Source organism: Heterocephalus glaber, unplaced genomic scaffold (assembly GCF_053883595.1).
Source record: "Heterocephalus glaber isolate CG9 unplaced genomic scaffold, H.glaber_assembly_v1.0 deba00000122, whole genome shotgun sequence".
Classification (NCBI taxonomy): Eukaryota; Metazoa; Chordata; class Mammalia; order Rodentia; family Bathyergidae; genus Heterocephalus; species Heterocephalus glaber.
Window position 1 is genome coordinate 62,339,666 of NW_028258138.1, and position 72,089 is coordinate 62,411,754.

Consider the following 72,089-nt stretch of genomic DNA (forward strand, 5'->3'; position numbering starts at 1 on the left):
AACTTATCAAATATTCTGCCTTTTTTTGTCTCCCGTATTTCACAGTCTATTTTCTCCTGTTCTGACTCTTGTGAATTTATTTACTAGCTCACTATTTAATTCATATTCTTAAATTTTCCTGGTTGCTTTAGTGTATATTAATCACATTATCTCCCCCGAATTAGTTAAAAAGTATATTTTATGTATTTTTGTCCCCTTGTAGTGGTTTGTAGTCATATTCCCATTCAAGAATCCTGAGGTTAAGATCATAGCAAGGAAAAGATCATAGAATGAGCAGTTACCAACTCATCTGACATAGCATGTAATTGATTCATAAAACAAAAGTGATTCACTACTCATTACCACACATCACTAAGCAAGATAGCTAGTCAAACAACCCTTTAGAAAATAATTGAACTCCCAAACATTTAATTTGAGTAGATTGCTCAGATTGTTTGGAGGTTTCTTAAAGAAATATTATGAAGATAATAAATTATTTAACAAGGTGTGCATTTATTCCATCAAACAGTCCACCCAAAGCAGATACATGGCCAACTGTAAGCATACTCAGAGCTCTCTTGCTTCACAACTTTGGTCATTCTCTCTCTTTGCCTGAAAAATTCCAATCTGTCAAATTCCAACCCTTTCATCTTGGCACTAAAGTAAAAAAGAGAAAAAAAAAAAAGCAACAGATTATATAAAACTAGCTTTATAACTACGAATTTATATAAAATTCATTCCATAAGGTTGATGCTGTGAAAGATAAACAATGCCAGACACTAAATGGGTAAAAATAAACTTCTACTCCGTAACTATTACAATAGGGAAGAGGGTCCAATGTGATCTGAACTCAGCCTTTCCACAATGAAGGGCTACAGATGGTTAAAGACTGAGGTGTGCTAGGAAGAAGGCTTTAAAGGATGTTATAGGGTGGCTGTTCCATGTGATCAGGCTATCTGGGTTCACTCATGCTTGTCCAGAGGAGAAGTGACTTCCCAAATCTTTGTGACAGGAGACAGTGGTATGAGGCAGGGCAAGATGTCTTGTCCCCTGCCTCCCAAGCTGAACTGAGGTCTTTATCCTCCCTCAAGGCTGAGAGCAAGAGCAAAGGAGAATTATTGCCATACATGTGCTTTTGAGGGCTACTATAACCAAATTCCATTGGCTGGGTGACATAAACAACAGACATTTATTTTCTCACAATTCTGCAGGGTAGGAACCCAAGATCAAGGTTCTGACTAATTCAGTTTCAGCTGAGGGCACTCAGCTCTGAGTCAGCTGTCTTCTCATATGCTCACACAGTCCATCCACAACGTGTCAGCCCTGAGCATGAAAGAGGTCCAACTCTCTGGTGTCTCCTTTTATAGGAAACCATCCTATCAGATCAAGGTTTTGCCCTTAATTGCTTCCTTAGAGACCCCCCATCTCCAAATACAGTCCATTGTGAACTGGGGCTTCCACACATGAAAATAAGAGGAACACATTTCAATAGAGAGCAGTTAGCATTTCAAAAAGACAGCATTTTCAAAGAGACTGGAGTTGTTTTAGGGACACAGCAGCCTTAAGCTGCCAGAAGCAATGCTAGAATATGGACAAAATTTCTTAGTGCAGAAGTTTGGATGAAATCATGTGCTAAGAGTTCTGCAAATCTCGCCGGGCATAATGATGGATGCCTATAATCCCACTATTCAGGAGGCTAAGGCAGGAGGATTGCCATGAGTTTGAGGCCAGCCTGGGCTACACAGTGAGTTCAAGGTCATTCTGAATTATAGAGTGAGACCTTCTCTCAAAAAAACAAAAAGCAAAACAAAAGAGTTCTGCAAATCTCAACGTCACCATGAGAACTCATCAAAAGTATGTTTGCAGTTAGCTTCTCAGAAAGACATTTTGCTCAGTGAGAGTGTCTTCAAAATACCGTTTCTACCAATGTAACGAGTAAAATTACCCTTGATTTTCAGGTTTCTGTATATATACATGATTCACAGCATAAAACTTACCCAACAGTCCAACATGGATGAACAACTGAAAATATAATAATGACTTCTGTGTACAATCATGCAACTGTAATCAGTGTCCTGAATTATCTCCAGTAACTCTGATTTTCCAGGACATTAATAAAAGTTGTCTGGTTACACTCACAAATCATTGCTATATTTTGCTTGACTTGGGTAAAATTCCTGTAAGGTTTGTCACAGCCATTCTACTTTTGCTAGAGAGTAGGTTTTGTCAAGACGAAATGTTAGATGGGACAAATGTTAGATGGGACAATGATGGAGCAATTAAGGATTCTGATTAGGAACTAGTTCTTAAGATCTGAGTCACTGTTGGCTCTTACAGTTGAAAGACAACCATGAAATTTCATATCATATCCTATGATTCAATTCTATGAAATGCCTACTTTTTTATTTAAACATTTTATCTTGGTTTTAAGGTCTCTTTTTGTCTTTAAATCTTTTTTGTGTGTGTGTGCCGGGATTGAACCCAGGACCTTGCACTTGCGAGGCAGGAGATGGAACCACTGAGCTAAATCCCCGGCATTCTCTTTAAATCTTCTGCTTTTGGCATTTTCTGTTAATCAAAAGTGATAGATATTTAAGACAATTCATTTCATATACATAGTTCTCTGTGTGCGTGTGTGTGTTTGTGTGTGTGTGTGTGTGTGTGTGTGTAAGAGAGAGAGAGAGAGAGAGAAACATTTATTTTGTATAATTATATATTCCTTGTATAAATAGAAAATAGTTTCTAGTTCTTAGGTGGAAGGATAGTTATTCCGAGAATAGGATTTTAGGCTTATTTTAAAGATTTCTTAATTAAAATTTAAGTTAAGAAGAATTAAAATGCATTGTAAAATTACTTACAGAACTTACAAAGTTGAATACTTTTTGATAGTAAAGAAGTTGGCTTTGAGAAGATTATGCTGTTTGGCCTTTATTGGATCCTTGATTTACAAATTCAATTCATTCTCGAGGGATGGTTGTAACTCAAGCTGGTCAACTGAAGGCTCAGGCTTCTCTACACAATCTTCAAAGTCTCTCCTGTATACAGGCAGATCTCAGTATCCTGAGAGACATTGGCCCAGGATGTCTCAATTAACCCCACACAGGAAAGGATGTTGTATGTTCCTTCCAGAACTTTTTAAGGGTTAAATCTGCATCTGAGACCATCTGGAAGTACAAGCAGGTGGCATCTGGATCATAACTCAAGACAATGGTTGTAAGTTTAAACCAAAATTCCGGTCATACCTCAAGTTGTTCATATGTCAGGCCAGTCATAACTCAAGGGTCCACTGTATTACTTTATTATCAGTATTTTCTGGTCAAGTTTTTTGTCATGCTTTGTTATTATTGATATTGCTGTGGGTATTAAATAAGTAATGGCAATTCAAGAAATAGGAATTGAGAAAAGATAGGAATAAAATGTATTAAGTGCTTTGGGTATCATTTGTGATAATGCAAAATAGATTGATAGGAATAATTTTTTCACGTTTTTGCCTGTTTTGAGATCTCCTGGGTATGAAAAATGGATTCATAATGGTTGGAAAATATGTAAATAAGATAGAGATCTGTGAGTCAGCTTTAGGTAATCAGGATTTGGTATTATATCTGAAACCAATTAGAGGGACTATAGGGTGACGAAGACTGTATGTTGGAAGAATGTTTGAAGTAAATTATGGCTGATCCAAAATATTTAGCATTCTATAAACAGACATGGCAATTAAAGTGAGTAATTAAATTGGGTGGCATATAAATCGTGTGTAAATTCCAGATTAGGTCTTTGGAATTAATAGAATATTGTTTTCTATTAATAATAATGATAGGATAAATATCTTCTTTGAAAGCTCTTTTATAGGATAGCCTATTGTTCATCATTTAGATTATAAACAATAAATCTTAAAACATGAACACTTGAGATATAAAGAACACATAGGTGCAGAGATGTAAAAATGTGATGTCAGTAGCTGATGCTTATTTGTACTATCACTAGTCCCTATTGTTAAACACTTCCAACATACAATGGCACAAGATAGACATTTCCATTCCAAAAAGTACAAATGGGGGAATAGAAGGGACAAAGCAAGTCCAAAATCCAGCAGGATACACATTAAATCCTCTAGCTCCATGTCCAGCCTCTGAGGAAATCTGTGGCAAGATAGGAACTCCAAAGAATTGTGTGGCTCTGCCTCTATGGCACTGCTGGTGGTTGTAGCTCCCAAAGGCTTCTTTCTTAGGCCAGCTCTTCTCTCTCCTTGCAGTTTTCCTCAGATGGTCTATGTTTCTGGCCTCTTCAAACTTCTGGGGTCTCCACTGCACCTTTAGCTTCACACAGCTTCCCTTTCAGGGGCATGCTGCCTGACCTCACAGGCCTTCTGAAATCTGGGTAGAAGCCTTCCTGACACCACAACTCTTACATTCTGCTTGTGCCTAAAACCAACCCCATGTGGATGATGCCAAGGTCTGCCAGCTGGAGCAGTAGCCAGGCTTCCTTCTCTCTTGGTTGTAGGGGTCCAGTGCCTGTAAACCAAATCCTGAGGAACAACTTCCCTAGGCCACAACCACTCTGGAAACTGGTGCTCTGGGGCTCTGTTCTCAAAGCAAAGTCTTTCAATTTTGCAACTTTGAGGCTGCAAAGGGTGGAGTCCTTCTGCTTCATGTGATGTCCTCAGGCCTTCTTTTTTCTCCTGTTCTTTCTCAGCAATCAATATCTCCTCTATGCTATCTTTGCAAGTTACAACTTTTCTGGAATTTCCTTTCTGGCCAAACTCAGAATGTTTTAAAACATTCTGCTGGGCTGTTTGCTTTTGATTCTCAACATAAATCTAGCTAAAAACCCCTAACAATTACCATAGCACCACCTCAATATTAGACTTCCTTGAAATTACTTCTGCATGATTAATTAATCCACCACCTGTAATCTCAGTCTCAGGCACAGTGGCCACAAGCAAAATGCAGACAAACTTTCTGTCAAGGCATAACACACATGGTCTAGATTCCAACAGCCAATGCAATCCTTCCCAGCAGAAAACTTCTGAGCCTGCTCTTTACTGGCTTTCTGGTCTTCTGAGAACTGACTAGAATCTTCCACAGAATGCAGCCTAAGGTTTTCCAGTTCTATTTTTTCAGCCTGCATCCCTGAACCTTTCCAAACTCTTTCCACAAGCCATTCCCAAAAGCTCCTGAACCACATAGTCAGATATAGTCACAGCAACGACCCCACTTTTGGTACCAAATTCTGTCTTAATTACTTTTCTCTTTTTGCTGAGACAAAATACCTGACACCCAAAGTTAAAGGAGGAAAAGTTTATTTTAGCTCACAGTTTGTAGAGGTTTCAGTCCATAGTCACTGTCTCATATATGTCCTTAACTCCAGGAAGTAGACTTACTATTCCCTCCAATGTAGTGCCTGATGCTTACGTGTACAAATTCTTTCCTTCTATTGATGGCTCAGAACTGATAACTGGACAATTGCAACCATTGCTACTATTATACATTGCTTATCAAACACTCCTAAGTTAGCTTCAGCAAACAGGGCTAGGGAATCACATAGCCTTCCTGTGTAGACTACAGAGTCCAGAACAACTTCAAATTTTTCATTGCACCTTGAGTTGGTGATGTGACAAAAACATGGGTTCTTGAATCAGATTTCTAGATTGGAATTCAGTCTCTTTCTCTTGGGCAAGTGACTTTGACCACTGTGTGCTACAGTTTCCAGATCAGTAGAATGAGTATAATAACTAGTTCCTTCATAAAATGATTGTGAGAATTAAATAAATTATACCCCTAAAGGTTTTAGGACAGTATTTGGTATGTTGACAAGCAATAGGTAATCATAGATCACTTTTATTATAAACTTTTTATTATTGTCAAGGGATCATCAAGAATCATAAAAGATAAAATAGTATGGAGGGCTTATTGGGGCATGAAAATGACCTACACAACACCTTAAATAGGAATGAATCTCAATTTAATATAGCAATCAGTCAACTATGTGCCAGTTCTACTATTGCTTGGAATAATTCCTTGGAAGAAACTCACTATAATATTACTTAATTTGTATTACTTAACTTTTATGAAAAATATATATACTAAACTTATTCAGATAAACTTTGAGATCGGTTGTGGTTCACTCTCTATGTAGAGTATCATCAAAACAAACCCCATACATTATCAAAAATTTGAAAAACAATACAATCTGTGGTCATCTAATTTGGAGCTATCATTTTTAATCACTTTAAGGTAGCATGTAAAGAGTAAATAAGCAAGTTTGAGATTTCTAATCTCTCTTTGTTTGGTTATTACCTCACAGTGTTTATGAAAATTCTAGTCATTCCTACCCCTTTTTATAGAACCCTAAACAAAATTATCAGCTGTTAAACATTTATTGACTTGGATATGATGTTGTCTAAAATTCAAACAAAATTTATGACATCAGCATTTTAATTATGCATATTTTGACAACCAAGTACCTTAAAGAGAAAATAGTTTCAATAGATTTCTCACAATGTATGAAATGTTTTGAATAGGAAGGCACTTTGTAACAACCTACATGCTATCTAAGTGAAAATTACAAGTAAAATTGGCCTTACACTCTATTGTTTCTTCCATATAACCCTTGCTACAGCAGCTGGATTTCAAGTCATTGTCAGAATATACCATGCCTTTTCAGATGGTTTTCCTCTTCACTCCCAAGCCCTTCCACTCTTTATCCTGGCTCTAAGAGAAAGAACCAATGACATTTTTTTTATCTATTCCCCCAAAAGTAGTCCTTCTGCTTTTTAGTTCATTCAGTTCAGCAATGTAACATTCAGTGAGTTCTTACTATGTTCTCAAATAAAGAAGAAATCATTATTTGTTTTTCTCATGTCTTCGCTTTAGCCACAGAATAGAATCTCCTGCTGATCTACCCTCTTGCAGATGTCTCCTTACAGAAAACACCTTGATTTAACTGCCTGGTAAGACAGGCAGAGACCTTCGCTCTTCTAAACCATATTAACATCAGGAAGAAGCCTTTGTGTTAAAGGCAGGGAGGTTGTCAACCTCATATCCCTGAGTCTTCATTTAGCTACAAACAAGAAAGCTTGAGGTAGACTGATATCCTCCACTGAGCTGGTTGGCATTTGTTTGTAGACCTAACTGTGCATATATGTGGATCTAAAGTTGAGCAAGATTTAGGTGGAGGAATTGGTAGGAAAATTGTTTTGTTTTGGGGAAGAATCCATGCAGGCCAAAAGGTTTTTGCTATTACTATTAATAATTTCTCCAAACTGGCTCCCTATCTCTTGTTTTAATAGTATAAAATTGTTATTATTATTTAGTTACTATGTTTGTGATACATAATTAATCCATTCATCACAAGGAGTTGATATATATATATATATATATGTATATATATTCTGAATCCTTTTTAATTCCCCATCTCCTCCCTATTTCTGAATTGGCTAAGAACCAGTAGAGACAGAGAAATATGATTAATTAGGATTCTTTCAAAACCCCAACTTGTATTTCAAGAACAAATATTCTATTAAAATGAGTAAGAAATAGGCTTTACATTCAAGGAACTTATAGTTCAAGGTGTTTCCACAAAATTTGGCATCTATGTCTGTAACATAATTTAACCACTGGCTTAAAATTTGTTCAGTATCTACTTCTTCATCTATACTGTAAACAATGTCAGTCCAGTATAGAATCTTTCCCGACCATGTAGCCTCAAAATGTAACAAACTAGTAGATTCTAGTGTTATGGTCACCAATTGTTTGCAGATGCAACAGTGCCATGGAATGTTGACCCTGACTAGTTTCAAAATAAGACTTGATTTTCAAAATCTACCTCTGTAACTTGTTTTTAAACCTGTAAGTTAATTTCTAGCATAGAACTTTCAGTTCTCATATTCTCACAGGTAACACAAACTTTTAGAAAATAGTTATGTTTTCTTTTTCACTTGCCATTTTTACTTTCTGGGTGTGTAGTGAGGCCCTTCCTGTACTTGTGTTAAAAAGAACTTTCCAAATGAGTCTGCTCTACAAATGTATCTTGGTTTCTTACCACACTTGGTGGGGGAAGATAGGTTCACTGCTCACACCTTCCCAGAGGTTCCTATGCTTCTGCTTTCAGAGCTATCTTTTGAGCAGAAAGGGAGTAGGTGATTTATTTCATGAACATAATAATTCATCCATTCAACATTATTTAATTCTAATATGTTCTGAGCACTGGGCTATGAAACTGAAAAAGGAATGTAACAGAATCTTCACCCATAAGAAGCACACTGTCTAATGTGGAAACAAACTTAAGAACAGGTAAGTTCTATGATTATCATGAAAATAAGATACACTGTAGTTTGGGAGAAAATACTGGAGAAGTATATACCTCATGAAAGAGTATAATCCCAGCTATGTAGAGAGCTCTATGAAATGTAACTAGAAGAAAATGAATAATGTGATTTTAAAAGGGCAAAATATCTGACCAGACATTTCACCAAAGAAGATAAAGAAATGAAAAACAAGACTATGAAAAGATGATTAACATCATCTGTCAATATAGAATTTCAAACTAACAGCATTAAACACCTACAAGAATGGTAAAATTTCAACACACAGACAACACTAAATGCTGGCTAGGATGTGAAGTAACAGAAACTTTCATTTATTGCTAGTTGGAATGTAAAATGGTACAACTACTGTGGAATATACTCTGACAATTTCTGACAAAACTAAACATGTTCTCACCATACTGTCTAGCAATTATCCTCCTTAGTATTTACTAAATGAGTTCAAAATTTATGTCCACACAAAAACCGGCACATGAATGTTTACAGTAACTTCAAAATCACCAAATAGAAGGAAAAAATGGAAACAAAGCTTTTGTAAATAAAGAGGGGAAGAGGGGTTGAAGAGAGGGGAGAGGAATGGAGGAAAAAAAGATTAAGATATATCATGTAAGGGTGCAAATCCCCTATGATGAATGTGATCTTTTTGCATATCTAAAATGTATCAATAAACTTAATTAATTTTTTAAAAATTATCAAAACATAGGAACAACCACAATGTCTTTCGGTAAGTGAATGAATAATAAACTAACACATTTGAACAATGAAATATTATTGAACATAAAGAGAAAGGCGCTATAAGCCATGGAAAGACATGCAGAAATTTAAATGGACATTACTACATGTAAAAAGCCAATCTAAAAAGCCTACATGGGCTATGACTCCAACTATTTCACATTCTGAAAAAGATACAATAAGCAGATTACTGGTTGCCAGGAATTTGGAGGAAGGGAAGGATGAATAAGGAGAGCACAGAAGTTTTTTAAAGCAGTAAAACTGTTCTGTATGTCACTACAATGGTGGATACAGGTCATTTTATATAGATAGATAGATAGATAGATAGATAGATAGATAGATAGATAGATAGATAGATAGATAGATATAGATAGATAGATAGATAGATAGATAGATAGATATAGATATATATAGATATATATATCTCAAAGCCCAAAAATGACACCACCAAGTACAAGTTCTAAGGCAAATTAACGGCTTTGGTTAATAGTGACATTCCAGTATCGTTTCACTTTTAACAAATGCACTGCTGTACAGGATACTGATGATAATGGAGGCTGTGAATGTGTTGGGGAGGGGAAATGGAAAATCTCTGTGTTTGTGCTTAGTGTTTTTGAACCTAAAACTGCGCTTTACAAAGCTTCTCCTTCTCTTTCTCCGACTTAACAAGTTCTTCGGGTTATTTTTGTGTGCATTGAAATCTGAGAATCACTTCTATTTTGTGTTCACATATCTTTGTGGTACAAAAGCAAATATCAAATTGATTTAAAGTAAGTTTTAATAACTTTCTTTTCTAACTGGAAATAATAAACAAGGCAAAAATTTATGAAAAATTATTCAATTATCTGCCATCCATAAATTAATAAAATAATCACGGAAGTAATGCTTAAATAGATTTATTTGGGGAAAAAGCAGCTATATCTTTATTAAGAAGAAATGAAAACATAAATGATTTGTGATTTTCACAGGTTCTGTACAAACATAATAAGTCATTTATAGAGGTGAAATCATTATCAATATTATCTTTTACTATAAGACATGTTAAACAATTACAAACATATTAGACAGAAATAGTTGTCTTTTAAATTAGAGACAATTATGAAAGAACTACTTACTTTGGTGTATTTATTTGATACAAAGATAGCTACATGCTTCCTCCCATACTTCCTGTTTCTATTTTTAAAAATAGAGCAAGCAGCTGTTCTAGTGCCTCTTTTAAATAACTTGCTCACAGATGAAACTTGGCTAAAAGAGCCTACCTAGAATCCATAGCTTTAAAATTCTAAGTGTAATGATGCTGACTTGATAACAATAACTCAAAAATAATCTTTGCAGCCCCAAATCCAAGGAACTAAAACTTTATGTGAGCATTATGTAAGAAAAGCTTCACATCAAAAACTTAATTTTGGCATGTGTGTATGCGTGTTCTACTCACACTCTTATTCTCATCATTTCTCATTTTATTTTCTTTAATAACTCATTTATTCTGATATTTAACATTTCCTAAGCAAACTGAAAGTAGAATGCCAATTTGCTCAGTTTCTCATGTACCATTTATGTACATCATCTACCCCTTCAATACACTAACACACACATACACACTTGCATACACACAGACCACATTTATCTGTTCAGCAGCTCCTGTATTTGTTCAAGTGGGTCCTAACTTTTGTCATCTATTTCGTATAAAGACAACTGTATTATTTAGCAGCAGCACCTGAGAACATTAGCCTCAAGCTCTTAAATAAAGTCATAGGCTATATTTGAAATAGACTCAAGTACTCCAGAAATTCAGAAAATCTGAAACTATTTCTTAAGTGGCTGAAACCTCAGTATTTTAAAATGAATGATTATCAAACTAAAACTTCACTACACTTGATTTGCTCTGATTTCTTATAAAAAAGATACAGCTGTCAGTTAAAGTATGTCGACCTCTACTGACCAACTCTTTTCCATTTCATTAATCATCCTTTTAATTTGTTATCAGGTCAAACATGAGGCAGTGTAAAAGTTGAATCTGTACTTGGCCAATAATACCTATTTTCCTTGGTTTTTATGTAGATTCGGATGTCATTAAGGATACTCATCCAGCAGCATTCTGTCACATTCACATATATTAGTCTATGTCAGCCAAACACTGAGTCACCCCTTTGCTCATAAATCCACTTTACATTGATGACTTCATTATTGACTATATTTGCTTTGCAATCCAACAGGCCAGATATAAGAATTTGTTTGTCAGGTGTGAGAAACTTCTACCCTATATCCAATCGATGTATTCTATATCTGTATTTTGATATGTATATCTGTACCAGTTATCCTTCCCATCCTTTTCTTATACAAGTCTATAATTATTTTTCTTTATATTTAAGAAACACTAGCCTGAGACTGACATATGAAGTTTTCTTATTATAGAAGATTGACTGTGAATACAATCATTACTGTATCTATGATTAGTCAAACTAAGACATTCTTTATTTTTCAAGAGTGTGTAGTGAACCAATCAAGATAACAAAAACCTCTTTCCTACAGGTCCTTCTGGTAGCTCCAAAGGAAATATTGAGTTGATATAGCAGGTAAAATGTAGCTAACATTAAATGTCCTAGAGAAAAAAACTTTGTTGTCCAATACTATAATATAGAAGTCTCCTAAAGAAGTTTTCTCTCCTAAAGAAAAATTTTAATCATATGCTCTTTGGATCTTTAGGAACTAAGCACCAACAAGAATCACTTTAAAGTGAAAATTCCCCAAGTTGAGGCAAATTATTGGATGTCCTGTTCGGGTCAGACAATGGTGTTGACACTTATCCTTCAGTGGTCCCCACCTGGTATGGGGACCAGACTTAACTCCTCACACATATAGATGCATATTCTGTCGGTGCTTCATTCACATTTCTCACCTGTCTTGGATTAAATTTGATAATGGAATGGTTCAAGGAAGCATAAACAATGACTTGTTTGTTTTCCTCCAAGTGTGGATTAGAATAAACTTCAGACTCTTCCTGTGTTCTGAACCAGGGGTCATTGTCATAAATTTCAGCTTCTGATTGTGGTGTTTGGGAATTTAGCCTGGTGCTCACTTCAGTTTGCTCACTCCTAAGGGGCTGGATAACATCAACCTATACAAGAAAAAAGATGTGATAATACATTTTCATTAGCAAACTGTGAAAGGTTAGATGGTGTCATACAGTGAAAGAAATCATCTACCATTCCTCACCTATGCTGCCAATATCTACCATTTTTAGCAGGCTCTTGATTATTAATGGATGAATATTTTGGGGACCAGTGTATTCTTCCCAAATAGCTATTTTGTGCTTTATTAGGAATCACTTTTGAGGTCACAAAACATTTTTTCAGTGCTGAGGAATGAACCCAGGGTCTTCACACTGAGCTATATTCCCTGCTCCTTCTTTTTTGACAAAATCTCCTCAAGACATTAACTTGATCAGGCTATGCTCAGTCTTGAAGTTCTCTTACCTCACCCTCCCAGACTGCTGGGATTACAGGCATGCGCAACCATGCCTGGCTGAGATCACAGAACATTTTTCATTTGCTCTTCAAGATAAAAAACACAACCCAAATTAAAGGGAAAAGAATAATATTTTATGAAAATGAAAATTTCAGTCAGCTTAGAACTCAATGGGAATATGAAATGTACTGTAAAATAAAGAGACTAAGTATAAAACAGAATGGATTATGTCCTATTATTTTATCCAAGATAAATTATGACTAGAGTCCTAGAATTGGAAATTGATATCAGTTTTAGAGATACACAGCTTAAAGTTCTAAAATATTATTCCAATTTTTATTGTTATCCCAAGAATATTTGTGCCCTTTCAGGTAGTGTCAAATATCTTAGTGAACTTGTGGAAACTAAAAATAAAATGAATCCTGATATTTTCTATCAGTTCTTAGGCATTCCTAGCTATACAAAAGGTCTACTTTGTAAAAATGAAGATATCCTCTTAATGCTAGAGGTCATTATTTCAGTTTTTAAATCTCATTTTTCTAGTCACTTTATGTTCTTAAAATTTGGCCTGACTCCTTTAAGTCATGAGGTCTGTAATCTTTGATGGTCAACGCATCAGTGAGGTTATTTATGGGTTCATTCTTTCATTAACTCTCTTCCAAAAGACTTTAAGGTTCTTTTGTGAGAATAAAAAAAAATAGCTAAAGCCACATAACAGGCAGGAGCTGAGCCTCCAGACTTCTCTGTTTTGACTCTAGATTGCTGCCCACATCCCAAGAACCTTTGCTGCATTAAAAAAATGAACATCTATCTATCTATCGTACTTAGTGCCTGGATCATAGCAAATACATAAACTATTGAAAAATACAGAAGTATGGTGTAGCACAAATTCTATGTGTCTTAACAGGTACATCAAACCTACCAGGTTAATTTCCCTTCCTGCGATATCAGATGGCTTCTTTCTTTTTCCTGGAAGACAAAAAAAAAAAAGTAATCAAAATAAGTAAACAAAGCAAAGGCAAGCCACCTTCCCACCTATACTCACCTACCTCACTGCCCACTGGCGCAACAGTGTCCTTAATTTTGGTTTGTTTATTGGTCCTGGCTGATATTCCACCTCATTTGGTAAGAATTCATGTTGCCCACTTCCCTCTCAGCACTTCTCACAGAACAGAGTTCTGTAGCAGCTCCAAGAGGAAGGGGCAGAATCTAGTGCTTCACTTTGAAAAAGTTAGAAGTCTTTGCCCTGGGAACATTTCATATACTCCATGGCATAAATGGTCCCATCTTGTCACCTATACAGCCAGAACTTCTTACTACCCAGGTTCACTTTGGATTCGGTAAATCAAAAAATTTATCACTGCTTCTTTTTTTCTGAAATTATGAGAGACATTCTAGCAGCTTCAAGCAAGATAATGAAATCTAGACAGACTGTACAAAGAGCCATAGAGTTCCAGGGCTGAGTTGAGATTAGAGAAGATTCTTCAGAATCTTGAGGATCTGGGCTCTGGATTTCTTTCCTTCCAAACACCAGAAGCATTTCTGACCTGGCAAAGCTTTCTCCTATTGAAACTGAAAAATACTTGCTCTGCCTGGCTCACTTTCTGTAGCTACACTCTTTCTGGTTTTGTGGGGAAAAAGGATGAGAAGATAGGGGAGAAGAGGAAAAAGGAGAGAGAAAACTGAAGTAGACTTGATCAGAGATAGATCAGAAATCTCTATGCCTTTCTTTCTGTGTGAAGGAATGTTTACAAAAGTAGAAACGAATTGTTTTCAAAATATCGCACCTCTCCCATCATAGCCAAACTCATATTTTTCCAATGAAATATTGCTTCTTCTCTTTGAGATTTTTATGTTTGATGATTAGATTCCATGTGGGGAGTTGGTACATGTACATGACACATCTTCTCTTTACAGCCCCTTCCTCTCGCCCCCTGCCCTGCTCCTCCTCCTCCACCTCTTGTTCTCCTTTCCATTTGCAGAAGACCTGTTTCCTGCTATCTTTTATTCCAAACGAAATAGTGTTGAGTGAGGATTCAATTCAAACATGTGTTTATGATGGAAACAGAAAGCATACACACATATGATTCGCTCTGGGGACACTGGTTCTTTATTTAGACAAGAATGGATGTGCCTGGAATGATGTGGTATTTGTGAAAAAGAGGATGAAATGGACTTAGACGTGTTGATCTGAGAGATTATTTCAACCTCTCTTCCAAGTCTGCTCAAGTTTAGCAGAGCTTTCTCATACAAACCTACCCGTGATGCAAATAAAATGGGGAAATTTGATCTGTGTGTCCTTCTAATTACAGCTCTGATGGGCACAGTGCCATAGGGTCCCATGACTAGAGGGAGCCCAAATCAGTCCCTGTAGGTCTTTTAGTGAAAATATGAGTAGTCTCCCAGGAAATCATTTTCCATGGTGTATCATAGAAGATTGGGGGGGAAAAACCAGCAGGAGTCCATTTAAAATCCATTTCAGAAAAAAGAGTCCCAAATGTGTGATACAAAGGGACAGAGGGAAAACAGAACTCACCTTGATGCTTTTTCAGGCAGCAGAACAGGCCAAAACAGGCAATGACAAGGAGAGGAAATCCCCCCAAAGGAAGCAAACTGTAGGGGAGCCATAGCCCATCCACCATCTCTTCTTTGAAGGGTGGTCCTGGAGCACTGGTTGCATCTGGAATTCAGTCAATGCTAAAAGCAGTCAGGAAATCTGAACTATATTAGGATCAGCAACATCCTTCTGCATTGTCACAACCCAGATGAAGGAAATTTCAGGCTGATGCTTCTGTTTCCCCTTTGGAGGCCTCACTTTCCTCAAACACCTTTTTATCTTTTGCAAAAATCTTTCATTTTGTTAAGGTTAATCTGTAGAACAACCTCCATAACAGCTCTCAAAAAGCATTTCATCAAGCCATTCCACTTACAATATCTAACAATGCTCATATTCACCACTTGAGGAAATTAGAGAAGCAATTGCCTTTATCCTCTCCTGTGACTGAAGAAGAATGTCATTGTTCCAAGAATTGCCCAAAGTCAAACATCTGCAGGGTAGCAGTTGGGATTCAATCTACATGTTTACCACACTAAATTCACCCTTTCTTTGTCTCATAATTCATTGATATCTCTAAATACTACATAGTTCTGTTTCCCCAGATACTTTTTGCCTGGCATATAGTTACATTTCAATACTATTGGTCAGTGTTAATATGCATTAAGGCCCTGTTTGTTCACAGTTGCAACTTATTTTTTACCACGTAAAAAAATTTTAGTACTACAAAAGTAACTTATTTTTTGAATGAAAAAGACAGAATAGAAACTATCAGAATGCATCACATGTACTAGAGCAATGTCTCTCAAATGGAACAATTTTGCCCTCCAACATACCCACCCCAGGGAACATGTGGCAATGTCTGGAGACATTTCTGTTTATCACAAGGTGGGTAGGGAGAGAGGCTGGCATCTAGTGAGTACAGGTCAAGACATCGTACACTGTAGTCTCACTGCAACAAAGAATTATCCAGCACAAGAGGTCAATAGAGGAACCCTGTCATAAGTATGACTTTGTGGAACCTTAAAAATACATGTGTGTTATAGGTTACGATGTAAACTCTTTTTTATTTTGGGTGATTGTTACACAGAATAAAAAGTATGGAAATAAAGCTTTGTATTAAAATTCATATGATTTGTTTCCCTTGATTCTTGATTTTAGGGTAAAAATAGTCATAGGCAATTGAATCTGGATATATACTGGACATTTAGTTAGGTAATTCAGAGTAGTAACAAACACCATAGCGTTCATGCTGCAGCTGCTGTTTAGGTTGGGCAAGGAGCCAAATCACTGCCAGGAGTGGCAGACACAGCTGTCTGGGAGAGAGGTTTGGTTAGCAAACAACAGATAATCTAATACCAATTTGGGGCTAGGGCTTTAGCTCAGTGGCACCGCACCTGCCTCACAAGTGCAAGGTCCTGAGTTCGATCCCCGGTACCAAAAGAAAAACAAATTTGTATTATTTCTGCAACCATCAAACAACCCTGTTAATTTTATTTGATTAGTTTGATACTTACTTATTAGAGAGTGTTCTGAATTATTTTGAGTCTGTTCTGAAATAGAAAAACAATATTAAGAATTGAAATTGTTTGAGGAAACAGTGAAGATATCCACTCAGGTATTTCTAAAATCAGAGTACATCTTGGAGAGGACAGGGAATTCAGTAATCTAGCCCAGGTTCAGTTTACATAACTCATGGATCATCACCTTGAAATCTTGGAACTTAAACTCCTTGAGTCAGTTTCAGGCCCAAAGAAAGACTGTACAAATGCAACATAACTTTCATCTGTCTGTTTTGATTTTCTTTTGCTTCTACCTGCTCTGCCATCTGCAATAACAAGACACATATTCAGCAGGGGCTCCAAGGGAGTGCAGAAGGCCACAAGGAAAGGAAGTTTTGATGGCATTCTGGGAGCTCATTCTGAAACAGACTGTGCCTCTCACTCCACACTAATAAGGACCACCTCACCTTTGTTAAACTCCTGTTCAGAGATCAACCAAGGGCAGGTGGAGAACACAGTGCAGCCCAATCATCTTTTCCCTTGAATTTGCTTTGTTTTACAAAGTGTTTTCATTCATTCCAGAAGATGACTGCTTTCCCAAGGGCATCCAAGCCCCTACTTTCTCATACACCTACTCTTATACAATCCCATTCTTATAAACAGCAAAGAAGAGTCAGATACAAAAACAAGGAAATTCCTAATATGCCTTCAGAAAGATATTTCAAATAGAGAAAATAAAATATTTTTATTACATATTCAAATTTTATTTACAAAAATTGTGCTTCTTAAATATAATTCCAGAGCATACTTTTCACTCAACGCTTATTTCACTGAGTAGTCTTAGATTCAGAAAAGGGAATTTTTCTTTGACCTTGTCCTTGTTATGTTTGTTTTCACCATTTCACTAAAAGGAAACCCACACCCAGTTTAAATTAAGGCTAATTCCTAAATAATTTATTTGACTTTTGCAAAAGAAATGAAAACAACTCAAAGAAATGTGATACAATTACTTGCCAGGACATTATAATCTTTTATGAAATTTCAAAGACATTTCCACACATTACTATAGTGAAAGGAAATATATGTGTTAAACGAAAGACACAGATATTAAATGGCATAAAAATTGGTGGAAATCCCTTCCCCTGGGATGAAAGTGAATGTCTTCCTTGAGAACTTGGATAATGAGTTGGACTTGAAAGAAGGGATTGGATTTTTATAGTGGAGACAGATGAACAGATGCACTGCAAGTGGTGAAGATAGCATCAGAAGTCATGGTAAAGACATGACAATGACAAGTAGGGCTGTTAGGCTGGACTGACAGGTTCTATATGGAATCCAGAAGTAATCTAGAAAAGTAGGTGAAGATGAACTGTGGGAACTATGAATGCTGCTTAGCAAACATGATCCCCATCTTGTGAACAAAACATCTTGTGAAGATGCATTCTAGGATATGCAATAAAAGAGTAGCATTATCAAAAAAGTATATTATGCAAGTATATAAGAAAGATGGTTAGTTAACATGAACTAAATTGGGTAAATGCTACAGATAAGAGGTCTAGTCATACCATTAATTGGAATCATTTAGAAAGATAATAATAAAGGCCTAACGTGGTTATGGACGCTATCATGGGAACATGTCACAGAGTGGAAGGTTGTTGGCAGTCAGGGAAAGAAAGCCAAAGCTGAGTCCTGGGGAATTCCCAGTGTGGGCCAGAAGCATGAATTGATAAGGTAATTATTATGAAAGGAAGTTCTTGTAAGAAAGGTAGCAGCATAGAAAAGTGAGGAACTAAGAGTAGAAATCATCAAAAAGAAACAAGACCCTTCATAAGGTCTTTTATTTAGCTCTTAGACTTTTTCACTGTTTCATCCTTCATACTCCCTGTATCAGCATAAAATACATAATATCCCTTAGATACAGGATTGAACAAGAAATGCTTTTCTACCTGGCTTCTGTGACTTAGCATTACATTTTTTGGGTTCATCCATGTTGTAGCATGTATCAGTAATTCATTCCTCTTTATGACTGAATAATATTCTGTTCTGTGGCTATACGACATTTCTTTTATCCATTCAGCAGGTGATAAGCATTTTGGTTATTTCTACTTTGGGGCTATTATAAATATTGCTATTATAAACATATATAAATTTGGGGGGGGATTTATTTTAAAAAATTTTAATTAGTACACATTTGCAGTACATAATGTTTACATTCCTTCTAGGGAGTTAGTACATCTACTTAACACATCTTAATTATTTTTTTATTCCCTTTCCCTCCCCTCTCTCGTCCCTCTATCTGTTGATCCCCTTCCCAGTTGAGAAAGAGCTATCTTCCCACTTCCTATTATCTTAGTTTCACTTGGATATTTACCTAGCTATCCCATTTCTTGGTCCTGTGACAACTAGGTTAACCTTAAGAAGAATTTCCAGACTTTTTCCCAAAGCAACCACATCAATTTACATTTCCACAGGCAATATAAGAGTTTTAAAATTTCTCTGCATACATACTAACACGTTTTTTAATTTTCATTTTTTGCTTAATTTCTACTTATCCTACTGAGTATATGTAGTGGTATCTATCTCATTGTGGTTTTGATTTGGCTTTTTCTGATAACTAATGGCACTGAGCATTTTTTAATTTGCTATTGGATATCTTTATATTGTTAATGAAAGGGCTACTTAATCCTTGGTTTATTTTTTAAAGGATTGTCTATTTGTGTTGAGTTGTAGGAGTTTATTATATATTCTGGGCTATAGTCTGATTTGCAAATATCTTCTCATGGTCTGTGGGTTTTCTTTATACTCTCTTGATAGTGTCCTTTGATACAGAAAGGTTTTTAATTTTCATGAAGCCTAATTAAACTATTTTTGTTGTAATTTATAATCATATTTAGGAAATTATTACTAAATCTAAGATCAAAAAGATATACATTTTTATATACACGTTTAGAGTTCTCTATAGATACAGTTTTTAGTTTTTATAGATAAATCTCTGGTACACTTGTATTTATTTCTTGTTTGTTGTTGTTGTGAGGTAGTAGTTCAGATTCATTCTTCTGTGTGCATATATACAACTGTCCCAACAATACTTGTTTTATTTTGTTTTTTTTATTTGTTTGTTTTTCAGTGCTGGGGATCAAACATTGAGCCTTGTACATAGTAGATAAGAGCTCTGCTACCTAGCTACATCCTAGGCTGCCATTTATTAATGAGATTACTCTTTCCTCATTGAGTTGTATTGACAAGATTGTCACAAATCAATTGACCATAATACATAGGTTTATTCTGGACTTTAAATTTTATTACTTTGATGTCCATGCCTCCCCATATGTCACTACCACACTGCTTTGATTACTATGGTTTTATAGTACATTTTGCAAAAGGGAATTATTACTCTTCCAACTTTTTTCTTCTTTTTCAAGACTGTCATAGCTATTTTGGGTCTGTAACATGAGTCTTAGGATCAGTTTTTGCATTTCAGAAAATAAAGGCTGTTGGAATTTGATGGGTTTGCATTGAATCTGTAGATCATCTTGGGGACTATTGTCATCTTTACAATATTAAATCTTCTGATTCATGACAAAAGATATCTTTCCATTTATTTATATCTTTAATTTCTTTCAACCATGCTTTGTGCAATTTACAAGTCTTGCAACGCTTTGGTTAAATTTATTTCCACATATTTTTTTAAATAGTATTATAAATGGGACTGTTTTCTTAATTTCCTTTTCAGATTGTTCATTGCTAGTGTATAACAATACCAGTAATTTTTGTGTTGATCTTGTGTCTTACAACTTTGCAGAATTCATGTATTAACATGTAGGGGTTTTTTTCAAACTTTTAAGCATCATGGTATCTGTGTGAGTAGAGACAGTTTTACTTCTTCCACTTCCATTTAGATGCTTTTTATTTCTCATTCTTACTTAACTGCTCTGGCTAGAACTTCCAGTTTGATATTGAATGGCAGTGGCAAAAGCAGGCAACTTTGTCCTATTCCTTTTCTTAGGAGAAAAGCATTCAGTCTTTCACCACTGAGTAAGATTGTGGCTATGCCATTTTCATAACCAAACTTTTTTTATTACTGTTCTTTATTCTTCCCTCTTTATTTTGTTTCCATGCTTTGTTCATTTTGGTTTTCCCCAGTTTAACCTCTATGTGTCCTTCCTCAGCTGCTACAGCCAATTAAAGGTCTTTGGGGAGGTCCTGGGAACCCACTGAACCCCTGCCTATTCCCAAGAACTCATTTGGTAATAAGACTCTTTCCAGTTCTAAGCAAACTATGAACTATTCACAAGTATGTAATTATCAGAGCACCACAAACATAACCTCTATAAATTATAATCCACCATAGAAAAGAACAGAAAAATAGGAAAAAACAAATAAAATACAAAAACTAAATAATGAAATGCTATCTATAATTATTGGTATCCATTTTGTAATTTTTTCACAATTTCAGTGATATACTTCTGGACTTATCAAATGGAGTTAATAATCCTTAGAGACAAAGACAATAATTTTTATTATATTTTTATCTTCTTTACCTCATCAGCCCAAGCACACATACGAATGCATATGTATACATACACGTGCATTCTTGCACCTCACAATTTATGAGGGTGTGGCAGACCTGATGTGATATGGATGTTCAGTCTCTAATTCGAGTATCTGGACCTTCCATTTCCTGAAAATATGATGAGTAAAACATGAGATGGTCTGGGGTTCAAGAACTCACCTGTCACATGGATGACTGTTGAGTGGGAATGAATGAGATGAGAAGGGGTATTCACAGAACAGCGGTACGAGCCATTGTCACTTGGAAGCACTGGTTCAAAATGTAGCAGAAAAGTGGACTTATTGAGCCCTTCTTCCCAACTCGTGTGTAGCCGTAGTCTATCCTTAAGAGGTGAACAGCCTGTTCCATTTATCTTGCACCAAGTCACATTAGGTCTGTGAGCACAATATTTCACAGGGCATTCCATTTTAAAGGAAATTTTTGCTGAAACGGTGAGTTCTGAGTGTCTCCTAATATTAAGTTGTATGTCACATGATTCCTCCCCTAAGTGATGAAAAGAAATTAAAATAAAATCTTTCTTCTGAAAGGACTATACATATGCCACTCCATCGTAGTTTGACAAATATTTCTCAAGTATGATTTTATGATTTTCCTAGATAACATTTTCTAGTAATTACCAATGCCTGGTACATAACAGGCACATAAAATATTTTGATTTACTATTTTGAATATTTGCTTTTAAAAGTCAAATCAATTAAAATTCATAATAAAATAATATAATTCTAAGAACTTTGCTTTACAGAGACTGAGGTAGTAAAGAATTTGCCTACAGTAATATGCTAAGATTTAAAATCATGCTCTTCTCATTACTCTGTATTTAATTAGCCATTAGTCCATATTACTGCTTTTATTTTTGACCTATTAGGAATTGAACCCAGGGCTTTCATGCTGAGGTACAACTCCAGACCTTTTAATTAATTTATTTATTTTAATTTTGAGACAGGGTCTCTGTAAGTTGCCCAGGCAACTCATGATCCTCCTGTCTCAGCCTTCCAGAGTGCTGGGATTATAGGCATGCACCACTATGCCCAGTAATCCATTTCATTTCTTAAGAAGTAATCATATTTCCTATGACCAGCTCCGATATATCCCATTATATGAAAGGGAGAAATTTTTTAAGGCAATCACTTCCCCATAATACTTGATATTAGGAATTTTTTTCCTTGCTTTTTCTGTCTTGTAGTTTTTCTATCACTTTTTTTTCTGCCTAAGAGACATGCAACTCAAGATAATCATCTGAGCCAGGCATGGTGGCACACACCTGTAATCCCAGCACTCAGGAGGCTGAGGCAGGAGGATCGTTTCAAGTTTGAGGCCAGCCTCAACTACATAGTGAGTTCAAGGTCAGTCTGAGCTGCATAGGGAGACCTTGTCTCAAAAACAAAACAAACAAACAAAAGATAATCATTTGAAGATAGCATGGTTTCAGATAATTTGAATTTTTATGTTTCTCCAAGTGGAATTTGGAGAAATTTTGGAATCTCTGTATACTGGATTGACATACTGAAAACATAACTCTCTTTGTTTGGGGAAAGACAGCTTTTTCCTGTAAATAGGTCTTTCTATCTATGATCCTCCAGCTAGTAATTGCCAAGTATACATAAAATCTGTAGCACATAAAATTTTTATTTTCTATATTACTGAAAAAGTTATGCTATCATTAACTTTTCATGAAAGATTTACCTTGTGATCTCAACATCTAAAGTATACCTGAGAACCAACACACACAAAACTTCTGTAAGTAGACAAAATTGATATTGGAAGACCCCAAATTTATTTCATTTTATGCATAATTCTTCAATTCCATTATCTTTTCATAATTAGCCCAAATTGCATAATTGTGCTATATAATACAGACTAGTAATTATGTTCATAGTGATAAGATTAAATCAATACATAATAAGATGTTAAATTGTTTTGTTGCTTCCATTTTTGAAGTAAAGAACTGTCCAATCTGTTCAACCAAAAGAATGTATCAGAGTGGTTACTTCAAAAAATGTTTTGGCTTCTACAGAGCAAACTTCACTTACTTAGAATGTATAGTTATGTGGAACTATTCTATCTCTGATAATTGTTGAAAAATATTGTTTCTTTGGAAACCCATGCATAAATGGAAAATGAGAAATAGTGCGTATTTTCAACAACTACTTAAAAAACCTTTTGTATCAATTACATTTTATAATGTATGTATGACTTGTGTGTAAATCACTGAGTACTTTGTTGTGGCTCTAACTCCCTGAGCTGCCAGACAACTACATAGACAATTAACTAAAATAGGCAATTTCCTTTTAGATAAACATGTTGTGGTGGTTTATCTTTTTATTTTTTTCGGTAAAATTAAAGCTAAACACGTGGTCTTAAAAAAGTAATGTGGGTTCTTTTTCCTCTACCCTCATAGTTCTTTCTTAGCTGTCCTATTCTTTGAACTACTCTTTCAGCAATATAAGTATCCCATCTTTTTCAATAATTCCTTCATCTTCAAGCATTCATTGGAATAATTCACAGAATCATAGGTTATAATAACACAAGCATAACTGAGATTGTAGTCAAAATTCTCCTTAAAAGATGAGGAGAGCTAAGGGTCACACAGCTAGTCAGATGTTGAACTAGGGGACAGGTTTTGGCCCTAAGTTCCACATTTCTCTCTACTTAGAACAGTTCCCTGCTCTATTTTTACACCCTTGCCGATATGAACATTCTTATTGTCAGGTATTTCCTAATACCTAATAGATCTTTCACCATAAATCCTATTCATACCTTATCAACTGCTGTTCAGAAAAGCTGAAATATAACTGAGTTTCCAGGAATCAAATTGAGATCGAGGGACCTGCAGAGAAGGTTGTGAACCTCTGATTATTTATTTATCTATTTATTTACTGGTTTATAACTATGTTGCGATCTCAAGTTCACTTTAAGACTTCCTATTTCAGTTGCTTTCAAAGATTCAAAATAAAAATGAAAGCAAAGCAAAAGCTAAGTTATAACGATGAGGTTTTCAAAAAATTGAAGAGAAAGAGTAAGGTAATTTACCACAAGGAAGCACCTAGCATTAAACACCTGGATGTGGTTAGACTTGTGACAAAAAAGCAAGGAGGTTGGAGGCAGAAAGGCCAAGTGAAACCCAGTCTCCAAACATTTGTTCCTCTCCCTATCTCAGCCTTTTAACTTCCCTTTTCATTTTCTTGGAGAAATAAAGGCTAGTTGATGGGAGCTTATAACTGTGCTACAATTGTGAAAAATAAGACAGTTATAGACAAAGTATTTGTCCTCAGGAAGCTTCCTTTTAATTGGGAAGACAATATTACCTAAAAGAAAGTTACTTTTCTGGAATAAACTTACTATCTACCACTCTTTTTTTAAAAGTTTATCCAAGATGAAAGCAAGGTTTAGAGGAGACGTATCTAATGGTTAGGTAGTACAGGAAGAAAAAAGACATGACACTTGCCTTTGTGGTATTTGTATTCTAATCGGAAATAAAGATGCATGATAAATGGGAAAATAACACCGTAAGATGCACAAACATGGATATGCACAAGACTAACCTCCGCCAGGGATTTGCGGGCAAGGCTTCCTGGGAACTTTGTATTTGAGCTGGCAGTGCATAAACTGCCCTTTTATAATCAGAGCAGAGATAAGGGAGTGGTATTTTGTTTTTTTGTTTTTTTAATTTTTATTTTTGCCTCTTGTTTTTTCAGACAGGGTCTCAACATGTAGTTCAGGCTGCCCTGGAAATCACTGCAGTCCTCCTGCTTCAACCTCCAAGTGCTGGGATTACAGGTGTGTATCACCACGCCCAGCAAGAGAGATATTTTAGGACTGCAAAAAATGGAGGCCAAAGGCTTTCAGTCTGGAAATCTGATGGCCAATTCAAGGAATTGATAAACAGCTAACTCATGGTTTTCTGAAAATGACATGGAACTACTGGCTGTTTCGGAATATATGTAATATCAGGTGGTGGGAATTTAAAATTTGCCTATCCACTGTGAGAAAATGTAGTGCAAAATTTGCAGGGATATTTATAAAGTCATGGAAATAGCTAAAAATGAGAATACACATCTGATGGCTGTTTCAGATGCTAATACCTTGCCCGAATGTAGGATAGCCACTCAATCTCAACAGCACCGAATTTCTTCAATTTAAGCTAAAGGATTGAAACATAAAAATAGGAAAGTTCTTTCTTCACTCTCCCCTTTAACACACAAGCACACAACTTCACTTTCCTCAAATTGTGACTGACAGTGTAAGGCCATTTATAGTCTGAAGTTTATATCCTTATTACATATTACCTTACTATTTAGTCAAAGAACTGTCACCTAATGGTAGTACCACAATTAAACATGCGTTCTCATCAGCATTCTGTGACTACAGACTTGGGAGGAGTGCACAAAGCTGATTAAGGGCAGCGAGAAGAGCAGGCTGCTAGTCCTGGTGGCATCCCTGACTTGTGATGAGACTATGAAAACATCATTGTGGGTGTTGAATATTCTTATCACCAGAACGAAGATCTGACAATCATATCTGCTGGCACAGGAATTTTTCTTTATTTAAAGAGTGGACACATGGTGAATGCTTACAAGCAGGCATTAAAAATCATCAGGAGTATTCCCCCTGTGCACAAACAAGATGTTATTCTCTCTCATAAGTGATGTTTGCAGTGCAAAAATGATTCCATGAACCAAATGCCACAACTATAATTTTCCATCTGACAAACATATTGACAATTTTTTCTGCCTGTCCCAAGCTACATTAATCTAGCCTATGACACTCAAGACACAAGAGCATTGTCATATGAAACATTTTCTGAAAAGGGATGAAAATCATGGTTGTTTTGGATTGTGGCTTATTTGCCAACTATCAGTTATTATTGTTCCTGCTGTCTTCTCCAAACATTCATATCTGATAGTAGGGAATTTTCAATACCAAAAATAATTAAAGAAGAGGATGAAAACCTCAACTACCACCTCTAGCTTTTATATGATAAAATATGTGTTTCCATGTCACTATAGGTTAGAAAGTCCTATTTTTTAAATTCTTAAGAAAGCCACTTGTACATTATTATGGTGTGTATATTCCATGACTGGGTGGTACCTAGTATGTGAGAGACTCAAATTGCAGCATTTTGAGCAATCCCTACCTCTATATTGAAAAATATTTTCAGAAACAATCATAAAATGGAAAAAACACTAAAGTAGCCAGAAAAAAAATATAGTGAATATTTTCTTGCATTGAACTTCATATATACAAATATGCAAGTTAACAAATATTTGAAAAATATTAGAATACAAAAAGAAAAATGCCCAGGTATTTATTCAGTAATTTGAATAGTATAAGCTTTGATCCTTTAGTTACAGTATGATATAGTAGTTTATAAAAATAATTGTCCACTAGCTCATGAGTGAATTTTATTAAATAACAAGTGAACCTTTATTAAAACTGAAATTCTACAAATTACAATTTAGGCAACTACTAAATTGTACCACTAATGTAAAGGTTTTTAAAAAATTCATTCTGTAGTTTTTAAACAATTAGCTTTTAAGCAATTGGTAACTAAAGTTACCAAGCAAAAATATTATAACTCATAACCTGTTCTCTCTTGTTTTAAACATTAAAGACAAATAAAATCTAAGATAGCCACATAAAGTGACAGAAAGGGAACAGTTTCAATTGTGCTTCCTTGTCTCTATACTCATTGTGGTGTTATTGTTTATTTAAAATGGACTGCTTGAAGGTAGGAATATATAGTAGCACAGAGCCTGGGGATAAATTCCAATGATTCTGAACATTTTGAATTTACTATCCAAATGATGAATTCATATGTGTTCAGGACTAATGCTGTATCCAGGAATTTCCTTGAGTTAATGTGTATATAGAATGCAATTTCTATTAAAGGATATGTACTATAAATGTGTTAATGTGAAGCTTACATACATATTATTAAAGCTCAACAATGACATTAATCTTTTAGAGTCTAGATCAAAAATATCTGGAGAAGGGGTGTATTTTATTACAGACATTGTTCAGAATAGCTGATACATGGTAATAATCAAAGTACATGGTACAGACAATATAGCTCCTTACTGTCTACACCCAGGCATGTGGACACTGTGCTGTCCATGATAATTTAGGAATGTGATAGTTTCTAGGTCAAAGAGGAGGCAGAAAATTTCTTGTAACACTCTTCAGTTTTGTAATTAGATGTTTACTTCATTATCTCACACATGATACAATCTTTGAGAGCTTTCAGATCCTCAAGAAGAAGACAGTCCTTCTGGCTAGGTCAAGAAATGCTTCATGGAGGAGAATGAGTTTCTTGCTAACCTGAGCCCCACCTCCAGGAAAACTGGGTCTTCTTCCCAGTACCACCTTAGCAGCATTCCTACTCCCTAAAAAATCCCCCACACTGTTCATTGTGACATGCATCACTCTATTACAATTATGTGTGGGCTTCGGCACTTGTGTTCTATCTAACGTACTACTTCCTTGACCAAGTGATATTTTCTTTGCATGGGGAGATAGTTTTATGAAACTATGAATGTGAGAAGGCATTATTTGTCCTGAGACTGAAAAGAAAGGTTCATGAAGCAAAGAATACCCTGTTCACATCTCTGTTTCTATGTGTTAAGAGTCACTGTGTAGACAGAGATAAGCCCTTTGAGGTCATCTAATAGGCACTGAGATGAAGAACATGTGCATATCAAAATACTCTGTAGTGGTTAAGCCATAACCACTGAAGAAAAACTACACTTTGCAAATATTCAGTGTGGAAAGACTTGATTTATGCCCACTCAGGGTTGATATTCAAAATATTTAACAAATGACGTTTCGTGGTAATACAGTTGCCAGAGCAGTCAGTCAGAAAGGAATGCCAGCCACAAACAACTACAAAATCTAAGACCTTCCAACTGAGCAAGTGTAGTTGCATGTATCAACACCATCAGTAGCTAAAGAAAGCAGACGATTTGTAGCTTTAAAAGAAATAGGATTGTAATTCTCTTTTATGAAATATCATTTTTTAAAGACCATGTGTCTTGATTATAACTATTAGTGTAAGGAGTGTCCCAAGTGAGTTTCACTATCCCTCCAATGAAAAATTCTTACAAATATATGGAAAGTGCATAGTGATTACATCCATTGGAAGAAATGAATGACAATAATGAATGCAGGTTGTCTTAATTTGAGCTGATAGTTTAAGAGATGGATACGAAATGTGAAAAAGTTTTTGGAAAACTAAAATGATTGCTAAAAGTGTAATATATTGATAATTTTCAGTGACATCAGCCAAGATTTTAGCTTCTATCAGAGGATATCACAGATGAAAAAATTAACTTCAGATACATGCTAGAGAGGTTACAGAAAGAGAGAAGTTTTCACAATGCTGAACACCAATGCTGATGGTATGTTCTGCTTCCTTTTACCAGCTGAGATGATGGAGGGACAGTTATTTCCCAGAGAAGGGAAGTAACTTCTTCTTCCTTAGCAAAGTGGAGTTTAGTCATCCCATGACTAAGCGGTGGCTTGATCAGAGTCAAGGCAAATCTATGTACAGCAATAGCAGTCTTGTAACCACACATGAAAGATCCAGGGAGGTTATCAAATAAGATACCTTGGGAAATCACACATGTAGCAACAGAAAGCCCAAATGGCTTCCAATCATAAGATAGCTGACATACATTCACAGAATCAGAAATGTGGTGACATGAGGTTAGAGTAGGGGATCCCCCCACTTCAGAAACCACTAATTTAATGTTATATAGCATTGAATGAATGTTTTACTTTAACTCTGTGGTTAATGAACCCTAAGGCAGGTATTCCCAGAAGTGTTAGAAATACTTGCAGAAATTTGAATAAGTATGATGCACACATACATATGTTAAAATCAGAACTCCCACTCTAGAAGGTAACTATTACTATGTTAAAGAGAACCCTGTGAGATATAAAGAAAACTGACCCTGCTGTGAAATCAGAGTATATTCAATATGTGTACTTGACAGCACATAATGTAATACAGATCACAGATATAGAATAGCATGTAATAGTAGATACTGTGTACCAATCTCTTAGGGATAATTTTCTTGAGTATTGTCTTTAGACAGAGATAGGCATCTCTTCCCTGTCTAAACACATACAAATGTGTGGATGCACACATTCACACAATGTAAAGTTCCCTTAGTCAAAATGGAACTAGAAACAATAAAGTTCCCACAGGGAAACAATGATGTGAATCTACCTTTATTCCCATTACTTAAAAAACAAAGACCATGAAACAAGAAGGCTGAGAGAATTTTCACAATCATCTATTACTATTTTCTCTTGAAAATCCCTTTCTAATAATATACCTTCTTATAATCATATGTGAAATGTTTCTTTGCTTGTGTTCACATGTTATTTATTTAGCATGATTTGAAGCAATTCTAGGGCTAGAAGTTATAATGTGATATGACTATTTGAAGATAATGTCTTTAATCCAGTTTTATACAGCAATATAAGACTTTAACTTATATATCTCTTGGTTTTATCTAGTTTTGGATAACTGTGAAATTGTTTTGCCTAAAAATAGTCGTTTTAGTATTTACTATAACATTTTCTAACACTAGCAAAGTGTATGCCTTTTCCTGTCTGTGAGGTATTTAAGAATAAGGCAAGTAGAGGTCATAGAGGTTATAGGGTCAAATAGCAGATGGATAGTTTAAGTTACGATTGGCAGATCAGCTCCAGAATCTCTGCTGCACTTTGACAGATGTACTATACTGTATCTCACAAACCAAAGTGTTATAAACGCTACTTGATCCATCATGACAAGAGGCAAACATAGATATGTACAGTATTTTTAAAGTTCTTATTATGTACTAGGCACTGTTATGTGCCATACACATAGATCTTTGACATGTGTTTAAGTTGAAAATATAAGTTGAAAAAACACTTTTAACGTATCTAACCTCACACACACCATACCTCCCATACATTAGCTTAGCCTACCTTTAAACATGCTTAAAGCACTTCACATTTGCCTACATAAAGCCTATTTTTAATACAGTGTTGAATATCTTATGTAATTTTTTAGACACTTGTATTTAAAAATAAACCCTCTGATAATTTATCACACTGCGTAGTATTGGTCACTTACCCAGTGACCAAGGCCACTGTCCAGCACCACAAAAGACTATCATAACTAATATTGCTAGCCTCAGAAAACATTAGAATTCAAAATTTGAAGTACAGTTTCTACTGAATTCCTATCACTTTTGCATAATTGTAAAGTTGAAAAATTATAAGTTGAACCATCCTATGTCAGGATCTGTACAATTTTATGAGGCAGTTACTAGTTACTATTATTATATTTATTTATTTATTTATTTATTTTTCACTTTATAGTATTTATCCTCTTAAGGATTGAGGTAGAAAATTCACACAGATAAGCAAATTAGAACTTTTTTCTAAATGCTACCTGTGGGTTAACCATGGAACACATGAACATGAGTATTGTCATAGTTAGATATCCATTTAACAAATAATTTGAATGCTCATATCATGTGTGGTATGCATAGCTAAGAAACTAACTAGTAAAATCATCCCAAACAAAATTCATTTTAGCTTAAGCATAATACTATGTACAGACTAATTTAGAACTGAGAAGAAATGTTTTATGCATTAGGTAAAGAATTAGACCAGGTGACAGTCAAAGGGTCTGAATCACACCATAATTCCTGTAACACATTTCATGTACTACACATCAATAGACCATATACTTGATAGATTACAAAATTAAGATCACTTAACATTAATAACTTACATTTTGAAACTCTTGGGAGAGCCAATATTTCATAGCATTATTTTGACCCTTGAGTATGTTTGAGAGTTGTTGATATTCAGGGTGTGTGACAGGACAAAAAAAGTTGACATTGATTTATGTACATTTTTAACTGCAAAAGCTTTATACCCATTATTGGCAATGTAGCAATTTTTAGAATATATGCTGCCGAAGCAAGCACAAGTGTAGCAATTTTTGAAAACTGAAAAATCTCAAAGGAAATCACTAGAACAGGTTTTTTGTGTGATTACACAAAAATTTTATCATATTTTAAGATCGCCACCTTTTAAAGCTATGTAAGAATCAATCGTAGTATGTATTGCATAATACAAGGGCGTCCTTTAAAATGCAGAACTGTTAAAGCCATTGCTTGAATTCACAAGTATTCAGAGAGTAAACATTGAAAGGGAGAATCAATTATTAATGGGGTAAAATTCCTTTGTCACTCTAGGATTCAAAACCACATTGTAATTTCTAGCTTTAAATATTAGTATCAGTTGATACTAACATTCATGAAAATATATTTAATAACTTTTACATTCATAGTTGCAATTGAAGCAGGAAAATACCCAAATAAGTGGGATTAGAATCTAGACTCTTTCAAACTGATTGAAACAGGAACACTGACATCTAAATTGCCAGATAATCTAGGTTTTATAAATTGTCCTGTGGTACTGGTTAAAAATTATTTTTAATCTGTTTTAATTTTTAAGGTATACTTGTTTTTTCAAATATTTTATTCAAATTATGCTGTTAAAATATCTATTGCATATTTTTTGTATATGTATTCTTAAATTTTGAAGTCAGTTGAGTACAAAGGTGGTAATTTTGGATATATAAGTTCCAAGTTGTTTGACTAGATTCCTAGTCTCCTCATTTAAATGATTTGTCTTTCTGTTTTTTCCTAAGAGGAAAAAGAGCGAGTTCCAAAAACTGTCCTCAAGGAAAGGATTATGCTTGTAGTGAAGATTGGCTGTTGTGGACAGCTGTGTACAGGAACAGATACTGACAGTAGTGAATAGCTATGTGGTGTGATAAAAAATTACAGTGAATTTTTTCTTTTAAATTTGTTGAAGACACATTGACATTAATCCCCCTCAGAATACTCCTCCTCACTTCAAACACACCCACCCCATCACTCCTGCCACTTTCCGAAGCAGTTTGGAAGTCCTGTCATGAGTGTTTTTAGTTGCATTGTTATGGCTGCCTCTGACTCAATTAAAAATGTTTACCTCTCATGTTCATTTTGACTTTGGGGAAGAGCCATTAAGTTGCATGGTGCCAGATCTGGTGAATGAGGACATACCACAATGATTTTACCAGCCTGACACTGTTGGATAGCACTCAGTGGCATCATTCACCTTATTTTTGATAACACCTCATAAGACACAAAAGAGAACTTCCTGAACTGCTTTGGAAAGTAGCAAGAATGCTGTGGCAAGTGGGTTTGAAGTAGGGGGGAGTAGTTTGAAGGGGATTAATGGCGAGGATATTTACTGTAATAAATATTTCAAAATTTAAATAATCACCACATATTTCAATCACATCTTGTATTTAAGCCTTGATTAAATTAGAATTTTTTTTTCTTTTTTCTTTAAAAGCTTTTGTAGTTGTTAACAAAAGCAAATTGTTGTGGTAAACTTTTTCAAATTTTTGATGATTCAAGCACATCGATTTTTTTCATTCTTCCTTTTGTTTCCTTCCATTGTTCTAAAATAGGACTTTCAATCCCAGCATTCGAGAGGCTGAGGCAGGAGGATCACCATGAGTTCAAGGCCAGCTTCAGCTACATAGTGAGTTCAAGGCTAGTCTAAACTACATGGTGAGACCTTGTCTCAGTCAACCAATAAATAAATAAGAAAGACTTTTATATTAAACCTCAAAAAATGATCCACCCAAGATGAACAAAGAATCACCAAGGGAAAGAACTTTATCTTTACAGGAAACAAAATGTTAAGATTATATAGAGTGTATTCTTTACATTGGCTATTGTATTAGAGTTCTCCTTACAGGAAATGAAATAGTTTTTGCACTCCTAGCATTAGAATTTCTAGACTAGCCTCTGTGGCTAAAGTTTTTAAATGTATAGCCTGAAGATGAAGTTAATTTTGTATTATAAGAGCACACCATTATTGGTGTAAAAAGTGTTCATTTGGTGTATTTTTTTAAAAAAGAGAAAGCACTTTCATATTAACAAATAGCATGGTTATGAATTCCAGATTTTCCTATTCGTTGTATCTATTCAGTGAAGTAAAACTGAGCATTCAAATGTTTGTTGAGGGCAACATTAACTATTAAATGAAAGCACCTTATGCTCTGCTGCTTAAACTTGCTTGTAATTGCACCTTTGTTACCTGCACATTTTCACACAGAATATTGTTGTAACATTGCTTCATGTGGGTCTGGATGAAGACTGGTGGGCCTACAGGATCATTTATTTATATTGTTTATATTACAATAATATATTGTAGACTAGATGTAAGTTCATTTCTTTGCAAATAGCCTCTTCCATTTGGCTGGTATGTTGAATTTTTTTCCCTTTAAGTTTATGAGATGTGCAGAAATTTAAACGAAAAGCTTAATGAGGGATTTGAAAGTTATAAATTCTCCTGGCTTAAAATCCACAAAGTGTTAAGTTGCTACTAATTCAGTTCAATATATTTTAAAATATTCCATTTTCACAGTATGGCCAGTTGGAAGATAAGGCATTCGGAGGAAAAAGTGAAATAAAGGGGGCCAGGTGTAGACCTTCAAAAGGTTTAAACACACCCTGTTGTTCAGTTGACTACAGGTTTACTTCTACTGAACTTTGGACACAGTTGGCTGTTTGCTTATTTTCTTATAAAACAATGTGATTTCTATTCCTATTTTCTCTAATTTTTAATATGTTACTATGCAGTATAGTGGATGCTTCTCTTCCTTGGAGTGTCTTCTTTTATCAGAACCTGATGTGGCCACGATTTGTCACGCCAGCCGTTTCCCGGGACTTTGTATCTAAAGCTAAGAGGTGCTTTGAATTGGAATAAAAGTGCTAGGTTCTTGGCAGCCAGAAGGCCCACCACATGGGCAAACAAAAGTTGACATCCTAGAGATTTTTCTAGAACTTTGTTTTACCACATTGTGTTTCAACACTTATCTGAAGTGCTTAATACCATAAATTTTCAGATCTCAAAAGTTTTTCAGATTTGAGTATCTGCATAAACTTTACCAACTGAGGACCTCCTATCCAAAAACCTCCAAAATTCAAAACTTTTTAGTGTCAACATTTAAAAATTTTCAAGGGCTGGGGATTTAGCTTAGTGGTTTCACCGCCTGCCGCTCAAGCACAAGGACTGGAGTTCGATCCCCGGTACCAAAAAAAAATTGTTTTTTAATTTCAGATTTCAGAGCATTTTTGATTAGAGATGCTCAACCTACACTTACAACTCAAAGAATTCCTAATTACCCAGTAACATTTTTTGATTTGTCCTAGGTAGCTAGTGCTAACTAAAAAGACTGTGTGCACAAGCAAATGGTTTTCTTCTCTATCGGACCTCAAATCCTTAAAATGTTCATGGGCGTTGTGCATTTTTAGGTGAAAAATAGGAAACATTTTTCACATTTGACTGAAACAAACTGTTCTTTCAAAAAACAATGAATAGGATTAATGAAGAGTAGTGTATCACAGTGGTAAAGAGCATGAACTCTGGCCAGACTTCTGAGTTTGAATCTCACCCTTTCTCAACCCTCAGTGATTAGCTATGTGGTCTTTTAGTGAGTTTCTTGACTTTGAAGCTTTAATTTCCTTATCTGTAGGAGGAAGGTGATAATAGTATACATGAGAGAGTTATAAGGGTTAAATCAGTAACTATGTGTAAAATATATACAATAGTGCCTACAAATAGCTTCCTATGCCTTTGCTACTCTTTGTGTTCCATAGCACTTGCTTTAGGACATTTACAAAATAATGTAAATTAATTTATTTGTGGATCATGAACTCAATTTTGTGGGTCACAAATGACATTATGAATAATATATCTATATATAATATGTAGGGACAAGCTATGACCCATACTCACACATAAATAAGCATAACATCATAGCGTAAAAACATCTTACTATAAAGATAAAAGCCACCAGAGGTGGGAATGGTGGCATATACTTGTAGTCCCCGCTACTTGGGAAGCTAAGGCAGGAGGATCACAAGTTCCAGTCCAACCAAGGCTCAGTGAGACCCTGTCTCAAAAAATAAAAAGGGCTGGGGATGTAGCTCAGTGTGAAGGCCCTGGGTTCAATCCCCAGAACAACAAAAACAAAACACCAGTTTTGAAAATGCTAGTTTTAGATTTAAACAATATATTTCAGTATCTGTAAGTGGTGATTACATAAAAATATCTACATAGCTTGATTCATAAAATGATCCGATTATTCTGCCACTCATTGTTTTACTCCAGTGGTTCTTAACTTGGCCAGTTATGCTCACCCACCAGGTGAGGTCTGATAATGTGTGGAACCATTTTGACTGTCATTGCTGGGGAAGGAGGTGCTACTAGCATCAAGACAAAAGGCAGGGATGTTGGATGCAGCCAGTCACCCAACAGTGCACAGAGCAGCTCCCCACAACAAATAATTACTTAGCCCCAAATTTCAGTCTCACAGCTGAGAAACTGTTTCGCTTTTACAGTGTGATAAAGTACTAGTATGGTTATGATTGATATGCAATTATGTGACATAAAACTGAACATAAATCCAGTATGTCATGGAAAGATAACCTACTCACTACTCCCATTTCCATAGGGTGAGCAAATGAAACTCTCTTCTTCCACAAATATTTTCATATTTTTAAAAATTAGCTAAATTTTAAATGAGTTAAAAAGTTTATACCACACCATTTTAAGAAAGTGGTTTTTATTTTTTAAATATGATAAAATGTTTAAATTCATATTTTAAAGTTGGTGAAATCTCAGATTTATATAACATTTTGTATCCAGTTTTTTTGGGCAACAAAAACATCAAATGTTAACTTATTTCTCTTTTGTATTAATAACCAATTTATTTATACGGTAGTCCTGAATAGGCATAAAAACGTGTTTTTAAAAAAAAATTTAATAAACTATATCATAACCCCAAAAGTATACTGGAAGAGTATAAAAGGTTAGAGAGGAAAAAGAGCTTCAGTTTAGTGCCATTTTTTTGGTATGTCCTGAGTCACCATTCTTTCCTGTTTCTAAGATTACGATTTTATTGTAATTGGTTTAGTTTTAATATGGTAACATATTAACAAATTATTATTGACATAGCCTTTTCAATTTGTCCAAAATTATGCATTATAAGTGGAACAAAGCACCATTTCCAGTTGACAAATGGATCTATGGGTAATGAGGTATTTCTTAAATAAAGCTTGTGACAATTAAACCAACAAATGGTGGCAATGCAAAAACTATTGACAAAGTACAACCAGGGAATGTTCAACTCAATATATGCAGGAATCTGTACTTTAAGTAAAAGAATGAATACCTGAAGCAGTACAAATGGTAACCAGGTACCAAGAAAACAGACAATGAGCTTCAGCAAGAGTATTCTTTTAGAGTTTACAATGTAACTAGGGAGGGATGAAGAAGGAAAATACAAGATAGGCTCATTCATATAGGAAGTTATTTGAATAGTCTGTACCAAGGTAATAACTTCTGACCAAGAGGTTATAAAAGCCATAAATAAAATTATCATCATGGAAAGTGACAGGCAGTAACTTTGAATGCTGACATAGACAGGACACTGGTAAGAAATATTTTGTGCCTTCAGGCTTTGGTAGATACCTGCTTCTCCCAAAACATAAGCAAGGACTGAAATCCAAATCAAAATTACTGCAAAGAAATAAAACGCCTTCTGACATTTAGATGATAGCTTGGTGAGTTTAGAGAAATTCAGGCAATAATCTATACAAGATATTAAGAAGACTGGATAATGCAAAAAGCCATAAGTAAAGGAAATAATTTGTGCAAAGAGACAGATATGGTATTTAGTAAACCTAATACCTAAAAGTACAAAATCCCTGAAATAGGATATAATGGAAATGTTTACCAAAAATAAAAAAAATCAACAAATGCTAATGAAACACAAAAACATTCCATAAAATTTTGACAGCTGTTTTTTCTTCTCATTCCTAGTGTGAAGATATTTAGTAATATTTTCTCAAGCACAATCAAGAACAACAGAAGAGTAGCATCTAGCAACTGATTTGTTTGATGTAACTGGTTCTGAAAAGAGCAGCTGTCTGAAGAAAAAGATGTCATATTTTTAAATTTCAAGAAGACCTGCTGAAAAATACATGATAAAACACTGCTTCACTTTATTTTCTGTTCACATACTATAGTTTAACTTGACCTTATCTGAAAAAGTTCCATCACAGGTTCATGGTACAAGGACACAGAAGCATAGCTGCCAATCTGACGACTGCCAAGTGGTGTTGCTTGGAGGAGGCCTAGATGGAATGACCAGATGAGTCTCTCCAGTCTTCCTAACCAATGATCCTATTTTATTTTGATTTTGCTGCCTTCAATTATATCACTGTTGGTTCCTTGCATTTCATTTTGCTATGCCAAAATGCTATGTAAGCTATCCTTTGCTGGTGTGGGTTATCTCTGGAAGTTGAGTTGCTGGCGCTCCTCGTGGGGCTCCAGGCTGCACCTTCCTCCGTAGTCCACCAGCAACCAGCCGGAGCTTGCGGCCCACGGCCCGTGCAGGGACCCTACCCGGCCGGCTGCAAGGTCACTGCGAGGAACCTGCACCCTATTATATTTATTTTAAAGTTGAAGAAACTGCATATTAGAAAGGATATTTCCATAAGGTCACCAGAATTGAGGAGGAATAGTCAGGACCAGGATTTGAACTCAGGCCTAGTCCCAGCTCCAAAGTATAAGCTTTTATCCAGTTGTTATAAATGAGAATGCATAGGAAAAGTTTTTAGTACTATGCTTGGCTTACATTAAACAACAATAAAGGTCAGTATTATTATTATTATTATTATTATTATTATTATTACTTTTGGTACCAGGGATTGAACTCGGGACCTTGCACTTCCGAGGCAGGCAGCAGAACCACTGAGCTAAATTCCCGGCCCAGTATTATTATTTTTTGATAGGATGAATTTAGGGAAGCAGCACAGCAGTTAATATTTAATGCCACAAAGCTGTGAATGACACAGACAAGGTGAAAATCCAAAGATCTTCCCTAGGTGCTTCTGGTCTGAAAAGTTATTCTCACCTGCTTTCATACACATCAGCAGTGGTGTACAAAGGCTGACATATACATTGGGCAAAGGTGGCACATCTCACATCGTGTTGTTTTGTAAAAAAAGGAAATCTTACAGAATTATACTGGCCAGCAAGGCTTGACTTGGTCAAAACTGGGAAGCAAAAAGCTTTGATTCTGCTTATTTTTCCAAGCTTACTTTCTGTACTTCTTTACGTCTCCAAATGATAAATGTCACTTCATGGTCTACCCTATTGGTCACTGTCTTTGCTCCCTAGGCCAGAGGATTCACATACTTCAGAGATGGTGCAGTTTCCACCTGCAGGCTCCACTTCATAGAGCCCTGTCCACCCTATGTGACAAGGGTGGGTTTCCAGTGGAGTGTTCATTGACCAATATATAATTATCTACAACCAATAGCCAAAGGTTTTACCCAATTTAGCGAATCCTAAAAAGCAATGTAGAGAACACTTCTAGGAAGACACTGATTGCCTGGTCCGAGGGTATACCATTCCTCGGTGATGCTAGTCTTTCACTTTGGTCACAGCACTTTCAGAAAGGCCAACCTTAAAAGCTATTGACAGCCGTATCCACGAGAGCCTCTGACATCTTATCAGAGAGCAAGAAGAGTTTCTCTAAACATTGCTTCCAGTGGAAGAATATTTACTTGTGGTGCTCAGAGCAAGGATAGATTGAGCGTGATGAAAGTCACAGAGAAAGTCCACCTCCACTTCCTTTCTAGATATTTTCTCACATCCCAACACACTTGGCTACAGAGAGTCACTGAGATTCATTGGCATTCTCAAAGCCCACGATATACTTAGTCATACCTATGTGGGTAAAAACTGCCAGTTGTTCCCCAATATACATTGTTTTCTTCATATTATAGAGGAAGATGAAAGGAGGCCATGACCACCCAGCTAAAATCTGAATGCTCCAGCCTCCTCAGCAGCCAATTTCTGGACAGTGGGCTGCTTGTGATGTGTTCAAGACCCAGCTTGTCCTCATAAGGTGAACACTGCTGACAGGGAGGAGGAAAAGAGGAGGTAGAGAAATATGCCGAGTCAACCTGATGTTGTCCCCCACTGGCCCAGGTGGTCTCTCAAACATTTCCCTGCACTTTGTCTCAAATGAATGTCAAATAGTACATGTTCAGAGTCTGACCTTAGCAAAAACAACACCCCTCCATGCATACACGCAGACCCATAAACCACTTCTTCCATCGAGATAAACATAAATCACAAGCATAAGAATATAGTAGAAAGGTGCATAGTATGGGATTAATCTCAAGACAAGAAAATTGAGAATATTAGAAAATTATAATATAATGCATCGATACAATGTAAACAAAGTTGTATAACTCTCAAATGACATTAGATATCATGTCTTAGTGATTGGTAGTAGGTAATAATACTCAGAGTTATTTATAGAAGTCTTGTCAACCTCAAATGAAAGATCATTTCTCAATACTATTTTTTTCAGTACTGGAGATTGAAGCCAGGGCTTTCCCACTGAGCTTACATGCCCAGTTCCTTTTTTATCTATTATTTTGCTCAAACTTGCATTCCTCCTGCCTCAACCTCCCAGACTTCTGGAATTATAGATAAATGCCACCTCACCCAGCCTCAACAACACCATGTTTACAGTGTACCAGGCACTGTTCTAAGGCATTCATGGAATTAATTCACTTAATATTCACAACAACCCTATAAAATCAACATAATTGTCACAAGTTTTAGATGAAGAAATGAGCACCAGAAAGGTTACAGTCGCAGAACCAGTAAATGACAAACAGATACTATTCCAGGCAGTTGCCTCTAGAAATCCAATCTTAATCACTACTTCTCTAAGAAACCAAGCAAAAAGTTAATTTCATTTTTTGGATCTAATTAAAAATACCTTTGAACATCTTTCTTCCAACAATTCTGAACTCTAATAGTAAAAGCAAAATTCATAAATAATGCAAATTAAGTAGGAAAGTCTCTGGGAGACAAGAAAATAACTTTTGACTTTAACATTACAATAGAGGAAATTTTTATAAGGGGACGAAGGAAGCAACAATAATTTTAAAAGCTCTTCGATGTTAGGGAGTCAATTCAAGGCTGTAATTAGCATAGGGGTTAATCTGTTCGTGCCTTAATCCAGGAAATCCTGAAGTCACAGAATGTACTCTTTGACATTTGCATAAATGTCAAGCATGTGTATGATACCAGCACACTGGTATTTGGCATTTGGTAGAAGGCACAGCTCTGTCTCTAGCATTTCATGTACATGTTTCAACAGGAACAAATAAGTAGAGCCATAAAAGTGAGCCTACTAAACACACTGATGAGGGGCTGGGGATTTAGCCAGTGGTTCTGCTGCTTGCCTTGCAAGCGTAAGGACCCAAGTTCGATCCCCAGTACCAAAACAAAACAAAACAAAACAAAAAGCCAAAGAAATAAATACACTGATGAGAAACCTGAACTTCAAGGAATAATAAACAGATCCAGAGCTCAATCTGCCCTAGTGTGTCTGCTCTGGCCCAAGGTTATGGCCAGTTTGAGGTGGAGCAGCATAATCTCCATGAGATGTGGAATAAGACCTTTAAAGGTGGATCCATACATTGTGACGAACCTTCATCATAATAATTTAAGAAATGAACACAAGCAAGAGCCAAATGGAGGTATGGTCTTATCTTCTGTGTTCTCAAAGGAGCCAAGTATAAGCATTCTTCTCTTACTGGATTAGGTTAGGATTATTTTTTATCACACTGATCTGTGATCAAAGATTTCTTATTTCTTTTATTCCAGGTCATATATACTGCCAAGCAGTATCCAGATATTAACTGCCATGTTCCTTCCTGCCTGGATCTGGAATCCTCAACAGAGCAAGTGGTCCAGGGCCTCTGGGATGGCTCAGTCTCCATCTGCAGGCTAGGACTTGGCAGCAACATCAGTCTATGAGGAAAAGGTTTTCGTATTTTATTACTTTCATCAGGACAGAAGTCATTTGCCAGACACTGAAGATATTCTCTCTTTCTCTCTCTTTCCCCCTCCTTCTCTCTCCTTTTCCCCTTCGCTCCTTTTCTCCCTTCCTCTCCCTCTCCTTCTCCATCTCTGTCTCTCTCCAAAAAATAAGAAAGCTCCAACATGAAATTTAGAGACATTACATTTTTTTCCAGCCTTGTTATAGACACAGCCTTACTCCTGGGGGCGGGGGGGAGCACAAGGGTCTCACACTGTTTTGAACTAGGGGAAAAATATACTAAAATTATCTTTAAACACTTTGAAAAAGTACCACTGTAAAGAATTCAGTAATTAATGTAAATTATGGGAAATTCCTGAGATATAAATGCTATAATTAATTTGGTTTTGGGAATGGGGCCATCAGCTCTGTCTGAAAAAACAAATTTTACCAAATGTTCATCATTAACTTGCTTTGTTTTTTTGTGTGTTAGTTGGTTTTTTTGATTGCTTGCTTTTTCCAGGGCTGGGGATCAAACTCAGGTCATCATATATGCTAGCAATTACGCTACCTCTAAGCTACATCCCCGACCCTCACTTAATGTTCCTATCTCAATCTATATTTTTAGTTCAATGTGAGTAATGCTGTAATCCATTATAATTGCCACATAAGATACTTGGTCAATATTTAGCCCAAGTCTTTCCCCCTTATTTTCCAAATACTTTGATTCACTATATTTTGCTCTAAAATACTTTGCACAATATATTTTATTATTTCATCTTAACTTTAAAAATTCAAGTCTTAGAGAAATATTGGCCACAAGATACAAACTTTGTGTTAGGAGGAGTAAGTTTCAGTGATCTATTATTATACCACATGGTGACTGTACTTAATGTATTTATTTGAAAATTGTTAAAAGAATAGATTTTAAATGTTCTCACCGTAAAGAAATGATAAGCATGTGAGGTGATGGATATGTTAATTCACTTGGTTTAATCATTCTACCATGTTATACATATTATGTCACATTATATTCCATATGTATACATATTTGTCAAATGAGATTAAGAAGAAATTAAAAATTTAAAAACTGAATTATCTTAAATGATAATGTTAAACCTTCTTCTCACTTAATTGGAGTTTGTGGAAGCTGGTTGGTGAAAATACTATCAGCAAAAATATCATTAACATTTATTTAGTTTACATGTGTACTTACAGAGCTAGGCACTTTACCCATATGATTGCATTTATAGTCATCACTATAAGTCCATAATTTAAAATTATCAATTCTATTCTACAAATGAGGAATGCAAAGACAAAAGAGAATAGTAAACTTAATCAAGATCACACAGTAAATTGCAGAGCCAATGAATAAACTCAATTCTCATACCCAAGTCTATTTTTTATAAGCACTAGGTTACAACACATTGACAGGAAAAATGGAAGTTGTACCATACTCCAATTGTGGAATAGCACTCACAATATTTTCCTTGGTTTTACAAAAAATAATATATAATAGATCCTCTAAATTAGTATGCTTTCTGTTTAGTGATATGACCACAGTTGTAGCTATGTGACAGTGTTATCTGATGAAAGGTGAAAAATTCAGGCAACCATCTAAGTACCTAGTGACTGGATAGAAAACACATATAAACAAAAAAGTGCTTGGATGACTCAAAAGATTTTACTTTGCACCTGGTTGTGTGATATCCTGGAATCACAGATTCAAATTCCAAACTACACAGCTCTAGAATTAAAGATGATGTTCTGTAGGACCTCAGAGATCATATTTTCTAATTTAAAAAAGAAGCACACAAACTGATAAATGTGTGCTTGTGGATGATAATAACAGAGTATGTTTAAAACCAGAACTACCAAGGAATCAGAAACTTCTACCTTTCATCCTTCTACCTTATCATCCATTGACCTTTTTCCTTTACAATGTATGAGGTGTGATTAAAAAATAAAGTGAGTGTTTAAATTTTAAAAATTTATTTCAGTAAAAGACACATTGCCATTAATACTCCTCAAAATACTTCCTCTTACTTCAAACACAGGTATCCTGCCATTCCTCTAACTTTCTGAAGCTGTTCTAGAAGTTCTTTTTTGTGGATGTCCTTAGTTATGCTGACATGGTTCCCTTGATTTCTTGAATGTCCTGAATTGATTCAAAATGTTTACCTTTCAAGGTCATTTTGACTTTAGAAAGAGCCATGGTCCCAGGGGCCCTGATTCTGGGAATAAGATGGATGAGGATGCAATAAATGTTTTCATGAGCCTACCTTTCTGTAGGCTGGCACTCGGCAGCAGCTTGTAAAATACTCATGAAAGAGAACTTCCAGAAAGAGGCAAGAAGGATGAAAAATGTGTGTTTGAAGTGAAAGGGATTAAAAAATATGTGTTTTACTGTATTTTTAAAAAATTTAAATATTCATCATATGTTTTGAATTGCCCCTTATATGTGTCAATGTAAGGGAGCAAGAGACCTCAATATAAAAAGACAATTACCTTTTTTGCCTACATAAATAAGGTCTTTGCAGGGATAATCAAATGTCATCTATGTAGAACCCAAATTGCTGTCTATGTTCTATTGACAGCCAAGTAGGAATCATTCCCTTTCAACAAATTCGAAGCAGCATGGAATGCTCTGCTCTGATGTTTCTCAGATTTTTTCTCATTCAGTCTCCTCATGACACACATCTCACTGAAGCAAGTATGGAGATTTTATTTAGAGATAACATTATTCAAGAGTAACCATGGAGACAGGTATAATTCCCATTATCCAAAACATTATCCAAATGAGCACTACAACAATTTGCTAGAATAAGTTTGAAAAGAACATGTTTATTCAGCATCACTATGGTAGCCACAGAGTTTTTGGTAATCATGAATTTATACTTAACTACTTATAACATCTGCTCAGTTCTCTTTTCTTTCCATCAGCACATATTTTTAGAAAAATTAACCAACCTATGGACTCATTATCTACTATTTAAATAGTTAAATACATGTTGTCATTTGATTTATGTCTCACCATGTTTTCACAGAGCAAATCTAACTACTTGGTTTCATCTACCATTACCTGTTTGGCATAAACATCCCATGCTACTAAATTCAGCAAAAGGAAACATTGCCTCCATGATCCCTTGAGAAATAAAATCAGAAATAATCCAATGAGGAACCTTACCGTTGATGTGCCAGAGGCACAGATGCAGGATTAGGAAGAGGACCCAAAACAATTTCCTAGTTCCAAGCATGGCAGCCAAAGTCTTCATTTCCCTGTACATATCAAGTGTGAAAAAAAAAATGCTCAAGCAGAAGGCTTCTTTCCTCCCCTGAGTTATTCAGAGTTAGATCAGGTTATCTACCCTGGCAGGATCTGAGAGATAAATAAAAAGGACAGTTGGTAAGAGAGGACAGTAGTCAGAGACTGATTTCCTTAAGAAATGTGAGACGACTCTTCTGTGGTTTTGCTTCTTGTTAAATTGGCTGTTCACTTTCAAACACTCATCTGCAGAGCAGCTCAGTCCTTAAGTTCTCCTTCCGCTCTGCTACCTTTCTGAGCCCTCCTTGAGGTCTTCTTCAAGATGAAATGAACAAGTAAGCTTTAAAGAAATCTAGATTGTTGCAAACCTTAGGTTGAGATTTTAATCAAATCAAGGTCAGGAAATTCATGGTGAAAGTACCTATGGTTAATAAACACACATTTCCCCCCTTTTCATAGCTTGTGATTATGAAACTTTTTAATGTAAAAGTTTAGACTTTTTCCCCCTAAACATCATATTAAAGTAAGACAGGAACAGTTATTATCATGAAAGCAATGAAGAGGTATGTGAGGTTATGGAGAAAATGAGTGACAGGATGTGTTTCCTCAACAGAAGAGGGAAGGACTTCTGTCTTTAATCTGTACATACACATCAATGGAACAAGATCACTGTTCCTACTACCTACATGTCCTTTCTAAATATTAAGGTTCTGACCAAAATGAGATCTTGAATATCAATTAAAGGAAACTTTCATTTTCAACAGTTTTTATGTAGTTAACAGCTGGATGAAGTAGAATAGAAACAGCAAAGGAAAAAAGGGAAAAGTACAAAATGAGATAATGCAGGGCCATAGGACTTCTCCAAAGCCACTTTTAATAATTAGCTTAGCTTCTAATCACAGGAGCTAATCAAATGCACCACCATTTGAGACTCCAAATAACAGATCTGGATTTATGGCTCTAGTGCAGTTGTCTTTTGCAAGTCTTTCTCTAAGAGTCTGGTAATATAATTTCAAGGCCCAAACTTCAGTGGTCTTTAGTACATTAGGTAAAAAAAATAGTCACCGTATATTCACTGATTTAAATACACAAGGTGCTATGGTTGGAGATACAAAAACAAGTAAGTTACTATTTCTAATTTTAAAGAACTCAGGATTGTAACTTCTTAACATCAGCATTTATTGCTAGCACTTAAATATCTGTGCATTTAGCCACCCATAGTGTAATATAGAGTACACACAATCTCTAGGACTTCCATAACTGACCAAGTAAATATTCTGGGATGTATCTGTGAAACATTTATACACTCCTTCCTTTTCCCATGCTCACAGGGGAGTGTAAACTTCCAGGAGTGGCTGAAGCAGGACTCATTTTCCCTTTCAAAAGGCACTAGAGGTCAAAACCCAAAATCATAGGTCACAGAGCTCAAGATATCACCCCAAACCAGAAAGGAGTCAACTTTATATATCTCAGTTTAAAAGCTGTATGGTTAACTATTGTGAGTTTTTGTTTTGATTTTTGCTATTTTGTTTTGCAGAACCATGAATGGACACAGAGAAGTCACACTAAGGTACATCCCCAATCTTTTTGAAAATTGTTTTGTTTTGAGACAGAATCTTGCTAAGTTGCCCAAGCTAGGCTAAAACTTGTGTCTCCTGCCACAGGCCCCAGAGTGCTGGGATTAAAGGGACATGTCACCATACACAACTAGGATTGTTTTTCATATAAAAGAGCACATGCAAATTAGATAAAATTTAGAAAAACCTTATGTAACAATCTAGTGTAATTTTAAAAGGATCTATACAATATTTTCATATTTTTATCAACATGCCTGGCTCTTGTTCTCTCCACAGTCAGAGTCCCAAGAGCCCTGCCCAGTGAAACCGTGCTTTAGAATCTAAGTCCTGTCTTTATTCTAGTAAAGAAAAATGGAAAGAAGCTTGGCATGGAGAGCATGCCTATAATCCTAACACTCTGGGAGGCTGAGGCAAGAGGATTACAAGTTCAAGGCCGGCCAATAAAATAATAATATAAAATGAAATGGGGTCAGGTTGTACCTTAGTGCAAAGGCCCTACATTCAATTGCTACTACCACAAGAAGAAGGAGGATGAGGAAGAGGAGGAGGAGAGAAAGGAGGAAGAAGAGGAGGAAGAGGGGAAGGGAGGAGGGGGAGAAGAGGAGGGAGGAGAACTGGGAGGAGGAGGGGTGAGAGGAAAGGAAGAAGAAGGGGAGGAGGAGGGGGAAGGGGGAAAAAGAAGAACTGAAAGAAGCCAAACTCAGAAGTTTGTCATCTCCATAACAAATAACAATCTTTATTAATCTTTATTAGCTCGGTAACAATCTTGCTTTAAGTTTATACCTTGCCTGGTAATTAAGCTTCCATTTTGCCACCTACCCCATCATAATCATGTAATGTTTGGTCATAAAATTATAGTTTCCATTTAAATGAGAAAATTTAAAGAGTTTATTGGATTCTTAGAAATGATTCCATTATGTATTAAAACAATTTTAAAAACAGAAACCCATTGTCAATTTTATGTTAAAAGACAAAAAACAAAATAGAACTTGGTATTTTCAAATTCTCTTTACAAACATCTCAGGAGTTACTTTGAGGACAAATTTTTCAGTTCACTTACAAGCTCAGTTACTTTCATGAATCATGAAGTAGCTGTACTTTCTGCAAGATTATTCCCCAAGTTGATCAAAGAACCCACAGTCATAAAGCAAGAAGTCCTTGCCAGTAATATTAGACAATAACAATCCCAGAGAGATGAGTCTTAGTCCTGATTTTTTTTAACTTCCTATATATCATGGCTTGGACTAGAAATGCAGTCTAGTATCTAGAACCTTTTCCACTCTTCCACTTGGTGACCTTCACTCACTAATGTCATAGTTAGCAGTGGTTTTTGTACATGACTATACTTTAGAATCAACCTGGGCTTGTTTTATAATATGAGTAGGATTTCTGGATACTACCTATACCAGTTGAATCAGAATCTCACAGATGTCCTCTGGATCCATAGGCCAGACATCCCTGTTTTTAAAAAAACTGTAAAGATGCTTCTAATAGAATGGCTTGAATGGATATTTGGAAATCAATTATGAGTTAATGAGGGCATGAACGTTTGAGTTACCAAAGATTCAGTATCAAATCCGTAGTACTTAGTGGTTGTAGAATTTTTATAGATTCTTGAAATACTCTGAGAGTGCACAGTAGAAACAGAGATGCACCACACAGATCCTCTTCAAGGATTTATTTGCTCTCCGCTGTGGAGAATGCAGTCAGCAGACAGCCTATGGGTATGAGTTCCTTCAGGGTCTCGCCAGTTGAGATCCATTTAGTCCAAAGACACAGTTTCACATGATAGCCTCATCCAGGGAGAGAGGAGGAAAAGTAAATGAAGAGCTGGCCATGTTGCCCTGACATGGAAGGCAGATGGGCAGTATTTGGTTCAGAGCTCCCAACCACGTTGCCTAAAGCTATGTAGGCCTGCATCACAATTTAATGTGTTCATCTACCCAATCCTGATTCTACTACCCTTCTTCTCACAGATTGTGATGCCTGCTTTCGGAGAGCCAAGCTGGTTCTATATATCAATTTCATCTCTTTAGAATGTCAGTTCACTGGGTTGCTACATGCAAAATGGTCAGTAAATTGCATCTAAAATTATTCTCAAGCCAAAGATTAACTTTTTTCTTTGGAGAAGATATATATCAAAAGGCCCTATATTAATGTGAGTAATTATAAAAAGTAATGATGGTAGAATAAGTTGAAAATTTCTATTCGCTGATGAGACTCATTACTGCACAGAGATTGAAACTTTAAAGTAAATGGCATAATAAATCTTTGATTACAGAGGACCAGGGCAGATCCAAGATGGTTTGAATCAGAAAATCATTCATAAGGATGAATCAGTCATGCAGAGAGAGGCCTCAAAACAAAGGGCAAGAAGAATTAGAGATCTGAGGACAAGAGTTCTACAAGGTGACCTACCCAATGGGATTATCCTTCAGGGAAAGGGCCCCTTGAGAGATATAGTCCCATACTGTGAAGTGTATGGAACTGATTCTAAAAGATGGCATGTAATAGCCTCAGCTGCAAAGTTTGAAAGGCCGAAGATGCCATAATTAAATGTACGCAGTTGAGGATGTAGCTCAATGGTAAAGAACATGCTTAGTATGTACAAGGCTCTGGATTTGGTCCCCAGAACCAAAACAAACAAACAGACAAGCAAAAAAGATACACACAGAGGACATCTTTGAAGGCCCTTCTCCACATATTCTCCTGAAGGTAGACGGTCTACATTTTTACTTAGCATGAGACATTCTGGAAGCTACTTAACCCCTTTAAATTCTATTATTTCATCTGTGAAAAAGAATTATAACACTTACCTGAGAGAATGCTATGAGTATTAAATAAGAGACATAACTAGCATTGTACATTTCAAGTTATATGTGCATCACCTACCTCACTACCTGTTACAAAACCAAGATCCTAGTAAATACATTTTTCTTTCTTTTCTCCCACTCAGGCAGAAAATTTGCAAATTCCTATATCCTGTTTTTATGTATCTTTGAAGCAGGATCACAGAGTTGGCTTTTCTTACATCCTGTTCCCCTGAGTGAATTATACTTGTTATATGTTTATATACTTGTGCCATGGCATATGTTCATCTCATTTACATATGCTTTCCTTGTAAAACCAAATTATAGATTGATTGTTTTGCAAATTGTTTTTTCTTCTAATTTTGTGGCTGTGGATGTGCTTTGACATATCTGCCATTTGGAATCTCAGCAAAATGTCAAGAAGCCATGAAATTCTTCTTATAGGAGGCCCTGGGGGAAGGGTTAAATGGAAAAGAAGACTATTACAGCTCAAGGATCTCTAATTACAGAGACTATAATTGAACAGGAGCCTTGGTTTCTGCACTCACTTGTGAGGAGGCCAAGCTTCCCAGCCAATGACTGAGCACTGCATATGGGATCTTCTGAGGAATGAATGGTCCTGGTTTAAGACCTCTCTTCTAATATCCTTGGCAAACTTTCTTTATTGAACATGGAAATCTAGCATCCTTCTATTCAACCTACTGCCTCCTTTACATTTCTGAAAATTAATCTTGCATTGTAGTCTAATAGTCCTTCTATTTCCCCATTTTTTTCTCACAGGAATTCCCGGTAACCAAAATTTTTAATATTTGATCCTATCTTTGGTATTGGCTTCTTGTACAACCCAGTCAGTCTAATGCAATAATTTTGTATTGATTTGACATTATTGCATACACAATTTAAAATTTATTTCTTAACCCTATTCAACAAGTACAGTTTCTAATAGCAGAAGTATATTTTATAGGAGGTAGGAAGGCATTAAAATTTTTTAGTAGAAACTGCAGGATTAAATTAATCAATTTGGGAGAAACTGAAGATCTGCAAAAATGAAAAACAGGCATAGAAAACACAGAAACAGGAAGAGTTCACACCACATTTTTTAACCATAAAAATGAGGGTAGCTAAGCACATGGTGAGCAGTGAATGAAATAAAGTGAAAGACTTTTTCAGAGATTTTCAGAGTTACACTGCATATGTTTCACTTACATTTGTCTCAGCATGGAATCCTCTCCTTGTTTATATGCCTTTATAATGAGAAAAAGAACATGAAAATGAAATAAACAGTAATTCAAAACAAAAAAATGTAGTGAGATTTTGCTTTGTTGTTGTTTTGAGTTAAAATCGGAGAAAGAATTTGGCAGAAGGGAAGAAATTTGTTCACAAAGAATGTATGTGAATGTGCACGTACATGTGTGTGGTGATAAATATACATTAACCCTTATAGCACAAGCACCAGTCAGATCACATGAAGCCAACAGAGTTGGAGCACCTTGCTTCGGGGAAGGCCCAACTGTATCAATCATTTTAGTTCTCAATAAACAAGACATTCCAAATCAGGGTCCCAAGGAAGAGGCCCAGAAAGCCAAAGGGGGGGGGGGGCTTCAGGGTGCAGGGCAGCAATGATTCGCATTTAGTAACCAGTTGAGAAATGCAGTATTGCAGATTTCAGCCCTTGGTAGAGCCAAAGCAATGCTAACTGGTTGAACTGCAGCCCTGTTTATCCTTGTGATGCTAGTTGGAGTCAGTGTCTACAAATCCAAATTATCTGAATTATCCAGCAAAGCACTTAGAAAGAAATTCAGAAAACCCAGATCTGGGGGAGGTATATATTCCCAGCCTTTTGTGCAGATTTTTAAGTTGCCTACTCAGCTTCGTTGTGTTAACTTTCCCTGCCCTTACCGCAAGCATTTCTTTTTTTAAAAAAATTTTAATATTATTTTATTGGTACATTTTAGGTATACAATATAATGACATTCATCATTGGAAATTTGCACCTTTACATAATCTCTCTTGGTTCTTATTTTCCTCTTTCCACTGCCCTTCCTTCAACCCCTCCATCCCTCCCTATTTACAAAGTCTTTGTTTCCATTTTTTCATTTTCTCACATTAATTAAATTCCCTTCTTTCCTTTCCCCTACCTCTCCCACTTCCCCTTCCCCTTTAATCCTTTTCTTCCTATTTCACATTATCTATTATACCTTTTAGTCCTTACTTACACTTTCCGTTTCTCACACTAGAGAAACTATTCGGTATTTACATATGTGTGCCCTATTTATTTCACTTAAGAGTATCACCTCAATGTGCATCCATTTAGCTCTAAATGTCTCTAATTTCTCATTTTTTATGGCTGAGTGGTACTGCATTTTTTAAAAACATATTTTCTTTCTTTTTTTAAGTTCTTAAGTTCTTTTATTGGTACATTTTAGTTATACAATACATTTGTATTTATCATTGGGTGCTTGTACCTATACATGATGTATCTTGGTTCTTATTTTTTCCCCATTACCTGTGTGCCCTTCACCCCCTCCACCCTTCCTTATTTACATAGACTTCATTTCCATTTTTAAAATTTTCTCATAGTTTTTCCATTCCCTTCTTTCCTTTGCCCTTCCCCTCCCACCACTCCTACACCTTTGGACCTTTCTTGCTATTTCAAATTACCAATTATTCATTTTAATCATTTTAACCCTTATTTGCACTTTCAGTTTCTCACACTAGAGAAACTATTCGGTATTCAAAACACATTTTCTTTATCCAGTCTTCAGCTGATGGGCAATTGGGCTGCTTCCGAGTTTTAGCTATTACAAATTGTGCTGCTACAAATATGGGTACACATATACCACTGTGGTATAATTCTTTTAATTCTTTGGGGAAGATACCCAGCAAGGAAATAGCTGGGTCAAATGGGATTTCCAGTCCTAGTTCTCTGAGGTATCTCTACACTGATTTCCGTAGTGGTTGCACCAGTCTACACTCCCATTAGCAGTGGAGCAGTGTTCCTCTTTCCCCACAGCCCTGCCAGCATTTGCTATTGGTTGATTTCTTGATAGCAGCCATTCTTTCTGGAGTGAGATGAAATCTCAGCGTTGTTTTCATTTGCATCTCACAAATGACCAGTGATGTTGAACATTTTTTCATATGTTTATTTGCTATTTCTATTTCTTTGAGAAATGTCTGTTCATTTCACATGCCCAATTTTGGATTGGATCTTTAAGTTTGGGAGGTCTGATTTATTTTAAAGATTTTTATAGATTCTAGATAGTAGACCTTTGTCTGAGGAAAAGCAGGTGAGGATTTTTCCACACATTGTGGGTTGTCTCTTCACACTGCTGGTGGTTTCTCTTGCTATGCAGAAGCTTTTTAGAAAGAAGAGATCCCACTTGTTGATTGTGCTAGTTCATGGGAAACTGAGGTTTTGTTTCTAAAATCTTTTCCTACACGAATGTTTTCAAGAGTTCTATCTAACCTCTTTTCCAGCCCTTTCAGTGTTTCTGTTTTAATATTTAGATCCTTAATCCATTTTGATTTTAGTTTAGTGCATGGTGAGAGATATAGGTCTAGTTTTAATCTTTGACAAGGTGAAACCCAATTTTGCCAGCACCATTTATTAAAGAGGCTATCTTTCCTCCAGTGCGAGTGTTTGACTCTTTTATAGAAGATAAGATGGCTGAGTGTGCCTGGCGTTGTTTCTGCATCTTCAAATCTGTTCCACTGGTCCTCAAGTCTGTTCTTTTGCCAGTACCATGCTCCTTTTATCACAGTAGCTTTGTAGGATAGTTTCATGTTGAGGATTGTGATACCCCCTGCCATGTCTCTGTTACCTGAATTACTTTTGCTATTCTGAGTCTCTTCTTGGTCCAAATGAACTTTCGGATTGTTTTCTCAAGGTCTGTGAAGTATGCTGCTGGGATTTCAATTGGGATTGCATTGAATCTATATAGCAGTTTTGGAAGTGTGGCCATTTTCACTATGTTGATCCTTCCTACCCAGGAGCAGGGGATGTCTTTCCATTTTCTGATATAATCTTCAATCTCTCTTTGCAGAGTGCTATTGTTTTCAGAGAAGAAGTCTTTGATTTCTTTCCTTAGATTGTTTCCTAGGTATTTCAGTTTTTTGGATGCTATTGTGAAAGGAATTGTTTACCCTATTTCTGTCTCAGTGAGTCTATTGTTCATGCAGAGGAAAGCTAATGATTTTTTTGGGTTGACCTTGTATCCAGCTACTCTACTGAATTTGGTTATTAAGTCTAGAAGACTTTTGGTGGAGTTCTTGGGGTCTTCTATATAGAGTATCACGTCATCTGCAAATAATGACAATTTGACTTCTTCATTTCCTATCTTTATTCCATTTATTTCTTTCACTTATCTAATTGCCGTGGCTAATGTTGCCAAGCCTATATTGAACAGGAGTGATGATAGTGGACATTCTTGTCTTGTTCCTGATTTTAGTGTGAAGGATTTCAGTTTTTGATCATTTAGTATGATATTGGCTCTTGGTTTTTCAAAGATAGCTTTTATTAGATTGAGGTAGAGACTGTCTATTCCAATTTTTTGTAGGGTTTTTATCATAAATACACGCTGGATTTTGTCAAATGCTTTTTCTGCATCTATTGGGATGATCATATGGTTTTTGTCCTTGGCTCTATTGATACAGTGTATTACATTGACGGATTTGTGTATGTTGAACCATCCCTGCATCCCTAGGATAAATCCCACTTGGTCAGGGTGTATGATCTTCTTGATGATCTTCTGCATTCTATTTGTCAGTATCTTATTAAGGATTTTTGAATCTATGTTCATGAGTGAGGTTGGCCTATAGTTCTCCTTTTTGGCTGGGTCTTTCTCTGCTTTGGGGATCAAGGTGAGGCTTGCTTCCAGGAATGAATTTGGGAGTATTGCTTCCCTTTCAATTTCATTGAAGAGTTTAAACAGTAGTGGCAGCAGTTCCTCGCTAAATGTCTTGTAGAATTCAGCAGTGAAGCCATCAGGGCCCGGGCTTTTCTTAGTTGATAAGTTTTTAATTACATTTTCAATTTCATTGATTGATATTGGGTTGTTTAGAATTTTTAGTTCGTCTACGTTCAACTTTGGTAATTCATATGTATCTAGGAATCAGTCCATTTCTTCTGTGTTTTCCATCTTATTGGCATATAGGTTCTGGAAGTAGGTATTGATGATCCTCTGGATTTCTGCTGGGTCTGTTGTCATTTCACCCTTTTCATTCCTAATTGCATGGATTTGGGCCTTTCTTTCCTTTTTTTCTGATGAGGTTGGCTACGGGTTTGTTAATTTTGTTTATTCTTTTGAAGAACCAACTCTTGGCTTCATTGATTTTTTGTATCGTTCTCTTTGTCTCCATTGAATTGATTGATTTCTGCTCTGAGCTTTATAATTTCCTCCCTTGTATGAGCTTTGGGTTTGTCCTGCTCTTCTTTTTCTAGAAGCTTCAGGTTCAGCATCAGGTTGTTTAACTGGGCTCACTCATTTTTCCTAATATGAATATTCACTGCTATGACTTTCCCTCATAAGACTGCTTTCGTTGTGTTCCATAGATTCCAATATGTTATATCGTCATTGTCATTTAATTGAAGGAACTGCCTGATTTCTTCTTAATTTCCTCTGTGACCCATTGGTTATTCAGAAGTGCGTTGTTCGATTTCCATGTGTTTATGAAATTTTTGCAGTTTATGTTGCTATTGATCTCCAATTTCATTGCACTATGGTCTGATAATATACAGAGGATAACTTCAATTACTTTGCACTTACTGAAACATGTTGTATGAGGGAGTATGTGTTTTATTTTGGAGAATGACCTGTGTGCATCTGAAAAGAATATGTATTCTGACTTTGGGGGTGGAACACTCTGTAAACATCAGTTAAGTTCATTTGTTCAAGAATTCGATTGAGTTCTAGTATTTTGTTACATATTTTTTATCTAGTTGATCTATCTATTTGTGACAGATGGGTATTGAGGTCCCCCACTACTGTTGTATTAGTGCATATATGACTTTTCATGTCCGTTAGTATTTGCTTTATATAGTTGGGCACACTAGCAGTTGGTGCATATATGTTTAGGATTGTCATCTCTTCCTGTTGGATTGTTCCCTTTACAAGGATTTAGTGTCCTTCTTTGTCTCTCTTAATCAGTGTTGGTTTGAAATCCACTTGACTTGCAAAGAGGATAGCTACTCCTCCTTTTTATTGGGTTCTTATCGCATGGAGTATTTTTTCCACCCTTTAACTTTCAGTTTATGAGCTTCTTTTTGAATTAAGTGTGTTTCTTGTACACAGCATCTTGTGGATCTTGCTTCTTGACCCATTTTGCCAGTCTATTTCTTTTGATTGGTGAGGTGAGACCTTTAACATTGATGGTTATAACTGATACATATTGATTTATCACTGTCATGACTTTTTCTTCCCCCCCCCATTAACTTTATTGGTACATTTTAGGTATAACATACAGTTACATTCATCATTGGGATCTTGTACCATTACATGAGTCTCTTGGTTCTGACTTTTTTTCCCCTTCCCTTGCCCTCCCTTCACCCCCTTCACCCTTCCCTATTTGCAAAGACCTTGTTTCCATTTTTTTCCTCATCTCATATTTTTTCCTTTCCCTTTTTTCACTTCCCCTACCCCTCCGAATTCCCCTGCTCTTTTAGACCTTTTCTTCCTGTTACACAATATCAGTTATACATTTTTTTAAATTACAATATTAAGATCTAGAAGAAATTACCACAGATTTTACAGAATTTAAAAGGATATAAAAAGCATATTACAAAAATCTTTTTTGAAATAAATTTGACAACTTCTGAGAAGTAACTTAGAAGACAAATTAATGAAACTAACTCTGGAGGAAATATAAAATTTGAATAGCACTTATTAAAGAAAGTATATTCCTAGCTTGAAAACCTACCTATATGACAACAACAGGCTCATAAATATTTTAACTGATAAATTATATCAAACATTTAAAGCAGAAAAAAGAAGGAACACTTCTCCCCTCATTTTAGGAAATCAACATTGTGCTAATCCTAAAACTGAATAAAGATACTAGAAGAAAAAAGTATGAACATAGATAGAAATTTGTTTAACAAAACAAACTCTTAGAAGTCAGATCTGGCAGGATGTAGAAAGTGGTTTCACTATAGGGATGGCAGGGTTGGCTCAGCATTGGAAGATCCACCCACAAAAGTAATCATTTCAACAGAGGAAAGGAGAAAGCCATGATACTGTCACCAGCTGGAGAAAGAGCACTGGACTAAATTCCAGCTGTTCATGGCAAAAGCCACCAGGAGACCAGAAATAGAACAGAACCCTCTCAACAGATCAAAGACATGTACTCCATACTTCCAACAACAACTCCTTCTATGAATGGAGACGATAAAATGCTTTCTCCCTAAAGTGGGGAACGAGGGCATATATGCCCACTCTTCATCTGTCCATTAGACCCTGAAACATAGGTCCAAACCAAAATAGTCTGGCAATAAAATGACACAACTAGGATAGGATTGGCATGGCAGAAGCAAAATCTTTACATGTAGATGAAATGATCATCTACAGAGAAAACACCAAGAAATCTCTAGGAGCCCCCAGAACCTGTACCTGAATCAAGCAGGACCAGAAAACACAAGGCACATACAAAAATTCAGGTCTGTGCACACTTGGTATAAATGAAGAACTGGAGATTGAAACTTAAAAGTCATGCAAGAGTACAAAGGACCCAGAAAAGCCAAAAACAAAAACAAAAACAGTGTTGGAAGATGTTTAGCACCCAATTTTAAGACTTCCAAAGCTACAGTAATCAAGGCAGTGTTGGTGTAAGGAAAGATATGTAGATCATTTGGATAAAACAGAGAATCTAGAAATAGAACCACATACACATGGTCCACTGAGTTTTGAAAGGCTATCGAACATCAGCATTTTATAGAATATAAACTCGATTCAAGAGCCGAGGAAGAGACAGTGTCTTCAGCAAATGGCACTAGAACACCTGGCAACCATATATAAAAAATTAACCTCAACTCTTTTTTTCCTTACATGAAAATAACTTGAAGGGATCTATGAACTTAAATAAGAAAGCCTAAAAGTATAAAACTTTAAGAAGAAATTATAAGCGAAAATATTTATGAATTCAGGGTAGCCAAGAACTACCTAGGATACAAAAAACATGATGTATAAAAGAAAAAAATTGATAAATGAGATTCCATCAAAATTTAGAACCTTAAATGACATCATTAAAATGAAAAGTAGTCCTTAAACAGGCCATATTTACAATGCATATAACCTATGACCAGAATATATAAAGAATTCTTAGAGCTCATTAATAGACAACCCAATTAAAATGCAGACATAAGAAGATGATAAATAGCCAGTATAGCACAAGGAATGGTGTGCAATTCCAGAATCAGAAAAATACTAACCAGTACAATAATAAGATTGAATTATACACTCATTTGGGAGATGAAGTTAAAAGTTTTAAAAGCCTTGTCATGACTTTCTCTTTTTGTTGAATTCTCCCCTTTGTGTTTAATTTGTCACACCCAATGGATTCATTCTGCTGGGTTTCCTGGGGTTGTGATCCTCATTGTCTTTTCCTGGGGTATTGTCTAAAAGTTTTTGGAGTGCCAGTTTGGTATTCATGACTGAGGTGCTCCTTATCATGAAAGTATCTTATTTCTCCATCCATTTTGAGAGATAGTTTTGCAGGATACATCAATCTGGGTTGGAGGCTGTTTTCCTTTAGGGCTTGAAATACATCACTCCAAGCTCTTCTTGCCTTGAGGGTTTGCATTGAGAAGTCTGCTGTGATTCTGATGGGCTTTCCTTTGTATGTGATTTGTTTCTTTTCTCTCACTGCTTGTAGAATTTTGTTCTTCTGTTGGATTTCTGGAATCCTAACTATTATATGCCTATGTGTCGATTTCTTTTGATTAAGGCTAGCTGGAGTCCTCTATGCCTCACTTATCTGTATGTCAAGTTCTTTTCCCCTCCTTGGGAAGTTTTCTGCCATCACTTCTGTGAACAGTTTTTTTATGTCATCTGCACTCTCTCCTCTTTCTTCATTGACTCCAATCAGTCTTATGTTATTCTTCTTTGCATTGTCTAGCAGCTGCTGGATTGATTTCTCATGTTCCCTTACAATTTTAAAGCAATTTTTCTTTTCCTTCTCACTAATTGCAATCTTATCTTCTATATCTGAAATTCTATCCTCACCTTGGTTCATTCTGCTGCACAGACTTTCGATGGAGTTTTTAATCTCTTGGGAATCTGTTTGTATTTGTTTTATGGGTTCCATTTGTTTCCTATGTTGGGATTCCATCATGTTCCTCAGATCCTCTATTTTTTTATCTGTGTCCTCTCTAGATTTATTAATCATGTCTTGCACCATGAGCAAAATCTTTGCTGTTATCTGAGTAATTATTTCTGATTTCATTTTTCCCAGATCCTCTTTTGTTGCCAGTTCAGAGAGTCCAGGTGCTTGAGTATCACAGTGTTCCATCTCATTTCCCTTTGGGGTTGCTGTAGGTGATCTGGAAGTCTGTTTTTGAGGCTTGTTTATGTGTCTTCTCATTTCCACGGGGTGGGGGTGGGGGGGTGTGCTTCTGGCACCCACGCAGCTCAACTTCTCTGCCCTAGGAGCTTGGGATGGCAGCGGGGGAGCTTCCTTCCAGGTGCTGGGACCGGCTCAGTTTCTCTGCCCTAGGGGCTTGGGATGGTGGCGGGGGAGCTTCCTTCCGGGTGCTGGGACCAGCTGAGCTTCTCTGCCCTAGGAGCCTGGGATGGAGGTGGGGGAGCTTCCTTTTGGGTGCTGGGATTGGCTCACCTTCTTGGCCCTAGGAGCCTGGGATGGCAGTGGGGGAGCTTCTTTCTGGGTGCTGGGACCGGCTGAGCTTCACTGCCCTAGGAGCCTGGGATGGAAGTGGGGAGACTTTTTCTTTTTGTTGGATTCTCCCCCTTTACATTTAATATCTTGTCACACCCAATGAATTCATTCTGCTGTGCTTCCTGGGGTTATGACCCTCATTGTCTTTTCCTAGGATATTGTCTAAAATGTTTTGGAGTGCTGGTTTGGTAATCATGAAGTTCCTAAGGTACTCTTTGTCATGAAAGTATCTTATTTCTCCATTAATTTTGAAAGACAGTTTTGCAGGGTACATCAATCTGGGTTGGAGGTTGCTTTCCTTTAGGGCTTGGAATACATCACTCCAAGCTCTTCTTGCCTTGAGAGTTTCATTGAGAAGCCTGCTGTGATTCTGATGAGCTTTCCTTTGTATGTGATTTGTTTCTTTTCTCTAACTGCTTGTAGAACTTTGTTCTTCTGTTGAGTTTCTGGAATCTTAACAATTTTATGCCTATGTGTAGATCTTTTTTTGATCAAGGCTAGTTGGAGTCCTATATGCCTCACTTATCTGTATGTCAAGTTCTTTTCCCTTGCTTGGGAAGTTTTCTGCCATTACTTCTGTGAACAGTTTTTTTATGTCATCTGCACTCTTTCCTGTTTCTTCATTTACTCTGATCTGTCTTATGTTATTCTTCTTTGCATTGTCTAGCAGCTGCTGGATTGAATTCTCATAGTTCCTTACAATTTTGAAGCAATTTTTCTTTTCCTGGTCAGTAATTGCAATCTTATGTTCTATATCTGAAATTCTGTCCTCACATTGGCTCATTCTGCTGTGTAGACTTTCAGCGCAGTTTTTAATCTCCTGGAAATCTGTTTGTATCTGTTTTATGGATTCCATTTGTTTCCTATGTTGGGATTCCATCATGTTCCTCAGCTCCTCTCTAGATTGATTAGTCATGTCTTGCACTATGAGCACAGTCTCTGCTGTTATCTGAGAAATTATTTCTGTTTTCATTTTTTCCAGATCCTCTTTTGTTGCCAGTTCAGGGAGTCCAGGTGGTTGAGAATCAAAGTGTTCCATCTCATTTCCCTTTGGGGTTGCTTTAGGTGATGTGGAAGTCTGGTTTTGAGTCTTGTTTATTTGTCTACTCATTTTGATGGGGGCGGAGCAGAGGGTGTATGTGCTGTTGGCACCCACATGGCTCACCTCTTCTGCCTTGGGAGTGGTGGTATGGCAGCCCAGAAGCCCCTTTCTCTGGGCTGGAAGTGGTGGTATGATGGCCCGGAAGCCCCTTCCTCTGTGCTGAGAGTGGTAGTATGGTGGCCTAGAAGCCCCTTCCTCTGCACTGGCAGTGGTCACCACAAGCATTTCTAAGAGATTTAGAAAGTACGCTCTTGAGTAGCATAGATTTAAATAGCTGAATAATATCTTATGATTTTAGAATAATTTATCCATTTTATTACTGTGGGATATTTAGGTTTTTCCAGTTTTTTATATAAAGATAGATATTTTATCTCTGCTGTATTTTTGGATGATTTCTCAAGAATGGACTTACTGATTCAAGATAGGAACATTTTTTAACATTCTTGATACCTAGGGCTACATCATTTCTAATAAAGACCAACATATAAGGTGTGGTCAAAGTACACGTTGAGTGTTTAAAATTTTTTAAAATTTATTACAGTAGAAGACACATTGCCATGAATCTCCCTCAAAATGTGTACCCCTGCTTTGAACACATTTATCTCATTGCTCTTGTTTCTTTCTGAAGCTGTTCTGTAAGTCATTTGTGTCTTTACAAGGTCTGACCAAAAATACAATGAATATAGCTGCTGAGTGCTATCTAATGGAAAGATAGGCTTGCAAAAACATTATACCGTGTCAGCCAGGGATTTAGCTCAGTGGTTCTGTCGCCTGCCTCATAAGCACAAGGTCCCAAGTTTGATCCCTGGTACCAAAAAAAAAAAAAGAAAGAAAGAAAGAAAACATTATACCATGTCTTCAGCCACTTATTTATCATACTGGGTACCAGGAGACTTCTGGCCTTCACACAGAGTCAAAATAACCATGAAAAGTAAACATTTAAAATAGATCCAGGACATTGGGGTAGCCATCATGGCACAACTAAAGATACACTCATAAAAGTGGACAACTAGAACTGGTTCAGAAAAAAAGGCAAGAATGATGGAATAAGTGTGTTTGAAGTCAGGGGTAGTATTCTGAGAGAAGATTAATGGCAATGTCTTTTACTGTAATAAATTTTTAAATTTTAAATGTGGGACTACAAAACCTTGTAATCTTAGAATTCTTGTAGCCCTGACTGAAATTAAATGTGAGTTAATGATTAAGAAGCTTGTTAGTTCTGGGAAGCTAGAGAAAATTTGTAACAGACATGGAGTTTTAAAAGTAAATTACTCAACTCCTTGTTTGTCAAGAGAACGGACGTTCCCGGACCCACTATCTATAGGACAATCCATCAATGTGTCTGCCGACCATCAGTACGTGACAGTCGTGACCGTTAGTGTGTGTCTGCCGACCATCAGTACGTGACAGTCGTGACTATTAGTGTGTGTGTCTGCCGACCATCAGTACGTGACAGTCGACCACTAACCTTTGTTCCTTTTCTCGTAAATCTACATGTTAACCTCCCCCTCAACCCCCTATAAAAACAGCCTCGGACTCTGAGTCAGTTGCCTAAGCTACTTTGCTTTGGGAATGCCATCTGGCCAGACTAATAAAGGTCTGTTTTACTTTCCAACTTGTCTGGTGTGTTCCCTCCTGGGTGTGCTTCACTACAGTCAGCTCCTCGGAGCATTTGGTAAGGCCCACGGTCTTACATTTTGGAGACACCGCTGGGATCCCCGGGTGTACTTCACTACAGTCAGCTCCTCAGAGCGTTTGGTAAGGCCCATGATCTTACATTAAACATTCACTGTATTTTTATTACACCTCTTACATTCCTACAGGTAAATTATAAAAGATTACAAATTTAATTATACCATTTCCATTAATATTCTTTTGTTATAATTATCATAATCTTAAAAGGAAAGCATTCTATTTGTTTTAGATTTCTATGCTTGATGAAGATGAGCAGATTTGGAGGTGTTCTACCACTAGTGAAGTATTCCTTGTGCACAATAAACTGTTTATGAAGAGAATGTAACTTTAGTGGTTTGCTTACTATCTTTTGAAATATACTACTTCATATATTAGATATGTTAAACCTTTGTTAACTTGCTGGTTATGTTTTAAGCATAGTTTATTTTTGCCTTTTAACATTTTAACTGTAGTTTTTGATTTATAAAAGTTTTCTTTAGTCATATGTTAGCCAGGGGTGGTGGCACATGCTTGTAATCCCACCACTCAGGAGGTTGAGTCAGGAGGATCGCTCTGAGTTTTAGGCCAGTCTAGGCTACACAGTGAGTTCAAGGCCAGCCTGAACTACACAGCAATACCCTGTCTCAAAAAAAAGTAATAATAAAGTAGGCATACCTAGCAATTTCCATTGCTTTTGAATTAGAAAAACCCTTTCTCTAGTCAGGATGTCTAGGTAAGTGTGGTAGGCTGAATCTAATGTGTTTGAATCCTAAAATTAGTTACCTTGAACCCCTTCTGCCTTGTACGGCAACATGTACTTTGCAGATGTATTAATTTAAGAATACTGAGATGGAGATAGCATCCTAGACAATCCAGGTGGGCCTAATATAATCTCAACAATCCTTACAAGAGGAACATAGATCCTTACAAGGTCACAGCTTGAGGAAAAGGCCATGTGGTAATAACAGCAGAAATTAAAGTGTTGTGACCATAAACCAAGGAATGCCTGCAGCTTGTAGAAGCTTGAAGAGACAAGGATTGGATTCTCCCCTAGAATATCCAGAAAGATCCAGTTTTCCAGAAACCTTACTTTAGCCAAATAAGACTTGTTTTGGTTTCTGAGCTCTAGTACTATAAAATAATACATTTATGTTTTTTAAACTTCTAAGCTTGCGGTAATCTATGACAGTGACAACAGGAATGTCACACTGAGTGATGATATTTTGCTCTCTACTACCCAAATTCCCACTAAATGTCCAGTGCTCAGTATTTCAATACTGACACAAGAAGAAACTAGTATCAGTATAGAACTTATATGGATTTTCTTATAGAATAGTGTGGATGGGGCTAGACCATAACAGCCCCTGAAACCCTTGGACCTAATTAGCCCCCATGAAGTGCACTAGTAGGCCTGGAGTAATCCAGGCAAAGTGTCCTGACCACCCCTTGGAGGAGTGATGACAGGTCACAGGGTATTTTTGGATTACATCACTGGAATTTGTTTCACTTTAGATTAAATTTAATTTTATACAGTGGAAAGTGTAAAATAGTGATGGTTCAAATAAGATAGAGGTTACTTCCTACTGTGCAAACAAGATTTAGAGGTAGGAATTACGGGGCTGGTCTGGTGGCTTCTCATTAATTAGTAAACCTGTCTTCTCTGCTTTTTGCTTCACCATTTTAACTTTGGGATTCATCCTCTAAGTTGCTTCACAGTCTAAAATGGATGGTCTCAGCTCCAGCCATCATGTGTGAGTTGTTTGCTAGAAAAAAGAGGCAGAAATAGAAAAAAAAAAAAAAAAAGGCAACCCTGGGTGAAGAGTGAAAGCCTTTAAGGAAGCTTTCTGGAAATTCAATACCAGATTTTCACAGCTCTCTAACCATTATGACTTAATCACATCCATAACTTCCTGCAAGGAAGGCTTGGAGACAAAGTCTCATGTCCAGCTAACTAATTGCCAAGGTCCATTATTAAAAAAGAAGGATTAAAGCAGTCTATCACAGTGGTGACATTGACCACCGAAATATCTATACACATCCTTCTTGAAGAACACATTCCCCCCTCCAAAAGGAGCAATACTAAAATCTCCCTTAGTTCAACCAAAGTATATTTGGAGGACACTGTCCTCTGCTTCATGTTGTTCATTTCCAGGTTCTAAATCTCACTCATGTGCGTTCTCAGAAGTTGTCACATGAAGAATCCTAACTGATAAGAGTCTAGGGAATGTGGTCTTTTTTTTTTAATCACTTGTGAGCTTTTTATTTTTCCTTTTTGTTAGTTTTTTTTTTTTTTCAGGAATGTGGTCTTTAACTTGCCTACCTCTAGAGTTCTGAGATACATAATAGAGGAGAGAAGTGCTACCGGGCTTAGGGCAGGTGCCAAACCAATCAGTAGACTGAGTTAGTAACCCCACACATATCCCAGCATCACACATTCTAGATCCAGCCAACTCTGGGCTTTGGGAGGACATCTAGACACGAGTCATAATAGGCAATGTCCAGAGACATTTTTCTGGCTATGGTTTTGAAATTTTGGTGGTGATAACATCAGCTATTAAAAAGTAGAGGCCAGTAATGCTGCTGAACATCCTAAAATGCATAGAACAGAACTCACAACAAAGAATTAACCACCCTTAAATGTCAAAATTCCCCTCACCAGGCCACTATATCACTATGTTTTATTATTAATTTTTTTAAAATTACAATAAGTATAAAAATCTCCTATCCTCCCATCTAATCCTGAAGAATTTGACAAGCACTGACATCAGTCTCTCACCAAAGGCAATTTGTTTTAGATTGTGGTTCCTACAGAATCAAGCACCAATTTGTGATTTACTCAAAGTTATTCCCAACACAAAAGGGGAATTAAAAAGAAAGGGAAGGCAGCTAATGATTGGCTTGTTTTCTAGCTTTGGGTAACCACTGTGGTCCAGGACCTTAATCTCTACTTACTACACAATAAACACCAACAGTGAACACATGCTTCAGTCATCTCTCTCATAGCTGAAAATTTTGGGGCTTTACAGATTTTATCAGTTTTCCAGTGCTCCTGTAACAATCTACACAAATGTGGTGGATCACAATGACACATTTATTGTCTGCTATCTCTGGAGCTCCAAGTGGACTACAATCAAAGTGATAGCAAAGTTCCACCTGGAAGTTCTACAGGAGTGTCTATGTCCTTGCTTTTTCAGTTTCTGGTGGCCCTCTGCCTTTCTTAGCAGGTGTCTCCTTTCTCCATCTTCAAATCCAGCAGTGTAATAATGGGCCATTATTCTGTACTGCGTACATCTACTCTCATCAGTTACTAATTGAAGATTAATCCCAAGAGGAGCATTAGGACTTCCACCTGTGCTCAGGTAAGACATCCAGATTCTGGAGGCCAGGGATAACTCATAGGCAAAGAAATGCAAGTTTCATCTATTGGAATTTTGGCAGTGTTTAGAAAGTAGTGAGGGTGAGGGACATAATCACAGGTGGAAGTCAGACATCATCTGTTAATTTCTCTTGGATATAAATAAATACTGGAGAGCACAGGCAACCCTTAGTTTTTGTTTTATTTCAAGAGATGAGAGAAGCAAAGCACAAAGGGAGAAAGGATAAAAACCACAAGACCTATACAAAGATATTATTTATAAATAAGAAAATATTCATATAAAGATGGAAGAGGACACAGAGTTCAAAAAACAAACTGACATGTTTTTCAATACTGTTATAAAAGAGAGAGAGAAATAAGTCTGAAAAAATGGAACTTCCTCCCTTTGAGACTTATTAAAAAGATATATTTTTAGAACGTTACAGTCATGATATGATTTAAGAGTTCATTGTTTGTTGAGGGGAAGATGGTAGTGACAGAGATATGATTTTGTAATCTTTGTAAAACTTTACATCAAAAAATTGGGCAATAATATAGTAAAATAAAAAATTCATAACATTTATAAAGACAAATAAATAGATAACAAAGTAACCCTGCAAAGCATAAAATATAAGCAGATAAGGACAAACTACAAAGAGCATAACTCTGCTGGTATGAGCTTCTGAAAGAAGAAACCAAAGAAGTAATGAGGAATCTGGCAGATCTGAGAAGTGGAAATAGCAGAAAGGAACCCACTAAACTGGGCCCAACGGAAACAAAAGCTCACCCTGACGGGCTGTGCTCACTCCATTAGCAGGTAATTACAGATGCCTGGGGTAAAAACTGATGGGCTGGAGAAGTCTAATCTACATAGATGTTCAACACTTTGCCACTACATGTGCCTTTCAGGACCCTACTCTAGGTAGAAGTTTGTAGGGCCTGTAACAAAATAGAATAAGACAAGGATAATAAAATGGGGACAAAGAAAATGTTTATAAGAAAGTAGAAGAGGAAAACAGAAGTCAAAATGCAAGACAATATTTTAGTCCATAAAAAGAGAGGAAAAAAACAGAAAAGATGGTTCTTTGAAGTTAGAAAAATCTACTCTGATGAATTCCTCCTTCTAAAAGTTAGGAAAAACTAATTAAGAAGCAGGAAAGTATTGAGGTCAAGTTCCATACAAAGCTTTATAAAGAATACAATCATTTTCCTGCAAACAATGAAAGTATGCCAGAAACATATTCACAGAACTAATTTTGAAAGAACAAAATGAAATTAAATAACACAAGACATGAAAGCACAACATAATTTAGAGTCAGGAAAACTCAAAATGAGACAGCATCTCAGAAAAAGTTAGCTTATTTTAGAAACAAAAATTAAATAAGATGGAACACAAGGTTGTGTTGGCACAATAGATAATGTCTTAATAAAAATAGAAGGTGAAAGTAAAACAATTTTTTAAAGTCAGAAGAAATAAGCACATAAAAAGAATTTGAAAGAAAATAACAAATACTGAAAACAGGCAAAGAAGATTCGATACTTGGTTATAAGAGATCCTTGATGAAAATCAACCCAAAAGAACAAATACTAAAAAATATAATTTAAAAATTTTTCCTGAAATAGTTATTCTAAATCTATTAGATTAGAATCAATGTGTAATAGAATACGTGATTGTGACATAATCTAATTGTACCAATCCCAATATCTTTGAGAATAATGTTTCTCCATGTGAAAGAAAGGAGATTCAGGGGGTGAGAATGTAGCTCATTGGTAGAGCACTTGCCTAGCATTTGGGAGCCTTTGAGTTCAGTCCTCAGCACAGAAAAAAAGAAAAAGAAAATGATAGTGAAAAGAAAGGAGATAGAGATATAATGTAGAAGGAAGTCAGGTCACAGACTGCAGTTTCAGAATTGGAAACAGAGATATGAAATATTAAATAAGTATGCACATGAACAAAGAGATTGGAAATAGATGGATAGAAACAAGGAAAAAGAGAAGGAAAGAAGGAGAGAAAAAAGAAAGAAGAGAAAGGGAAGAAGGGGTCTTTTCTAGTTCTATCCATTGAGGAGGCTGAAAACAGTGATCAATCCAGGAGCAATTACCATCTCTACGCCAATCCTGGTCTTGACCTAGCAATTCCCTCTTTGAAACAAAAAAAAACCTGAATGAAATAGCAATAAAAATTGTCTTCTTATAAAACTAGCTACTTCATGTCCTGAAGGATAAAAGGTGTACAATAATCATATATATAGGTCAGGTGTGGTGATGCACACCTGTAATCCCAGCAGTTGGGAGGCTGAGGCAGGAGGATCACTATAAATTCAAGGCTAGCCTGGCTACACAGTGAGTTCAAGGCCAACCTGACCAACAAGCAAGACCCTGGCTCAAAAAGGCAAAATAATAATGACAATAATATAAACATAAATATTTTGTCAAATTGTGATATTGGCATATATCTAGGTTTTGTGATAAATTTGGTTTTCACCCATGGCTCCTGGTTCATAACTCCCTTCCAGTGCAGGCCATAGAAATCAAAATTTTGTTCCCCAAAGCAAGTCACAGAAACTCTAATCTTTCCCTGTCTTTCTGTCTTTGATTTGGTCCAAAGACATTGATCCATCATGTCCAATAGCAGGTCTTAAGATGCTCTTCACTCCAGAGGTCCTGCCTCACACCTTGCAGGAAGAAATTCTACCCAGAGAGGCCAAGAAGAATTTGAATAAACAGCTTTGCTGAGTTTTTCCTGCCCAGTCTTTCAGAAATCATGCCTATGCAATGAAGTCTTTATAGACACCAAAAGGGCAGGGTTTGTAGAGTTTCTGAATAGCCAAAGACTTGGAGTTACTGAAGGGTGGCACAGTCAGAGATGGCTTGGAATCTTTTCCCTTGCCCCCATACCTCACCCTGTGCATCTCTTTATCTTATCCTTTACAATATCCTTTATAATATATTGGCAAACATAAATTTCCCCTTGAGTTCTTTGAGCCACTGAAGCAAATTAATCAAACCTAAGTAGGAGATTATGACAATCCCATTCAGAAACATATCTGACAACCTGGGCTTATGACTAGCAGAGGAGGGGTACAGTCTCAGGGTCTGAGTCCTTAGTGTGTATAATCTGACACTATCTCCAGGTATCTAGCGTCAGAATTAGGTTTAATTAGAGAATACCCAATTGGTTTTCCCTGCAGATTTGCTCACTTGCTGGTGGGGAGAAGTTCCTACACCTTTTGAGGTACAAAAGTCTTGATTATGATGTGAGAGTAGAGAAAAAACAAGACATTCTGTCTTTCTCCACAAATTTGACATCAGAAGTATTTGCTAGAACAACTATAGCTCACAGAAACATGGTTTCAGAAAAGGAATAATAAAAGGGTAGGGGGTGAGGAACTTTTGATTCCTGGGTGGTCACATGGTAACCCATGACATGGAGTAGCAGCTATGTTACATAAAATATACCAATGGAATTTAGAGATAAATCAACTCACAGGGAGCTGGTTCACTGTATGTATAGGCAGATGCAATCCAATAAGAAAAAAGAAAAAATATTCAATAACTTGGCTATTTTTATCTATAAAAGCTAAAATGAAATTAAGAGAAAACTCAGCCAGATTTGGGGGCTAAACTGAACTCAGATTTCTGTGAATCTGAACTGAGCCCACTAGCCACAGATCTACCAACAAAAGGAAACATTACACAGGGCAAGAGAAAGTGCCTTTAAGATGTTTGGTCACCAAGAAGGTGGTCAATGTGGAAAGGAAAAACCAAGAAACTGTTGAAACCAGAGAGTATAGTGTGTAAGAATTGCTTCATTTTGTAGAATTGTATCTTTAACTTCTTGAGAAGCCTTTACTAAAATGGTTTGTGAGGGCAACTAATTTTGGAGTGGTGTAAATGCCACAGTGAAAGAGCATGTTTGGGTTGACATGGGACAAACAGTTCACAATAAAACAACCATGGATGGTACATGTAATCCAGTCACTCAAGAAATTATTTCTGAAGGTACAGCCAGCTTAGTGGACTGGATAAAAGCCACCATAAAGTGCATTTATCTTGAGAAGGGTGATTGTTCAGCTTTACCTAAAATCCAAATGGAATCTTCCTGGTGAAACAGCTGATATACTTTATATGTGACCACGTGGGATTGGCTGTATGATGACTAGAACAGTTGCCCACTGAATAAACTCCTTACCCAGGCCACGGTAAATGGTGCTTCTTTTGTACAGGGATTCCATGTCACTATTGTGGAAAATCAAGCTATGATTAGAGAAGCCTTATCAAAATTATTGCCTCAGCTTCCCCTCATGGATCTTACAAATGCTAATAAAAACTTTACAATATAAGAGGGAATATGCAAAGGGAAGAGTCACAGGACTCTTCCCCAAAAGGTGGAAACTTTTTAAAGGTTATTAATAAGGTAAATAAAGAAAACGTATCGGGGATTTAACTAAGAGGAAAAGGAAAAGGGAGAGTTATGGGACTTGCCCCAGCAACATGGAAAATTTTAGATGATTATTAAGAAATAGGAGGCAGGCTTTGTAATCCAAGCATTTTGGAAGGTTGAGCCAGGAGGATCACAAGTTCCAGCCCAGCCCAGGCAACTTAGCAACTTAGTGAGACCCTGTCTCAGAATAAAAAATATGAAGATCTGAGAATGTAGCTCAGTGTGAAGATGCTGGTGCAATCCCAAGTATGAAGAAGAAGGGTGGAGGGGAGAGAAGGAAAAGGAGGAAGAGAAGAGGAGGAAGAGGAAGAGGAGAAAGAGGAAATAGGATGAATAAAATGAATATTGATGTGGTTACAACAAAGGTTTAAATACAACACTATCAAAGGTGGACCAAATTTTAAATACACACTATCAAAGGTGGACCAAAGAGGACCCCTGCTAGTCCTTCAACATTAAAGGGCTCCAAACAAATTTGTCACAACTATTCCAGTTTGAAGAAATTTTAAAAGCAGGAAGGTAGGGATTATAATGATAAAGCAGATCAACAATTGTTTGGCACAATGTTGAGGCAGGCTTATCAAGAGCCAGGGTCCCTTCATTCAGCCCCTTCTGGTGATGCAAAGCTTTTTATACAAAAAGGTAAAATGAACTGGTGATGGAGAAGTTCTTGAGACTATAAAATAAAATGTAAAGGTTGACAGGATTATAAAAGTTGAAATAGTAAAACAGGTTTTATATAAAGTTGTCTCCTTTACCTAGATATTTTATGAGAATTGAGTGTGTAGCTGGGACACTTCCCCTGCCAAGTATTGTAAAACAGAGGGAATGTAAATCCACCTTTAAGCAATATTAATCAGGCTTGTTAAATGGGAACCAAAATATCACTGTGGAATAGAAGCTGGAGAGCTGATACGGACAAATTCTCTGTGTGGACTAGGCTAGGACTTATTGCAAAAGCTCATGAGCACCTTCCAACAATAATCATAGGAACTTTGGACTAGAGAATTTAAATGCTTTATACATGATCATGTTATCTGGGGAAGGAGAAGATACTCATGGACAGGGAGTCTTTTTCTGTCAGGATTGACTCTGAAATTGTTTGAGGAGCCATTGGATTTTATCATCACCTGGACAATGTCCTATAAAAAGCTCTCAAAATATCGAGAGCTGCTTGAGATCACAGGGGATGTGGCTCAGGAGTAGAGTGATTATCTAGCCTCCAAGAAGCCCTGGGTTTAATCCCCAGCATTACACACACACACACACACACAGAGACACACACACACACAGACACACACACACACAGACACACACACACACCTGCTTGCTTTATGGATGGCAGTGTTGTTAAGGTGAACAGATAACATACTGAAGTAAGCGAGTTAACCAGAACCCCCCCCAATAGCCTGCACCTGAACTTTACCCCTTTTCCTCCTTGGACTGCTTGTTCAAAGTGATCAGTTAACCAGCACCTAGCTTTCCTCATGGTTAAGAACAAAGGACAGGACATATCTTGTCTTGTGGTTAAGAACAAAGGACAGGATATGTTCTACTGCAGCCCTAACCATAAAGATAGGAATTTCCTGCTGGGTCCCACAAACTGGATTTTAATCTAACGTGTCTAACGTGCAATCTGCTTCTGTACCCCTGTGCTTGCTCAAAGATGAGCTCATGACATTCTATTGTGTGGTTTTTCCCTTTAAAAACTAGGCTTCCCTGCTTGATCGGTACCAAGGAAAATGGCAGCACGAGCTCATCCTTGGTTGCCAGCTATTAAAAAGACTCTTTTAATTTGGACATTTTTGTGGCATGATTTTAAAGCTGAGACAGCTATAACAATACTATGTGGATGGATGCCATTATGACTGAAAAAATCAGCTGAGTGGGCTAAATTACATGCTACTTTCCAGGAGTAATAGGAGAACTAAACAGTGGTAGAAGCTGCTATGTTTGGTTTTTACTGACTTGTGGATAGTGGCCAATGGCCTGACCATAAACTCAGGAAGGAGGAAAATGAAAACCTGACCTAGTAAAGGGATGTCCATATGAGGCTTGTCCCTGTGGAAATTTGAAGTGTCCATTACAATAGAACATGTCCATGCCCACCAGAGCTCCTTTCCAGTTTCAGGTGACTAGAATAGACAGCAGATTATCCCTGTGTACTCACTAATGTGACTACTTGGGTCCAAGAAATGAGTGGATATGGAGAAGTTGCAGTGATGCATAGATGGACTGAATCAAGACATGTTGCTTTTACATCTTCTGAGGTACATAATGCCAACAAAACTATTCTTTCTCTGGCAAAGGAAACAGAAACTGCTTACGAATATGGAGCACACTCCTTGGTGGGAAAGTCCTGAACTCAGCTGGTAAGTGAGGCTGATTCAGGTTTGTCTTGTAAAGCTACATGTAGGTCACACCTCCATGACTTGGCCAGACACATCCAGAAGTGTGATTTACTAATTCACTGGGCAGCTCACAAGTCAGTCAGGTTGTGATAATCCACCTTAACTCATCTTGATACCAAAGACATTTCTTTAAATAATACTTTATCTCTAAGTAAACACAAGGCCATAATTCTGCCTAACATAACTATTCTGCCTACAACCAAAGCACAATACTCTCCTTCCCAAGGTCTCAACAGTCCCAGCATTGTTAAAAAGTTCAAGTCAAAGTCTCCTCTGTGGCTCAAAACAAACTCTCAGCTGTGAACACCTGTAAAATTCAAAAGGCAAGTTACTTAACCCCAAGATGAAAAGGCACAGGGTAAATATTCCCATTCCGAAAGGGAGAAATACGAAGATAGAAAAGGATCAGACCAGGCAAGACTGATACTTAGTAGGGCAGACATTAAATTCT

At 36.5% G+C, this 72,089-nt stretch overlaps 1 protein-coding gene and 1 pseudogene across 2 annotated transcripts; both read right to left on the bottom strand.

Annotated features, from left to right (window-relative positions):
* Nucleotides 1–9,916: 9,916 nt before the first annotated feature.
* Btla (B and T lymphocyte associated) lies at nt 9,917–44,771 on the bottom strand. Of its 2 annotated transcripts, XM_087215374.1 has the most exons (7): nt 44,303–44,765; nt 23,889–23,958; nt 21,291–21,614; nt 16,574–16,609; nt 15,039–15,182; nt 13,425–13,471; nt 9,992–12,152 (listed from the first exon to the last, which is right to left on the bottom strand). In XM_087215374.1, the coding sequence occupies exons 3-7, from the start codon at nt 21,535–21,537 to the stop codon at nt 11,877–11,879; spliced, it is 750 nt and encodes a 249-aa protein (XP_087071500.1). In that variant the 5' UTR covers nt 21,538–21,614; nt 23,889–23,958; nt 44,303–44,765; the 3' UTR covers nt 9,992–11,876. The 2 variants fall into 2 exon arrangements, with proteins under 2 accessions (XP_087071499.1, XP_087071500.1); XM_087215373.1 differs by lacking the exon at nt 23,889–23,958 and having other exon boundaries at nt 9,917–12,152; nt 44,303–44,771.
* On the bottom strand, nt 35,826–44,291 carry LOC147830455 (putative G protein-coupled receptor 160; annotated as a pseudogene).
* Nucleotides 44,772–72,089: the final 27,318 nt, after the last annotated feature.

Excerpts from the sequence above, each read along its gene's own strand:
- Btla (XM_087215373.1), bottom strand. The coding sequence starts at position 44,402 with ATGTACAGGGAAATGAAGACTTTGGCTGCCATGCTTGGAACTAGGAAA. Across the intron at positions 15,183-16,573 it reads TTCAGAACACTCTCTAATAA|ATGCAACCAGTGCTCCAGGA; the intron begins GTAAGTATCAAA and ends ACTGAATTCCAG. Across the intron at positions 12,153-13,424 it reads CAGGAAGGGAAATTAACCTG|GTTGATGTTATCCAGCCCCT; the intron begins GTAGGTTTGATG and ends TTTCTTGTATAG.